This window comes from Siphateles boraxobius, unplaced genomic scaffold (assembly GCF_051911475.1).
Source record: "Siphateles boraxobius isolate OS27281-9 unplaced genomic scaffold, OSU_SipBor_1 5, whole genome shotgun sequence".
Classification (NCBI taxonomy): domain Eukaryota; kingdom Metazoa; phylum Chordata; class Actinopteri; order Cypriniformes; family Leuciscidae; genus Siphateles; species Siphateles boraxobius.
In genome coordinates this window covers 26,253,366-26,314,313 of record NW_027509141.1, presented here as the reverse complement: position 1 = coordinate 26,314,313, position 60,948 = coordinate 26,253,366, and the positions used below count along the sequence as shown (strand labels likewise).

The following is a 60,948-nucleotide window of genomic DNA, read 5'->3' as shown; positions in this document are numbered from 1 at the left end:
GATCGTGTTCATCACTCCTTCTAGCAGGGCAACGAGTACCCGTTGATCAACCATGCATGCAGAGACCAGCGCTCTGGATTGGGATGCCAGATCGTGCCGCGAGCCTGAGAGAGGAGATCTGCCCTCACCGGATTCGGCCACGGAGCTGTATGTGACAGCACTGCTAGTTACGGGAACCAAATCTGATTCTCCCTACGCGGGGCTATGAGGAGCACCGAGTGGCGCGTTTCCCTGATTCTCTTGATCACCTGTGGCAACAGAGAGACCGGAGGGAAAGCATATAGCGGGAGGCTGGGCCAAACCTGGGCCAGCGCGTCCTCGTCCTTCGAACAGACGGTCGGGCATTGAGCGTTGTCTTTTGACGCAAATAGGTCGACTTCCGCTCTGCCGAATAGGCGCCACGGTTTCTGGACCGTTTGGGGTGCGGGGACCATTCCCCTGGGGGAACATTGTCCCTGGACAGTTTGTCTGGGCCGTCGTTCAAATGGCCAGGCACATGCGCCGCCCTCAGCGAGCGCAGGTGCATCTGAGACCAAATAAGGAGACGTTCCGTCAGATTGCAGAGATTTCTGGATCTGACACCGCCCTGACGGTTTACATAGGATACCACAGACATGTTGTCCGAGCGGACAAGAACATGCTGGTCCTGTATGAACGGGAGGAAGCACTTCAGCGCGTTCTCGACCGCTATCATTTCCAGACAGTTTATGTGAAAACCCTTCTCCTGGTCTGACCACTGGCCAAAGGCCGGTCTGCCCTCGAACAGTGCGCCCCAACCCGAGTTGGACTCGTCTGTCGAGATGACTTTACGATAAGAGATGGTTCCCATCATTACTCCCTGCTGGTACCAGTCGGCCACTAACCAGGGCTGCAGAGCTGCTATGCAGGCCTGAGTCACTCTGATTTTCTGGCCGCCAGACACCCGGCGAGACACGCGAGCATTCAACCAGCGTTGGAGCGGGCGCATGCGCAGTAGGCCCAGCTGGAGCACCGCTGCAGCTGATGCCATACAGCCCAACATGCTTTGAAATGTTTTCAAAGGGAGAAAGCTGCCCTTCTGGAAAGATGCGGCTAGGTGGCGAACACGGCGTGCGCGCTGTGTCGATAAACGAGCCGTCATGGTCACCGAGTCCAGTGCTATTCCTAAAAAGAAAATTGACTGGCTGGGCAGTAATGAGCTCTTGGTCCAGTTGACCGTGAGACCCAAGCTTTCCAGATGACTGAGAAGCACTGTTCTGTGAGATAGCAGTTCTGTCTCTGACTGTGCCAATATCAGCCAATCGTCCAGATAGTTCATTATTCGCAGCCCCTGACTTCTCAGGGGGGTGAGCGCCGCGTCCATGCACTTTGTAAATGTACGGGGTGCCAGGGACAGGCCGAACGGCAGGACGGTGTAATGATATACCTGACCGTCGAAGGCGAATCTCAAAAATTGCCTGTGACGGGGTACTATCTGAATCTGAAAATAGGCATTATTCAGATCTAGAGAAATAAACCAGTCCCTCGGGCGAACGTGCGCGAGGATTTTCCTGGTCGTAAGCATTTTGAACGGTCTTTTCGCAAGCACTTAGTTCAAAAGTCTCAGATCTAGGATAGGTCTGAAGGCTCCGTCCTTCTTGGGTACGAGAAAATATCGGCTGTAAAAGCCTGACTCGCTCAGAGAAGGCGGTACCTTTTCTATAGCCCCTTTGCACAGCAGCTTTGCTATTTCTGCGTGAAGTAGGTGTGCTACTTCCACATTCACTATCGTCGCGGTCCGGGCTTGAAAGCGCGGGGGACGGCGAATGAATTGAAGTGTATAGCCCTGCTTTATTGTGCTCAACACCCATTCTGAAAACCCTGGGATAGTTTCCCACGCAGCTATGTGAGCCGCTAGGGGGCGAATGGCCTCCGGGTTCAGACCGCCGCCATTTGCGGGCTTGTGAAACTGAATCGGAGCCGAAAGCGCGGTGCGTGCGCTCTCGGTTCTGGGCAATGGCTGCTCGCTGAAAAGCCGAAACCGGCTGATTTATGTGAGATGTCCCAATCATAAGGGATGGGGAACAGTCTTTTGTCATTTTTTTTGACGCGCGCGCTCTCGGTTCTGGGCAATGGCTGCTCCCTGAAAGCCGAGACCGGCTGATTTGCCTGACATTTTGTATTTCTCTCTTATCTGAAACACTCAGGTCAGTTCAAGGAGTCTCCCCTAACGAGCTGGTGATCTGAATCAGGTGTGTTAAATAAGGAGACATAAAAAAATGTGCAGAGCAGTGGGCCCCGAGGACTGTAGTTGAGAACCACTGGATTTATAGCATTCACACACCGCACGCAGAGGCGGCGCGGCAGCGCGTAGCAGGAGCACTGTATCAGCAATACTCGAATGGAATTAGTGGGCTAAAGTCAGTCAAACCACCTCGACTTTCTTCCAAAATAACGCACATTTCATTTTTAATATTATAAATGCAGGCCCATAGTTCGTGCAAATTTTTGTTTTTCTCTGAATTGTGTGAAATGGCTAATAAAAATAAGTAATACAAAACGATTATGTGGGTCACCTCACCAAGGTGAATTGGTTTAGTGGTTTAAATTGACTTCTGGTCATGACGGTGACTCGTGATGTGGGTGACAGTGTTGGGGGCGGGGGGTGGGGGATGGGAAATCTGTTGATTGCCGAGTGCCAAATAAACAGAGATGGACAGGAAAAGGTCAAAGCCATCAGGTGCACAATTTAGAAAAAAATAAGAAAAGAAGAAGAGGAGAAACGAGCAAAAGATAAAGGTATGCAACTGTTCTCTCTGTGGTATGATTACGGTAACCATGTTGTCATAAATGAAGGGCTAATGTTAATTGTGGGTAACTCGTCTCTTATGTTTCTTAGACTTTTTGCTATGATGCTTGTTATGCTTATACAACAATAATAAGTCAACAAACACGAGATCTAATTTCACCATAATATTGTGCTTTGTAACAAAACTGTTACAAGTTCAGTTATTATTTATTTCCATCAGTTGGGTTAACGTTAGGGCCTGTAATTAGCCAATGGAATTTTCAAATCTCTAGGTAGTTTCAAGTCATGTATACTTTTCTTGACCTCAACTACAGTGGTACAATGACATTTTAATGACAAATTCCATTTGTACCTCTGTAGTGGAGGTCAAGAAAAATATTCATGACACAGTAATGGCCTCATGATGACAGCCAATATGTCTTAGTGCAATAGTGTAATAATTACATTCTCTTTAGTGTGTTTTCACATTTGTGTGATAAAGTATTTGTGCTATAGAATATTTATTCTATATTTTATATATTGCATATTATTCAGATATATTTTTATATATCTGATTGTATATATATTTTTGGCACATTTATAGTGTAGCCTATATTTAAGTTCTGATAACTTACACTGTCATAGTTTGTGCAGAATTGTCTCCATTGTCTTTTGACAGTGTTGGATGTAATGAAGGATTTGTGCAATTGAGAAATATAATTTTCTCTTTATCTTATGTTTTTATAATAAAATTTGACTGTTTGCGGATCATTTTTTGTGTTTTATTTATTCGAAGGTATACGCTCGAAGGTGGTCTCGCCCAGGGTGTAATTCAATGTAAAACCGCCACTGGCTACAAGCATCATTCCCCATGAAATAGCATCCCACAGGAGCTAGTTATGTTAACAGTGTTTCACGCAGACAGGGTGAACGTGTTCAGCCTGAACTGGGTATAAGTACGGGTTATTCAACACCCATGGAACTGTTCTATCGATCAGTGAGCGATGCACAGCAAAACTAAGCATTCTGCGCCGGCGCAGCAGGGCAGATAGTACTGAATTGTAGACCGACAGTAGCTTGGCCTGTAAGGCGGGAACCTCTAGGTTATAAAACCTTATAAATGTAGACGGCGAGATACAGATATTCTGCAAGGAAATCCCGCTAGACCACGCCCACGACGAGGCCACGCCTCTCGTGGAGTGCGCTCTGACACCCAAAGGACACTGCAGGCCCTTAGAAGTGTAAGCCAGCGCTATGGCATTGACTATCCATCTGGATAGGCTCTGTTTTGATGCGGCCAGTCCCTTGGAGCGTCCGCCGAACAAAACAAAGAGCTGCTCGGTCTGTCTGAAGACAGACGAGCGGGATACATAAGCTCTCAGTGCCCTGACAGAGCAAAGGAGACTCGCATCCTCCTCCTCATCATGAACCGGGAGGGCGCACAGGGAAATAACCTGGGCCCTGAACGGTGTGTTGAGGGTTTTGGGCACGTACCCGTGCCTTGGTTTGAGTATGACTTTTGAGTCATTAGGCCAAAACTCCATAAATACTGAGAGCTTATCCAACAGCTCCTGAAGGAAGGAGAGCACTTCCGTGACCCCGCAGTCTACGGGTGAAAAGCCCTGAGCTTGACACCAGGCAGAGAACACTGACCATTTCGAGGAATAGAGCCGTCTAGTAGACGGGGCTCTAGCCTGCGTGATCGTGTTTAACACTCCCTCCGGGAGGTTAGCGGGTACCCGTTGATGGCCCATGCATGTAGGGACCATAATTCCGGGCGAGGATGCCAAATCAAGGCCTTTGCCTGAAAGAGGAGGTCTCTCCTCACCGGTATAGGCCACGGGGGAGTGCTGGTCAGCCGCATTAGGACTGGGAACCAAATCTGGTTCGTCCAGAGCGGAGCCACGAGCAGCACTGGGCATCCGTTTTCCCTGATTCGTTCCAGCACTTGAGGCAGTAGCGAGACGGGGGGAAAAGCATTGAGGGGGCAGCGGGGCCATACGTGGGTCAGCGCATCCCTGCTTTTGGAGAAAAAGTTCGGACAGTGAGCATTCTCTTGGGACGCGAACAGGTCCACTTGCGCTCTGCCGAATGTCTCCCACAGCAGTTGGATCGTCTGCGGGTGCAGCGACCATTCCCCTGCTGGGACATTGTTTCTGGACAGACTGTCTGGTCCCAGATTCAGGCGACCAGGCACATGCGCTGCTTTCAGTGAAAGCAGGTTGTGCTGAGCCCAGACCAGGAGGCGTTTCGTCAGCCTGTAAAGGTTTCGGGACCTGACGCCGCCCTGGCGATTTATGTATGCCACCACTGACATGTTGTCCGACCGGACCAAGACGTGGTGGCATTTTAACTGGGGACAAAAGCGCCGTAGCGCGTTGTCGACTGCCAACAGTTCTAGACAGTTTATGTGTAGAAGCTTCTCCCGTTTTGACCACTGCCCAAAGAACGGTCTGCCCTTGAGCAGCGCTCCCCATCCCGAGATGGAGGCGTCCGTGGACACCACCTTCACACTCGAGGGAGTCCCCAAACTCACGCCTGACTGATACCAGTCGGCTATTTTCCAAGGTTCCAGAGCCGAAACGCATTCCATGTCGACCTTGAGGCGAAACAGACCAGAGGTCCATGCCCGGGGTGGAACTCGCGCTTTCAGCCATAACTGCAGTGGGCGCATGCGAAGCAGGCCCAGCTGAAGTACCGAAGATGCTGAGGCCATGAGGCCCAGCATTTTCTGAAACCTTTTGACTATAGAGCCGCGGTGGAAGGATTTCACGGCGCGCTGAATGTCCAGTCCGCACTCCGGCGACGGACGTGCTGTCATAGACAGCGAGTCCAGCACTGTTCCCAGAAAAGAAATTTTCTGGCTGGGAAACAGCGAACTTTTCGCCCGAATTGACTGTGAGACCCAGATTCTCAAGATGCTCGAGTAATGTGGTTCTGTGTTCTATGAGCTCTGAGTGTGATCGAGCTAGAATCAACCGATCGTCCAAGTAGTTCAAGACTCGCATGCCCTGAAGGTTCAGGGGTGCGAGAGCCGCGTCCATGCACTTTGTAAATGTACGGGTTGCTAGGGACAGGCCGAACAGCAGGACTGTGTATTGATATGCCTGGCCCTCGAAGGCGAATCTCAAGAATTGCCTGTGACGTGACGCTATTTGTATTTGGAAATAGGCGTCATTCAGATCTATTGACAAACCAGTCTCCCTGGCGATCTTGCGCAAGGATTATCCTGGTTGTCAGCATTCTGAACTGGCGCTTCACAAGCGCTCTGTTCAGCTGCCGTAGATCTGGAATGGGTCTGAGACCCCCGTCTTTTTTCGGTACCTGAAAATATCTGCTGTATAGCCCCCCTTCGCTCTGAGATAAAGGTTCTATGGCCCCTTTGCTCAGTAGGTTCGCTATTTCGGCTCGAAGTAGATGAGATACTTCGTTGTTTACCGTGGTTTCGACTTGCGCCGTGTAATGAAGCATTAATGCCTGTAGTGAATAGCTTCTTTTTATAGTGTTCAACACCCATTCTGATACCCCGGGAAGCTTTGCCCATGCATCTGCGTGAATAGCTAGAGGTAGAATGAAATCCGGACTCTGGCTGCGGCATAGCGGCGGCCGCAGAGCTTCGTTGTGCTGAGACATAAACAGTGTTTACAGTGGGCGAGACGGGGGGTGCGCCGATCATGGCGGGCAGCCTGGTCACGCTCGATTTCTCTATGACAGATTGTGGAGAGAGAGCGAGAACCCCCCTGGGGTTGAGCGTGTCTGTGCGGGAATGTGAGCGCGGGACAGCAGGCACACTCACTGCACTGAGAACACCGTCGGCTTGTGCTGACTGAATGTGTGTTGGTTTCGTTTTCACAGAAACCGTGGGACACGCATTGTGTAGTGTTTGTGGGCACTGTGTCGCGGGCACCTTCACTACATTTTTTGCACAATCGACATAAGTAAATTTTATTTGTGTTAGCCCTGAACTGTGGCGGGCTGTGTCTGTGTGTGGGAATGGGCACTGAGACGTGGGCAATCTTACAACACTCACAACACCATCGGCCGTGGCCGGAATTCCGGAAAATACACTCTTTTTGGGATTTATCTGGGTCGCCGTAAAAATGGCGTTTGTGTGCAGGCAAGCGGGCTGTGGGACCGGCTTGTTTACTGCAAAATACACTGGAACAGTCACATTGTTTGGAACTGAACGAGCGAGAAGTTTCGGTGGAGTATGGCCGCGGTGAGACTTAAACACTGTGGGCCTTAGCTGACTGTATGTGTGTTGGTTTCTTTTACAGAAAACGTGGCACATGCAGTGTGTAGTGTTTATTGGCACTGGGTTGTGGGCACATTCACTACATTTAATGCACAATTGACATGAGTCGATCTCATTTGTGCGAGCCCTGCACTGTGGCGGGCTGTGTTTGTGTGTAGAAATGAACACTGGGCTGTGGGCATTTTTATTACACTCATAACACCATCGGCTGAGGCCGGAATACCAAAAAATACACTGCTTATATGATTTTTCTGGGTCGCCGTGGAAACGGCATTTGTGTGCAGGCAAGCGGGGCATGGTACCGGGTACCGCTTGATTACTGCAAAATACACTGGGATAGTCGCATTTTCTTGGAACTGAACGAGGGAAAAGTTTGGGTGTAATTCTGGCCGCGGCAAGATTAAATTTCATCTGCTGTGAGAGCTGGGATCGAACACAGGTCTCCCATGCGAAGGCTTTGGGTTTCGCCACTGAGCCACAGGGGGAAATGACAAAAGCTTAAATTAGCCCGAGCGGATAAAAGAGCGTCGTCACAGTTTTGTGTGAGTCGGCGTTTGTTTGCAGGCGTGCGTGTTATACAACAGGTTCATTGCTGCAATATTGAAATTTTCAGCCGCTCAAACTAAGAGGAGCTGAGAAATGTTTGAGAAATGGAGATTGGTCCGGCCTCGGCGGGACTAAAACACTCTTTCCTCATTTCGCCGGTGACGCACGCCCACGGGGGGCGTCGAGCAGATAAGAGACCGTCATTACAGTTCTGTGTGTGTCGTCGTTTGTTTGCAGGCGTGTGTGTTATACAACAGGCTCACTGCTGCAATATTGACATTTTCAGCCGCTCAAACTAAGAGGAGCTGAGAAATGTTTGAGAAATGGAGATTGGTCTAGCCTCGGCGGTACTAAAACACACTCTTTCCTTCGCCGGTGACGCACGCCCCACGGGGAGCGGGGTAGCTTTCTTATAACGTAAAGAAAGCTAGCCGCGGTTTTGATGCTGGCCCATTTCCGTGATGACTCGCGGGCAGATGGGGGGGGGAGATCCACAGAGCTCGCCCAATCCTCACTGTCCGATGCCAGGATAGAGGAGCTGGCCTTCTCTACAGATGCAGCTATCTCGTCGTCATAATGGTGGAGGCGGCGGCGCGCGGCGGCCGTTGTCCGTCAGTGAGCGACTCGATTGAAGCTGGTGAAGCTGGCGGGCGAACCGGCGAGCTCTCACGGGCTGGAGAAGGCTCGGAGACCCGCTGAGTACGGCGCTTTACTGCGCGGCACTACAGCGGGCGGGAGTGCAGACTCGGAGAAAAAATACCAGGCGAGTCCTCGGAGTCACCATGGCAATAGCACGCTCAGCGAGCGCGAAAGCTGCATGATCCTTACCCAGGCGGGAAACGCAGATGAAATGGCGGTCCCCGTCGCTGAGTGTGGCTCGGCACGAGCCACAGGAACGAAGCATCTTTAAAAAGAAGCTGCTCTTTTAGATAATGAGAGCGAGAGTGTGAGTCGCGACGGCGAACACACACTCTCAGCAGAGTAAAAGGATATTGACGCCGGAAAGCGTAGGAGGTACGCCGGCTGAAGGCGGCGAGGTGAAGGCCAGCGGCTTCAGGCTCGTCCCGCAGAAGGCTTACAGTCAGACGGCGCGGCTTCTCACTCCGGATCCAGCGATGCGTGAGCTTCGCTGAAGAGATGAAAAATCAGTTTGTATCAGCCTGTCGAGCGTATTTATAGGCCAAGGCCACGCCCATTCTGGCGGGAGGTGACGAAATGGGAGCGAAGCGCCCCCATTGAGTATCACGTCACGCAGGGCCTCTCTCGATAGGCTGCTGCTGTTGCCGCAGGGCAGCCAATAGGCGCGCGAGCCGTCTTGCCTATGTCTGCATGTTGCCGCACAGCGTTTTTTAATTCAAAATTAACGATAATTTTTGGCTTCAATATCTTGTGGAAAAGAGGTTTTCCCCATAGCGTAAGATATTACGCAGTACGAGAGATACTCTCGTAAGAGAACCTGAGCTCACATTAGGTGGACCACCGACAAGGAAAATGGATTAATAAACATACTAAATTATGTTTTTTTGAAAATGTGAAAATGTTTTATGAAGGGTTTAGGGGTAGGTTTAGTGTAGGGGGATAGAACATACAGTTTGTACAGTAAATCAATATGTCTATGGAGAGTCCCCACAAAGATTCCGAAACCTGTGTGTGTACCAGTGGGCGTTCTGAAATTAGGAGGCAAATCATAATATACATTGAACATCACCACATTTTTCAATGATTCTCAAACGACTCGTCCGAACATTCAGTCAGAGATTGTCTTATAGGGAGATGAGATAGTCTGTATCTCTTACCATTGGAAAACTTGGATCAAGTTAGGCACCTCATCCTCTCATATGATGGCAGTGACGTCAGTGGCCAGTGCTCAGAGTATTGTGAAAGTCAGAAACAGTTTACATTACACACAGTTTCTTTTGGATTAGGGCTTTCATCTTGTGAATAATGTTCTATATTTGGTGTTATATTGGTAGTAAACATACAGTAAGACTGCAATGTTTGTGCAATATGCTTTACTGAATGGTAAAAAGAGCATGAATCGCTCTTTTAGCTGCAGATTACTGGTCACTACAGTGCTCTTAAAACCACATTACGATTAGATTTGATTCTGTTAATTAAAAAACAGCTTTATAGAGAGCCTATGTCCCTCCCCTTCCGGTGGACCACCATGGGACCTTATTTTGGAAAAATATTGTATGGTATTCAATGGCGAGAGACAACAAATATTTGGATACCGTTTGAATTGTGCCCTGAATTACACATATGATGTTTATCAATTTAAAAGATACATTTTAAAGTCAAGAAAGTCACAGTTTGATGTAAAACTGTTGAGGTATAAGATTGTGAAAATACATAATTACAAAGACTACAAACCCAAAAGGCGCACATGTGACGTCATACCTTTTCTCTCAATGAATGGAGCTAACTTTACTGAAGCTAACGTCTCTCATTTTTTCTATAGTCTACCGTTATAATCGTAACGTCACGCCGTCATGCCTGTGTGTTTTGTACCAGACTCACGTACGAGCTTGGTGACGTACATAGTGCGAGACGAGAGATGTAGTTCATTGAGCGATTTTCACATAAAACTAAATGTTACTCTTCTGTTTTATATTCATAATTACCTTTAAATTGACAAACATCATATGTGTAATTCAGGGCACAGTTCAGACGGAATAAAAAGATAAGTTGTCTCTCGCCATTGACTACCATACATATTTTTTCCCGAAATAAGGTCCCATGTGATAGCGGTCACTAAAAATTTAATTGTAGTTTGATTGTTGAAATCTGGAAGCAGAAAGAATTAATTTATTTATCAAAACCTTCATACATAAATTAGGGTTATCATTAGTAGGCATACTCATAAATCGTTACAATTCAAATCTTATTCATTTGTTGAAACCTGGAAGCCAAACAGAGAACACATCATTATTATATTTATTTTTTCATTAAACAACATGTCAAGTCAAGTCACCTTTATTTATATAACGCTTTTTACAAAACAGATTGTTTCAAAGCAGGTTTACAGTGATAACAGGAAAATAATTGCAAATAAGTTTGTTTCTTCTGTACAGCAGACACAGAAAAAGTAAGTCAGTTCAAATCGGTCCAAATAATGTGGGTACTGTCCCATCTTAATGGATAAGCATTTTAATCCCATTTAGACCTCAGAGATTCGAGTAGCAATCTCAAAAGTTTGTACAGCTATTGTATATCTGGGGTAATTTTAACCACACATCTGTGTATCCTTTGGAAGTGCTTATAAAGAGAAGTGAAAATTCTTTCATTAATTACTCACCCTCAAGTCATTCCAAATTCATAAGACTTCCGTTCATCTTCGGAACACAAATAAAGATCTTTTTGATTAAATCTGAGACATTGCTGTCCCTCCATTGACAGCTACGCAACTGACACGTTTGATGCCTCAAAAGTTCATAAAGATATCACAAAACTTATCCATATGATTAGAACGGTTTAGTCCAAAATTTTCTGAAGAGACTCGATCGCTTTATTAGATGAACAGATTGAATTTAGGCTTTCATGAATTTTCATCAACTCACACATCAGTTGTGTTAAAAAGGAAGCCCAAGCATGCTTGCTTGACGTGTAAGAACCAATGAGGATCAGTTTGAGTTTCGCACCAAGAGAGGTTAGTTCTCTTACGAGAGGTTCTCTCGTATTGCGTAAGTTTAGCTTACGCTACGGGAAAGATTCATCGCCTCGAGATACTGAAGCCAAAAAATTATCCTTAATTTTGTATTCCTTGTCAACGCAGTGCAGCAGCTAGCAGACCTAGAGCAGGCCATCTCGCGTGCTCATTGGCTGCCCTGCGGGAAACTGCTGCAGCCTACCAGTGAGCCCGGCGTGACGTCACGCCCAATGAAGGGCGCCCGCGCCTTCATAGCGTCACAGCCTGCTCGCGCGTCAAAGAGTGAAAAAAGAACGTTCCCCATCCCTTATGATTGGGACATCTCACATAAATCAGCCGGTCTCGGCTTTCAGCGAGCAGCCATTGCCCAGAACCGAGAGCGCGCGCGCCGCGCTTTCGGCTCCGGGGTCATTTTCACAAAAGAAAGCAGGTTATGGATGTAAGTCTTGTGCCCGCCAGAGTGCGTTCACGCTTGCTAACACAAACCTCCCCCCGGGCTCCGCCCGCGCGTTTTAAGTGTTATCACAAAACGCAGGGCATTAATAAAACGCTCCCCATCCATTATGATCGGGGCGTCAAATACACTTGTAAGTCTCGTGCACGCGCTCACGCTTACAGGAAGCTTTTCAGCCCGGAGAGCTGCTCGCGCGTCAAAAAGTGAAAAAAAAAAGAAAAAAAAAAGAAGAATGTTCCCCATCCCTTAGGATTGGAACATCTCACATAAATCAGCCGGTCTCGGCTTTCAGCGAGCAGCCATTGCCCAGAACCGAGAGCGCGCGCGCCGCGCTTTCGGCTCCGGGTCAGTTTCACAAAAGAAAGCAGATATTTTCTCGTACCCAAGAAGGACGGAGCCTTCAGACCTATCCTAGATCTGAGACAGTTGAACTAAGTGCTTGCGAAAAGACTGTTCAAAATGCTTACGACCAGGAAAATCCTCGCGCACGTTCGCCCGAGGGACTGGTTTATTTCTCTAGATCTGAAGAATGCCTATTTTCAGATTCAGATAGTACCCCGTCACAGGCAATTTTTGAGATTCGCCTTCGACGGTCAGGTATATCATTACCCCGTCCTGCCGTTCGGCCTGTCCCTGGCACCCCGTACATTTACAAAGTGCATGGACGCGGCGCTCGCCCCCCTGAGAAGTCAGGGGCTGCGAATAATGACCTATCTGGACGATTGGCTGATATTGGCACAGTCAGAGACAGAACTGCTATCTCACAGAACAGTGCTTCTCAGTCATCTGGAAAGCTTGGGTCTCACGGTCAACTGGACCAAGAGCTCATTACTGCCCAGCCAGTCAATTTCCTTTTTAGGAATAGCACTGGACTCGGTGACCATGACGGCTCGTTTATCGACACAGCGCGCACGCCGTGTTCGCCACCTAGAAAGAAAAAAAAGGGCAGAAGGGCAGCTTTCCAGAAGGGCAGCTTTCTCCCTTTGAAAACATTTCAAAAGATGTTGGGCTGTATGGCATCAGCTGCAGCGGTGCTCCAGCTGGGCCTACTGCGCATGCGCCCGCTCCAACGCTGGTTGAATGCTCGCGTGTCCCGCCGGGTGTCTGGCGGCCAGAAAATCAGAGTGACTCAGGCCTGCATAGCAGCTCTGCAGCCCTGGTTAGTGGCCGACTGGTACCAGCAGGGAGTAATGATGGGAACCATCTCTTATCGTAAAGTCATCTCGACAGACGCGTCCAACTCGGGTTGGGGCGCACTGTTCGAGGGCAGACCGGCCTTTGGCCAGTGGTCAGACCAGGAGAAGGGTTTTCACATAAACTGTCTGGAAATGATAGCGGTCGAGAACGCGCTGAAGTGCTTCCTCCCGTTCATACAGGACCAGTATGTTCTTGTCCGCTCGGACAACATGTCTGTGGTATCCTATGTAAACCGTCAGGGCGGTGTCAGATCCAGAAATCTCTGCGATCTGACGGAACGCCTCCTTATTTGGTCTCAGATGCACCTGCGCTCGCTGAGGGCGGCGCATGTGCCTGGCCATTTGAACGACGGCCCAGACAAACTGTCCAGGGACAATGTTCCCCCAGGGGAATGGTCCCTGCACCCCAAACGGTCCAGAAACTGTGGCGCCTATTCGGCAGAGCGGAAGTCGACCTATTTGCGTCAAAAGACAACGCTCAATGCCCGACCGTCTGTTCGAAGGACGAGGACGCGCTGGCCCAGGTTTGGCCCAGCCTCCCGCTATATGCTTTCCCTCCGGTCTCTCTGTTGCCACAGGTGATCAAGAGAATCAGGGAAACGCGCCACTCGGTGCTCCTCATAGCCCCGCGTTGGGAGGATCAGATTTGGTTCCTAGAACTAGCAGTGCTGTCACATACAGCTCCGTGGCCGAATCCGGTTAGGGCAGATCTCCTCTCTCAGGCTCGCGGCACGATCTGGCATCCCAATCCAGAGCGCTGGTCTCTGCATGCATGGTTGATCAACGGGTACTCGTTGCCCTGCCAGAAGGAGTGATGAACACGATCACGCAGTCTAGAGCCCCTTCCACGAGAAGGCTCTACGCGTCTAAATGGTCGGTGTTCTCTGGATGGTGCACCGACAGAGGTCTGGACCCGCGGACATGCGGGGTGGCGCATCTGGTCACCTTCTTACAAGAGCTGTTGGATAAGGGAAGGTCCCTATCCACCCTCAATGTATACGTGGCGGCCGTGGCAGCGTTCGCAGAATCGACGCACGGCCAGTCATTGTGAAGACACGAGTTGGCCATCCGCTTCCTTAGAGGAGCTAGAAGGATGAATCCGCCGCGCCCCCCGTCGGTTCCCATGTGGGATCTTTCATTGGTCCTCGAGGCCCTGAAAGCTTTTCCATTTGAACCACTAGACACTGTGGGGTTGAAATATCTATCACTGAAAACCGTCTTTCTGACTGCACTGTCGTCAGTAAAACGTGTAGGGGACCTGCATGTGCTGTCTGTCAGCGCGTCGTGTCTTGAGTTCGGACCGAATGACTCTAAAGTCATCCTCAGACCTAGACATGGCTATGTCCCTAAAGTGATGGGCACTCCATTCAGAGCGCAAGTTATTTCGTTGTCAGCTCTCCCAGCATCTGACAGCGAAGGTGATGTGAATCTCCTCTGCCCTGTCAGAGCGCTGAGGTTTTACATTACGCGCTCCGCCTCCTTCAGGCGTTCGGAACAGCTTTTTGTTTCGTTTGGTGGGCGCACCAAGGGTCTCGCCTCCTCGAAACAGAGCCTGTCCAGATGGATAGTAGACGCTATAGCGGCCGCTTACGCGTCAAAAGGTCTGCAATGCCCTCTGGGCATCAGGGCTCATTCCACGAGAGGCGTGGCCTCTTCGTGGGCATGGTCCAGTGGAATTTCTATCCATGACATATGTGTAGCGGCGGGCTGGAGCTCCCCGTCTACCTTTGTCAGGTTTTATAACCTAGAAGTTCCTGCCTTGCAGGCTAAACTGTTGTCAGTCTGAAGGAGAGGTGTATTCTGCCCAGATCTCCTGCTCAGATCACTCTCACATGACTCAGCTCTCCTGGTTGAGCTGCACTAAGTAGGGTATGTGCCATGTGCCTATACAGACCGGCGCGCTGCTCTGTATTCCCTATGTGTGCTTATGTACAAGTGATGGCCCGCGTGGCTGGCCACCTAATTTTTTCCACTTATGGGGTTCTCCTGAAAGCTCGGGGTCTCATGTGAATGCTTGGCGCGCACGGCGTTGACAAAATGTTCCCGTAGCGTAAGCTAAACTTACGCAATACGAGAGAACCTCTCGTAAGAGAACGATACTCGGTTACTAACGTAACCTCGGTTCTCTCTAGAGATGGAACGAGTATTGCGTAACCGGCCGTGCTCGCGCCACGAGCGACTTCGCTTCAGTCGACGAAAACCAGGGAAGTCAGCCTACAGCCCCTAGTGTTATACGCTAAGCCACGCCCATTCTGGCGGGCTGTGACGCTATGAAGGCGCGGGCGCCCTTCATTGGGCATGACGTCACGCCGGGCTCACTGGTAGGCTGCAGCAGTTGCCCGCAGGGCAGCCAATGAGCACGCGAGATGGCCTGCTCTAGGTCTGCTAGCTGCTGCACTGCGTTGACAAGGAATACAAAATTAAGGATAATTTTTTGGCTTCAGTATCTCGAGAAGATGAATCTTTCCCGTAGCGTAAGCTAAACTTACGCAATACTCGTTCCCTCTCTAGAGAGAACCGAGGTTACGTTAGTAACCGAGTATCGTTCTCATTTACGACGGTCGTTTTGTTCAGTTTCTTTTCTTTTTCCCTCATTGCTGCTCTAAATCTGACAGCCACCCTGTTGTCTATTTAATTCCAGTCATTAAAGAACCAGGTAAAGCCTTTTCATCTCTTGAGCTTTTTAGAATCCAGAATCTAAAGAGATTGCATCCCCTAATTGGAAACAACAATATTTGGTTTGAAAAGTTCTTCTCTCACAAATAGAAAGAAGAAAAAAACTGCCTCAACCACACTCAACCACACTGCTTTGAACAAATCCAGACCATTTTTCCAGCTTCTCTTTTAGTTTACTTTTAATTACAAATGGCTAAAGCTGGCTGCAAATTATGCATTTGCATATTATAGCTTACATCTATATCAATACTTTGGAATAAAGAACTCAGCTGATCATCATCTTTGTGTAATTGTGTTCAAATATTGATTGCCATTTTCACACGAGCATGAAGTATTCATTATAATTAGTTTTCGTGTCTGTCCAGCTGTAAAATGAGCCGGGAGAGGAAAATAAAGCCCTGAAAATAAAGCAGACGGTCAAATCATTCACTGGGGCTCTTTATATTTTCAGCAATGCTTCTCTGGCAAGACGATTAAATCAATGAGGACAATGATAGGAATGCATAAACCTATCCATGTGACTTGGGGATGAAAACCATGATTGAATTGAACAGCCATGTCATGAAGTATACAGGAGAACTATGTGACACACCCCTCGGATAATGTGCAAGGTTATTGTCTTGATAGCTTTTGTAATACCAAAATGTAGAAATTCATTTCCCATCTTGTATCCCACATTGCATTTGAATCAATTTATGCATCAAAGCCTCTGTTTAAGTGATCTTTCTAACAGCCGGTTAAAGTGATTGTGTGATTCTTGGAAATCCTTAGGTGAATTTGATTATCTTGTTATGAATGAATTGTCATGGTTCAAGAGAGAGCATAAATGCTTTTTGAAGCTCTCTTGTGCTATGAAAAATAATCGCATCATAGTGAGCTGTGATGCACTTCTCAAGTTCTCAGAAGTCCTTATTTTTCTTGTTGTTACTATTTTCTGTTTGCAAATTTAAAAAAGCATTTCCTTTCATTCAGTCTGCAACTGAGAAGAAGAACATTGGACAGTCAACAGAAGATTACATTATTTCTCTAGATTGTGTGTACATGTTAGGCTACATTTCAGCTTTGCCTTAACCAGTCAAATTGCACCCATGGGTCTGAGTCTGAATAATATTAGATCATCATGTAGAACCCTTAATGAGCATGACTCACTACGACCACAAACAGGTACATTAATCAAAACTTCAACTATGGATGTCTATACACACCAGATCTTGTACTGTCTCAAAAATTGTCACCCATATGGGTTCTGAAACAATCACTGCTGAATAGTTGAACATGTTACCCTTTGTAAACAATTATATGACCAATAAGTTATGACAACATATGTTTTTAAATTGCTCTAACTCATCAAAATAAGTTAAGCAATTTTCAACTTTTTCTCTAAGTTATACAAGATTCAACTCATTTTTAAGTCAATTTAATGTAATTGAAGTCAAAATGACTTAAAAATACAAGTTGATTGTACTTAAAAAATCTAGGGCAGGAACTTTTTTTTACGGACACATTTTATGATTGTTATAAAATAAGTATTTAGCTTAATCATTTTATACCACAATGTAGTATTTTCATTTTGCTTTCCTTTATCAAAGTATACTGCACAGAAATATTTTCTTTTGTGTTTTGCAGAAAAAAGAAAGGTTTGAAACAACATGGTGGTGAGTAAATGATGTCAGAACTGTATGTTCCTTTCATGAACAGTATAACCAATTGTAATTCTTCATGTTTCAATCACAAATCACATCTTGATGAATTTTTGTGGTTGTGAGGCTCAATGTATCTACTTCTCCAACAACTATGGTGAATCACTTTAACAATAAAAAAATTCACTTATATTACGAAACAGATTCAAGTGAATTAATTTTTTAGAACCTTTAATGTTACAAATACAAATAGATTGTATCTTGGTTTGATATTTTGTCATGCAATGCATTTAATACACTTTTAATTTGGATTAAGTGTCCAAATTCTAATTAAGCAGCATTGCCTGCAGGCCATCTAGTGACATGGTTTGCTGTGTAACACAACAGCTCAATATTTGTGCTGCCTGTTCTCCAATGTTGGCAGATGTTGCAGATGGCAGATAATCCAGAATCTTGGGTCCGGTGCAAGCTGGATTTATTCATGACCATGATACCAACATCTGTCGTGACTGCACAGTAAGCTAGCTGAACACGAGAGACCATTGAGTCGGAATACTCCTTCATCGCCAAAGAATAAGAGAGTTCCTAAACCTCAATCAGGGGTAAGTTCATGTTTAAATAAATGTGTTTATTGCATTTTGGTTTGTGCAGCTACAACAAATCTAGTTGTGCTATACAGAATTATGCTAATGCAATGGACATAACTACCATTTTCAATAGCAGTTCCTTTCCAGAGTGGAAAAAAATTACAGATGTTGATTTTGAGTGTGACCTCAATATTTTCTTTATAATATAAGGGCGATGATGCTTATTTTAATGTGTATTCAGATATTTTAACATGTGGCAATAGTGAATATAGCTTTTAAGTATTTGTTTGCTTACGCTTTACTTATTTCTCAGTTTAAAATTGTAAATGACAGAACAAAACTTGACACAGATAGAAAAAGTGGACCAGATAGACATATCTGAAGCCAGTAGGAATAAAGAAAATCTTTTTTTATAAAATAAAGCAAATCTCAAAAATGTATGTAAAATGCTTGCTCCTTGGATGAAAATTGCAATGAAAATTTGCATACACTTTTAGCATATCTTCATCTTTTCTATAAAATACGTTACAAAGTACTTTTTCATATTTCACATGCGCATGCTTTCCCTAGTGCTCAAATGATCAATCACAGTGAGATTTGAATAATCAGTTTTATCTGTATAGAAAGAACGAAAACACAAAACACATCATTACTGAAACTCTGCTCTAGACTGAGAATTGCATAAAGGCATTTACAAATGCATAATTTGAAATGGCCATGCAAGAAGGGGAATAGCAATTTATTTTATGTTTAAATAAAGTGTTTTACAATGTTTGGAATGGAATACAAGCTTACAGCATATGGAATGTTATCATATTTTATAAAAACCCATTTCCTTATGTCATCCCCAAAACACACATTTACAAAAACCGTAAACATTATTCACCTGTTTCCACATACCTCATTCTGTAAAAACTTACACAAAAGTGACCAAATAAAACATTCATTGTTCAATTAAGCAAAAAGATGCTCTCAAGATACAGTAGTCAATATGTGAAGTGGATCAAAACCTTTCATCAAAGTTATACATGAATTTTGAACAGTACCCGTTCTTGTCTTAGGACAACTTTGAAGAACTTTTTTGATCAAACATATTGATCAAATGTTGACTGCTGTAATTAACTCAATTAATTTGAGTTTAGCTTGTTGTCACAAGCTAAACTCAGAGAGCATGCCTTTCTCCAGGTGCAAACACTATATTGCTATTGCATTTTTGTGTAAAATACCCAGATGATCTTTTACTTACCAAAATGATCAGTACAACAGAGCATACTGCATATTTTATGTCCCACAATGCAATGCACGTAACATTTCTAAACCATTGTGGCAATGAAGTAATAATATCAACAAATTTTGAACCTCTTCCTTGACTTATTTAATCACTCCAAGAAAGATATTTTATGCAAAATTGGGATTAAAAATGTAAAATAACCAATGCTTATTCTGATATTATTATTATGATACGTGGAAGACACCTTTTAAATTAAACACACACACACATACACACACGCACACACATACACACACACACACACGCACACACACACACACACACACAAACACACACACACACACACACACACACACACACACACACACACACACACACACACACACACACACACACACATACTGTATGTATACTTATGCTACAGGAACCAGTTTTTGTGTTTAAGCAATCGAGAAAAACTGTTTAATGATCTTAAATTTAGACCTCTCTTGTTGTGACAACCATTTTATAGTAGCCTTGTTTCATATTGAATTCACAGTAATTGACAGAAATGTCCATGCGTCAGTGAGCCATACAGACAGATAATGAGCTCTTAGGGACTAAAATAGCACTGGTCCATTTACTATGCTGCAATTCATGATTTCTAGGACATCATGCACATAATTTCATTGTCATTTGCATTGGGTTTTAATTGGAAATGGACGTCCGATGAAGCAAATCCTTGTGTCTTTGTAAATATTACCTTTACCTCTAAATGTTAGTTATACTTCAGTGCATGTTGTGTTGCGTGATTCAGCTTGTGAACAATAGTGATTCACTGAAAATTTTACTTTTTATGTGCTAGACCAATCAACATCCTCTCAGGACAATGACTCATCTGCAGAACAACAGGTTTTGTTCAGATTTCACCCTGAATTTATATGAATGTGAGAAAAGAACAGGTCTTTGGTGGGCATGTTGAGCCCTCTGGACCCTGTTTGTGAGACGTATTCTGAATTTTAATAGCAGACATTCACATATGACTCTTAAGAGGTGAAGTCTCATCAAATATGTACTATTAATCCCTGACCTCAATAGGCTGAGTATACAGTCTAGTCTATCGGTCAGAGCCCATAAGAGCAATGTCCCCTATCCTTAAGGGCTAAAAAGAATGTCTGACTGCTTGGGTTCAAAAAGGGTGAGTCACATACAGATGAGGTGATATTCTGTGTCTTATTTGCTGAGTTAAATACAGCAGAAGATCTATTAGAGACGCTTTTATTCACTGGTGGCAGCTGCAGATCATTTGGCCAAAAATTGGCCAAATGACAAAGGTAGATGTTTTTTTAATGTCAGTTCTATATTCACATTTCAGTTGCGCTACGTGATATTTTGGTTGAGTGTTATTTACTGTATTTACAAGTACTTTGTACTTTACATGTTAGTTAAACATATGACTTTTTTGCTTTGCCTGACAAAAGTTTTTAAAATATTAATGTTTATTTTTCACTTTATGCCCCCCAAAAATATCAAAATGATTTTTACAGTAATTTGAAATCAACAATATGCTCATCGTAGAAGAGAATCGATGTATTCATGTCATTGTATGTGTAAAGTAGATGTAGGCTGAGTGGAATCCATAAGCGGGTCTTTATTAAAGGATCTGAGCATCAAATCCAAACAATAGTCACAATTCGTAGTCAGGTCACACAGGCATTGGTCAAAACACAGGTAAAGCAATCCAAAGGCAGACAAATCTAAAGGCAGACAAATACAAAAACAGCAATCCAAAAGCGTGAGTCAAAAAGCAAAACAATGGTCATAACAGTAAATCAAAAGAGAATGTTAGAACGCTTAGTAAGGCAGAGAACTGGCAATACTTCGCAATAAGGCAGTGCTAGCACATGGCTTAAATACAGAGTGACAGGAAATGACAAGACAGGAAATGATGTGGCAGGAACAGGAAGTAACAGAGTTCAATATTCAGGTGATGGCTCCCTCTGGTGGACTGGTGCCTGATCAAACGTTACAGATTCCCCTCCCCTAGGAACACCTCCAGGTGTTCCTCTCCTAGGACGACCCCTTGGTCTGGGTGCCGGACGATTCGGGTGGGCTTGGTGAAAGTCTCTGATGAGTGATGAATCCAAGATGTCCTTAGTTGATACCCACGATCTCTCCTCCAAACCGTATCCCTCCCAATCTACAAGGTATTGCATCTGACCCCTTCTCCTGCGAGAATCTAGGATCTCCCGAACTAGGTAGGCAGGAGCTCCATCGATCTCGAGCGGTGGAGGAGGTTCTTCGTCAGTGGTCTCGGGGCTCGATGAGCCGTGGGCCGGTTTCAGGAGGGACACATGAAAGGAAGGAGAGATGCGGTAGTTATTGGGCAACTGTAAACGGTATGTGACAGGATTAACTTGACGTACAATCTTAAAAGGGCCAACATACCTTGGACTTAATTTCTTGGAAGGAAGTTTCAGGCGTAGGTTGCGAGTGGAAAGCCACACCATTTGACCTGGCTGATACTCAGGATGAGGACGTCGGTGTTGATCAGCTTGGATCTTTTGAGATCGAACAGCTCGCTGGAGACGGACATGAGCATTGTCCCAGACCTGTTCACTTCTCCTAATCCAATCATCCACAGCAGGTACTTCAGATGGTTCCCCAGACCAGGGGAATAGGGGAGGCTGATATCCCAGGACACATTGGAAGGGGGTCAGACCAGTTGAAGAGTGCTTGAGGGAATTTTGGGCATACTCTGCCCATGGAAGGTATATGCTCCATTTTTCCTGTTCCTGGCTACAGTATGATCTCAAGAATCTACCAATTTCCTGATTGAGACGTTCTACTTGTCCATTAGCTTGAGGATGATAGCCCGATGTGAGACTGACATTGATGTTTAAATGTTTGCAAAAGGCTCTCCAAACCCGTGATGTAAACTGTGGCCCTCGATCCGTTACGATATCATCAGGTAGTCCATAAATTCTAAAAACTTGATTAAACAGAACTTGGGCAGTTTCCATGGCAGTGGGCAAACCTTTCAATGGAATGAGACGACAAGACTTAGAGAAGCGGTCAATGGAGACCATGATGGTGGTGAATCCTTGAGAGTAAGGAAGATCAGTGACAAAGTCAATGGAAAGGTGGGACCAGGGTCGTTGAGGAATGGGTAGTGGTTCTAGTAGTCCTGCAGGCAGTTGTCGAGCTGTACGTGACTGAGCGCAGATCTGACAAGCAGTTACATAGCTATTAACATCTGCAGATAATGTGGACCACCAAAATGAATTTCTGACCAAAGCGGTGGTGCGATTAATTCCAGGATGTCCAGAAGCAAGGGATGTGTGGACCCATTGAATGATTCTGTTGCGAAGACTGGATGGAACATAGATTTTCCCAGCTGGACACTCTGGAGGGGATGGCTCTTCATGTAGGACATGCTGAATCTCTTCCATAATATCCCATTGGATGGGTGCGATGATGATGGAGCGTGGTAAGATAGTTTCTGGTCTCATGTGTGAATCAACAGAGTCGTGGATACGTGACAATGCATCTGCCTTGCTATTTTTGCTCCCTGGACGGTATGTGACTGAGAAATTGAAACGTGTAAAAAAGAGTGCCCATCTTGCCTGGCGAGGATTCAAACTTTTGGCGTCTTTGATATACTCTAGGTTTTTGTGGTCTGTAATGACTTGAAAGGGATGAAGGGGACCTTCTAGCCAGTGTCTCCATTCATCAACTGCTGCCTTGATAGATAGTAATTCCTTGTTACCAATATCGTAATTGGTTTCTGCTGGAGTTAACTTTCGTGAGAAGAATGCACAGGGGTGTAACTTGCCTGGTGTTCCATGACGCTGGGAGAGGACAGCACCAATTCCACAGTCCGAGGCATCAACCTCTACGATAAAAGGAAGTCTTGGGTCAGGATGCTTAAGAATTGGAGCTGTGGTGAAACTGGACTTGAGCTTGTTGAATGCTGAAGTAGCCACTTCCGGCCACACTAACTTCCTGGGTTTTCCTTTAAGAAGTGAGGTGATGGGTGCAGCTATGGTACTGAAGTCACGGATGAATCTACGGTAAAAGTTTGCAAAGCCTAGAAATCGTTGTAACCCCTTGACAGTGCTGGGTATGGCGCAGTCCATGACAGCTTTTACTTTGGTATCATCCATTTCAACTCCAGAATAACTAATATTGTATCCCAGGAATTTGGTTGACGTAACATGGAACTCACACTTTTCAGCCTTGACAAAAAGGTCATTCTGGAGCAAACGTGACAAAATAGTTCTTACATGACAGATATGTTCTTCCATGGAGTGTGAATAGATCGTCTATGTAGACAATCACATACTGATTCAAGAGATCTTTGAATACGTCATTAACGAAGGACTGGAAAACTGACGGAGCATTAGCCAGCCCATAAGGCATAACCAAATACTCGTAATGACCCCTAGTGCTGAGAAAAGCCGTCTTCCATTCATCACCCTCACGGATTCTGATGAGATTGTAGGCAGACCTGAGGTCCAATTTGGTGAAATACTGGGCCTCCCGTAATTGCTCCAGAGAAGAAGGAATAAGAGGCAAGGGATGGCGATTCTTAACAGTTATTGCGTTGAGAGCTCGATAGTCAATACAAGGTCTTAAGCTACCGTCTTTTTTGTCAACAAAGAAGAACCCAGATGCTGCAGGAGAGGTGGATGGTCTAATAAATCCATAAGATAAGGCTTTCTTCAACATATTCTTCCATGGCCTTGGTTTCAGGTATGGACAATGGGTAAACACGGCTTTTAGGTGGAGAGGTGTTAGGAAGGAGGTCGATTGCACAGTCCGAGGGGCGATGAGGTGGCAACTTGGTGGCCCTGTCTTTACTAAACACCTCAGCCAAGTCAGCATACTCATTGGGGACATTATCTGGTAATGGAAAAGGATTCTTGGCTAGATGGGTAGTGCAGACTATAATTTTTGTGGGAAGTTCCAGACAGTGAGCGTGACAACGAGGTGACCAACGGACCAATTCCTTTTCCTTCCATGAAAATTGTGGGTCATGAGAAGATAACCAAGGATATCCAAGGATGACTGGGTTTCGTGGTGATGATATGACATAGAAAGTGATTTCTTCAGTGTGAAGCAGGCCAACTCTGAGTTTAATGGGGAGTGTTTGATGAGTGATATGACCTTTACCGATGGGACCATCATCAACGGCAGTAACAGCAATAGGTGATTCACATTTGGTCGTAGGAATGTTCAACTGCTTCACTAAATCTTGATGAATCACATTAGCAGCTGCTCCAGAATCTATTAACGCTGAGAAATGGTGGTCTAGATTAGCAACTGACAAAATGATGGGAAGTGACAAGCATAAACTGATTTGTAAAGTATTAACCATGTGACTCACTCGATAATTTGGAGAGGGGTTGGTCGTGGGTTTAACAGGACAGTTGGAACAACGATGACCTGATTCACCACAGTAGAAGCAGAGTTGATTGAGTAATCTTCTTCTCCGTTCATCAGGTGGTAAGTGAGTTCGTCCTGTTTGCATGGGTTCAGTAGGAATAGACTGAGATGGTATTTGAGCAGTAGTTGCAGGCAGATAATAACCTGACTTGGGACTTGGTTGTGTTCGTAAGAGATTGTCAATTTTGATAGCAAGGGTAACGAACTGGGAGAAGTCAAGGGAGTCATCTTTACAAAGCAATTCTGCTTGTAATTTAGCAGACAGACTTGAACGAAAAATATCCTTCAAAGCAACATCATTAAACCCACTTTGGGCTGCAAGGGTGCGAAACTGGATAGCATAGTCAGAAGCAGATCTGGTACCTTGACGTAGCTGAGTTAGTTGAGCAGCTGCGTCCATGCCCCCAGCAGGATATTGGAAGACATCACAAATCAATTGAGTGAAGTATTTGTATGACTGTTTGATATGGGTGTCGTGATCCCAAACAGCTGTGGCCCACTCTAAGGCCTTCCCGGTAAGCAAAGTCATGATAAAGGAACACTTTGTATGATCTTGGCTAAACTGTTCAGTTTGATTGGAAAAATAAATAGAACACTGTCGTAGGAAACCAGTGCAGTTGTCAGGAGAGCCATCAAACTTATCGGGTAAAGCGAATCTTACCGGGTCAGGACGTGGGGCAAGAAGAGAATGAATATACTGTGTCAGATTCTCGTTTGAGGCTTGCAGTGTCCGTAACTGGTGTTGAAAACCATTGAGCAGATCCTTTTGATACTCAATGGTAGAGAGGAGTTGAGCGACTTCCGCTGGATTTGCGCCGGGTGAAGTATTCTGTAAAGTAGATGTAGGCTGAGTGGAATCCATAAGCGGGTCTTTATTAAAGGATCTGAGCATCAAATCCAAACAATAGTCACAATTCGTAGTCAGGTCACAGGCATTGGTCAAAACACAGGTAAAGCAATCCAAAGGCAGACAAATACAAAGACAGACAAATACAAAAACAGCAATCCAAAAGCGTGAGTCAAAAAGCAAAACAATGGTCATAACAGTAAATCAAAAGAGAATGTTAGAACGCTTAGTAAGGCAGAGAACTGGCAAAACTTCGCAATAAGGCAGTGCTAGCACATGGCTTAAATACAGAGTGACAGGAAATGACAAGACAGGAAATGATGTGGCAGGAACAGGAAGTAACAGAGTTCAATATTCAGGTGATGGCTCCCTCTGGTGGACTGGTGCCTGATCAAACGTTACAGTATGCAACTGTGTTTTTATGTATTTTCGAATAAATTAAAAGATAGGACAAAAAAAATAGCATCAAATCATTGGCCTATACAGAAAACCTCCTGCTTTTTCTCCCATCCTAAACTGAAATGAGATTTATGCCTCTTTTTCCATGTAATTTGACCGAACCAGTGAATTGTCTTGTATTTTCCGCTTTGGTAGAGTAAAAATGGGAGAGACGGGGAGCAAGGTGGTCCTGAGGGAGACATCTGTGGATGGAGTCCAGCCACAGGTAATGTCTATAAAGACTTCAGTTTCACAGCCCAAGCATATTTTACTCTGCAGAGAAATAGTACATGGCCGAATATAAACACAAATCCTTCTCTAAAAAGTAAACAGCAAAGACTAAACAATTAGATTATGGCTTCTCTTGTTGAGTCACAAGCTATGTACTAATCCTGTGATGCATCATTGTTTAGTTCATGACCATCTGTGCTTATATTTTCATGTGAATGTGCGTATGAGGCTCACAGTGTGTTTCACTGTCATCCCATTAGCAATCCCTTTTGATTTACTCGAACTCATTAGATGTGATGCTGCAGTGGTTGGATCAAGTTGCATAGTTTCCCTAATTATTCCTCAGAATATGAATGTTCATGCTTTACATTATTGCATGATGTGCTAGAACTATTTTTTTTTAGCCTTAACTGGAACACTGAGAGATTTACATGGTAAACCTCATGGGACTGCCCTCTTCATTTCTTCAGCACATGAAGCACATGAAGCACAACGTTCTAGTTAAGCACATTGTTCAGGTGCTGTTTTCTCTGTAATTTCACTAATTAAAGAATGAGGTCCTAATTGAGCTTTATTTTATTTTTTATTTATTTTATTATATTAAACAAATCTAATTTTATTTTATTGAGAAATTGGCCAATGGACAAAGTTTTAATTTAATTTTTTTATTGTAACTTTGGATAAAATAATTGTATTTATTTATTATTTTAATTTAAATTTTTCACTTTCAATTTGTTTTGTTTTATTTTATTTTATTTTATTATTTTATTTAATTGTATTTATTTTTATTTATAAGAGACATTTCTTATAGGATTTAATAACATTTTTGTAATTTTGTATGAAAGCGTTTAATCTATTTTATTATATTTTTTTAAATCTAATTTTATTGTTTATAGAAATTGCCCATATGGCAAAGGTAGTAATTTTTTGTAAATGTCAGTGCTATACTCAACTCCAGTAATCTCACATATGAGGATTTATAAGTGATAATGGTTTATTTCATTCTGCTGGCAAACCCTGCTGCTCCTGTTAATCCCAATGTTTAGCCCCAGGTCAGATGGTCCAATCACAGACTGCTATAAGAGTCACATGTCAGGGTCTTTAGATGAGTGGAGTACAGTAGTGTAGATTTAGCACCTGCTAATGGCCTGATAAGATTGGTGTTAGAGAATATATGCCAAAAGATGGGTCTAGTGAGAGTCTAGATGAGTCTGCCAAGAGATGAGTCTAGTGCTATGTACATTATGTGTGGCCAAAATGTTATGCATTTAAAAAACAGTGAATATATCCTTGTGTCCCTTATATAACATATCCTGCGGTCCCCTTGGCCATGTCTTCTTGTGGAGATTCACTTTATGGGATTAAATACTCTTGCAAGATGAAGTCTGACATCTCTTGTCATCTGTAGTATTGAGATATGGAAAAATTCTCATTAGATTTGAAGTTTGATTCTCCCTACGTGGGAAGTCTGGTAGTTTGGAGGAGGGAACGCCACACAAGCACTGAAAGCGGGAAACAGCAGCCAAGTGAACTGAACTGCTGGGATTAAGATAAAGAACCGCCCTGGTCTGATCGGGCTTTAGAGGGGTAAATCTTGGGATTATGATGTCAGGTCAGGCGCTGTGGTGGAAGAGGAAATTTAATTGTCAAAGGGAATCAGACGGCCAGGATTATGCACAGTCAGTGTGGAGATAGCAGGAGTCCGGTCTGTGTTTACCCAGTGCTACCTCGGTTGTAATTGCCATGGAATGGGGTTTTCCACTTTAGAAGATGCGGAATTCCAAACAAAATCTTCACACTTTCAGATTGGGACAACCTGTTGAAACAGAACTGTATATATAGGCACACTAGAACAAATGGAGCTTTACGTGTGGTGAGTGTTCTTATATTGTTTATTCTTGTTGTAAAGAGTGTTGGTCAGCAACTACTTGCAGGTTTTACATCATAATTTGTTCTCCTTGGCTAAGTCTCTCAATTGTTTTATGATTGTTTGGGGATTTTTTTATCTTGCAGTCATAAATTATAATATTTTGAATGACTCACAGCATGAAGAATGGAGGCACACTGTGCTTCATTTTCTCATTTATTTTGGAATTTTGATTGATGAATGTTTCACAGCTTTGTGAGGCATTTTAAAATTACTGTTTTCGATCTGAATATATTTTAAAATGTAATTCATTCCTATGATGGCTAAGCTGAATTTTTTCAGCAGCCATTACTTCAGTCTTCAGAGTCACATGATCCTTTAGAGATCATTGCTGATTTAGTGCTCAGTTATTATTGGTGCTCAATTATTAATAATTGTTCTTATTATTATCATTAATGTTGAATATTTTTTTTGCTGCTAAATAATTTTGTGGAAACTGTGATACAGTTTTTTCTGGGTTCTTTGAACGTTCAAAAGAACAGCATTTATTTGTTATTGTTTTCTTAAATTTTTAAAGCCAGACCCAGCAATTACCATTGACGGTTTAACCAAAACCAGGAAAATGAAGGTGAAATGGACTCAACTGGGCCTGATCTTTTTCTTGCTGCTGTCCATCATCATGACTGCTTGCTTCATTTGGCAGTACCAGCTGCCCAAGTTAGTGACAGGTGAGTGAGTTGTCCACAGGTCATGTGCAATACTTCTTCTGTATGAAAGCCTTGAGTCACTTTTAAACTTTTAAAATGCAAAGAAATCTCTTTCACATTTTTATAAATACTTACTACTAAATATTTATAATTACAAAGCAATATGGGTAACACTTTAGTTTAGGATCCAATTCTCACTATTAACTAATTGCTTATTAGCATGCATATTACTAGGATATTGGCTGTTTATTAGTACCTAAAACACATAGTAATGCCTTATTCTGCGTGACCATATTCTATATCCCTTAATGCTACCCATAACCTAAACTAAACAACTACCTTAATAAACAATAATTATGAGTTTTTAGAGGCAAAAGTTGTAGTTAATAGTTAGTTAATAGTTGGAACTGGGCCCTAATCTAAAGTGTGACCAAAATATGTCTGGTTTGGTGTCAGACATGTTGTCTTAGAGTTTACTCGAGCTGTGATTAGATCCTATTATAAGCTGTCTCTGTGAGTGGGGATTGATTTAGAACTCTAAAGATGGAAGACTGTCTTCTTTTCAGATGAAGGTTCAGTTGAGCTGCATATTTAAAGCAGTTTTTGGCTCAGTTTTGTGCTTCTTAATCTACAGACCACTGTCCATTAAGTAATGAGGTGAATCCACTAAACCACTCCCCAGTTTAACCAGGCTGTGACTCGAATATGTAATAATGATTGGCGAAACATTCACGCATTTAAGGGTTAAGTTCACTCCCTTTATAAAGATACATTTCTTCAACCCACATGATGGCTTGAATTTTATCTTCAAAAAATGTAATTTGCAATTTATTTCACGTGTGTTTTAAATGGTCAACCCAGTTTATTTACATCATGCATAATCAAGTCCTGTATATAAATCATTTCAAACCACAATAATAAAATGTGTTGATGCAAACATTTGTCTCTGTTAACATTCATTCCGTTTTGGAAATTAAAGTGGGGCTTATTATTTGTAAGTGTGTTCAAAAATAATCTGCAAAGGTTTTAATTCACTGTTCTGGCACATGATTATAATCTGTTTCGGTTCTGTTTAATCAGAAAATGAATGTGCTATGTTTAAAAAAATGTGCCTTTGCCCCGTTCATGTTACATGTTCCCTGTTTCCTGTGTTTAGTTTTGTCGTCCCTTTGTAGTCCAATTGTTTCATTGGTTCTGAAAATACAACATATTCTACGCAGTTTTCGCGTGCATATGATACGCACTTTATGGCGTGTAAAAGCACGCACTGCCCACCCTAATCCTACCCAAGGGGTTTTCAGTGTGTAGCATATGCACGCTTAAACCATTTTTAGAATTGGCACGAGAAATAACATTTGTGGTATAGATATGCACTTTCATGAGATTGTGTTGGTATAACTGTGTGCTTATTCTTAAGATGAAAATGCTGCGGAAAGATCCAAATCTTTGCGAATGTGCCCTCGGTTCCCGGAGCCCACACTTCTAGAACACCCCATCCCCAATTTGAAGGAGGCGCTTGAGAAAGTAAGCATGTGAAGTTCAAACACTAAACACTTCACTACTCAAAAATCATATCTTAATCTTTATTTTGGTCCTTTTAAAAGATGATTTTATCTCATTTCATTTACAGTTTGTTTCACATGTGTTTGAAGTGGTCAACCCAGTTTATTTACATCAAGCATAATCCAATTGTGTATATAAATCTTTTCAAACTATATTTAGCACAAAACAACAACAAAATGTATTTTTATTTTTATTAATGATTTTGTCCTTTGGATTAAAACACATGCCGGATCTACTAATTTACTTTCTTTTTATTCCAAAATCAAGTCCACTTTTATTTATTATGCCATGATTTCAAAATGTCCCTTCGCACTTTAGATGCCATTACAGCAAAACCCTTGGCTGGAAGTAGCCCAGCTTAGAAATGCTGTTCCTCAATTTGTATCTGTGGCAATTACCAGCATGGAATGCTGAGAGCTTCTTGAATTCTTGACAGCTGTGGTAAAAATAGTGTACTGGCACCTTAAAATCTGTTGCATGAAACGAAATTAAAATGTCAGCTTTGGGAAACAAAATATATATTTTATTCATGATTACAAAATATTCAGCAATTCAGCTGGCATCATTAAGAGTGATGACTCATAGAATAAGTGCTTTGAATTAATAAAAAGTAATGTCATTATTTAATAACTTTATTTAAAGTTGACATGTAATTTCTGTGCCACTAGCACCACCAAATTGAATCAAAAATAGTGACTGTTTACGCACAGGTTTCCAGAAGACATCCCCCATCTGCCATTGGTCAGTCAAACAGATAGTCCCACCCCAGTCTCATGCTATTGGTTGAGCTGAATCCGTTGTGTCCAGCTGGTCAGCATACTAACAGAGCAATGTTTTAATATCCACAGTGGTATTTCAGGGAAATCATCACCATGAGAATATATACCGTTCAAATGTTTGAGGTCATGAAGATTGTTTTTGAAAGAAATTAATACTTTTATGCAGCAACGATCCATGTAATTGATTAAATGTGACAGTAAAGCTATTAATAATGTTACAAAAGATTACTATTTCAAACAAATTGTGTTCTCCTGAACTTTCAATTCATTACAGAATCTTTAAAAAATGCATCACAGTTTTCACAATAATATTAAGAAGCACAACTGTTTTTAACATCGATAATGATAAGAAATATTTCTTGAGCACCAACTCGGCATATTAGAATGATTTCTGAAGGATCATGTGACACTGACGACTGGAGTAATGATGCTGAAAATACAGCTTTAACATCACAGGGATGAATTACATTTTAAAAAATATTTAAAAAGAAAACAGCTATTTTAAATTGGAATAATATTTTACAATATTACTATGCATTTTTATCAAATAAATACAGCCTAGGTGAGCATAAGATATTTTTTGAACAGTTGTGTATTCCAACAAATCATTGCTACCATATAAATTAATTTAATAATGTATTGTCATTCGTCTAGGTTGACGCACTGCTGCGCAGTAACATCAACCCCGTCAGTCTGCCCTCATTGTCAGCTATTGTTACTTACAATGACACAGTGCTGTGGACGGGGAACTTCGGCAAGAGAAATGGTAGTGATCCTAACTCTGCACCACCAAATGAATACACCATTTACAGGTACTTCATATGTCATTATATAGTATATTTTATAAAATATATGTATTAAATATTTTAAAAATGCATTATTTTTACATTGTTTGGACTTGCATTCAAAATCCTTGCTTATACTGGTTGACAGGAGATATGATCAACTGTCCTCTGCATTAGATCGCCCTCATATGAAGGAGTCTGGCATAGAGAGGGGTGACATTTTCAACAAATGCCAATTAAGTGTCTGTGTGCTCAAATCGCACTCTCCAGGGTCCTTCATTCGGACCCATATAGCTGCAATTATTCAAGCATCATCACATAAGAGCTATGCTCATTCTTTTCATTGATGAAGCACACATTTCCACATTGAGACAAACTGTGTGCTTAGATTGATTTAATCAGTCCGAATCCACTTCTAATTTGCTAATTTCTAATTCTAATTTGCTCACTTCTAATTTGTGAGTGGAGCTGTCATTTCAAGCAATACAGCTTAATTGTGTTGTAATTTCAAAGTGGTGAAATCAAGTTTGTTTCTGTTGAAAGCCATGAACAAAAAAAATAATAATACATATATTATATAAAGGAGCTTCCAGTCCAGGAAAAAACGTACATACTTGCATAGGTATACAGCAGTAAAAAAATAACTATTAGACAAAAAAATTAAATAATAATTTTCTAATTTTCGATCATTAGTAAAAGTACAACACAACAAAACAAAACATCAATTCATTTGTGTATGTGTGTATATATATATATATATATATATATATATATATATATATATATATATATATATATTATCTATGATCTGCATGCCTATTTCCAGAATTATGTTTTTGTTTCAAACTGACTGAGGACTGGGTGTGTTTTGCTAATTAATATCATTCCATTGTGCATTATATATTCAAAAGGGTCTTACATACTCTATGGATCATAATAATAGACATTTTTAGACCTTAACTATAGACCACCAAGTCCACATTTAGACAGTTTATGTTTAAAGGGAAATATCTATATTTGCTGTCACATCATTTCTTTTTTTGTTTATAAAACCTATCCATGTACTGTATATCGCTGTGCTGTGTTTTGGCCAGATTATTTCTAAAGGTTCTGAGGGTTGGCAGTTGCATGATATGGTCTTGCATACAGATGACAAGACTGCTGTTTTAATCGGATCTTGGAAATATATAGGCATTTCCTCTATTTTTTAAGAAGTAGTCATTTCTATGTCCTGTTAATGCTACTAAGTTGTTTCTCTCCAGTTCTAGCTGTGTAAAGATCATCTTGTGCATAATTCAGCATCTGTTCTCAAGGCTCAAACTCTTGTAATGGATTGTAGACTGGTTTTATGACATTTTTCAGTGTCAAGGGTGTTCATGCTATATAATCTATCTTTGAGTTGCGAGGTGTTTTGGTCTGTTTTATTCACATGGATGAGAATGTAGGATTTATGAGGGCATAGTTTAAAAGGCTGAAATTGAGCTCATAAAATACTCAAGGCCAGTCTCAGTGTCGAGTTCTGACGCACTCTGGGTTGGCCAAAAATCAACGGCATACAATGCAAACAACTAAACAAGTCAGGAGTGTACAAAGCCAAGACATAATTTGACCGCAAAATCATTTGGAATTATGACATTTTTATTGAAATATACACAAAAATATACAGAACAGGTTTACCCTTCCTTTACTTGACTGATGGCTAGAAATACAGTCAAGTTTTTTTTTTTGATTACATGCTTCGATGTTCAAAGTAGCATTATACTTCACTTGATGTCTAACCATCTGATTGCATTTTCATGATTAATAATTAAATTTCATTGCTGAACTTCCAGCACCAATGCAAAAGCTGGTGTTATTTTCTCATAGCTTGACTATTTCTATAAATAATAAAAATCTTATTTTGAGCACATTTGAATAAAGAATCTGCTGTGTTGTCGCCCCTTCTGTAGGATTGCCAGTGTATCCAAGATCTTTCCCACCCTGATGCTGTATCGATTGTGGGAAGATGGCAAGGTGGGCTCTCTGGATGACCCCCTGGAGAAGTATGTGGACAACTTCACCATTAAAAACCCCCTGGGCAAAAGCAGAGACTCTGAGCTGAAATACGTCACGGACGGGCTGATCTTCCTTGACAGTGGTGAGGTTCAAATCAGATCGTCCTCGGTAACATTAAGAAGAATGGCCAGCCAGATTTCTGGTGAGTTTCCAGCTTCCAGTTTTGTGCCAAGAAGCAATTCCATGGTTGCACAATCACTGAGATGTGAAAAAAACACAAGTGTCTGTTTACAGCATTTTTATAGGCCTACCTGTAGCAGCAGGTCAAAATGAATGTTTCTTTGAACTCAGCGTTGGGCCCGCTATTTTGGCCTCAATCGCTGGTGGTGAACATGGACAATTTAGTGGAACAAACTCAAGAGCTCAGAATTGAAAACAACACTCATCTATTCCATTTTCACAGTAATCTACCTGTGGAGACCGGCCAAATATGTATTTACCTACTTGATGAGTGTGATTACTGTCCTCACTATAAATACACGGACTGGTAAAGATGAAAAGATTATATAAATTCAAATCCTTTCAGTATATTTAAATATGACACACAAATACACTACAGAAACAAATGCAGGCAATTAGAAAGGTAATATCAGACATTTTTAGTGATCAACTAAAAAGGTCAACAAAAAATTTTTTTTGGGCCAAAGATTTTGTTTTTACTAAGATTTTGCTATACTTTTACTAAAAACCTTTTCCCCCCAGGTGTTTGGTATACTTTATGTAAGATTTTGCCAAGAGGTTCCTGGATCAACATCTTTTTTTAATCCTGGGACAACATTCACATCCAATATCACAGTCTGACACCTATGCCAAAATTTAACCGTACCCATAACTAATCCCTAAAATCAAAGGGAAACGATAGGTGTTGCTGTAAGACTAAACTCTAAACATAAAAAAAAACATTTACTCTAAACCAATCCCTCAAATCTGATTGGCTGATTGGAATATTGTTCCAGGATTAACAAGAATGTTGAATCATGAAGAACATGTTCTGCTTGGTGAAATCACGTTCACCAGCTGAACATATAACCTTTCAATGTATACAACCTTTCTATGTCATGAACTCAAGCGGTCGACACGCATGCGCACAAGAAACTTTCATTTTTGTACAGTGGCACCACTGTTTCTCTCCAAAAGTTGACTGATAAATATGTCATGAAAAAACAGGAAGATGAAAATGGAAGAAGCCAGCTGATCCTGTTCCTTAAAGACTCGAATGTAAAAGCTTTCTTCGCCCATTTCCTCACAAACTGCAGCTTTTTGAGTCTAATATAGGTTGTAACTGTTCTTAATCCTTCAGTAACAGCCTCTGTTCAGAGCCTGCACTACATTTATCCTACTTCATCCATTTTACCTCAACGTGACAGGGCAGGCCAAGTTTAAAATGTAGGCATTGAAATTACTCTGAATTATTATTAATTAAAATTTTTAGTTTGTGAATGTATACAGGAAGAACCATTTCTGCCGCTTAGTTTCAATACACAATCTTTTTCAACTATCTGTGGAGAAAGTTTTGTGTTCTGGAATTGTTTTGACCCCTTTAAGAAAAGAGGAATTTCCCTTACCTGAAAATGTTCAGATGATTGAAGCACATTGCTTTTATTAAAAGTAAATACATCACATACAAGACATTTAAACATCACAATTACGCATTATTCTCCATACTATAATTTTTTTTATTTTTTTTGCAGGTTTACCCCGAAGACTCCGTGGAACTAACTTGCTGTGGAAAGGGAAAACAAAGACTGCAATCAATCTCCTGCAAGATGATGTGCTCGTCGCAGATCCAGGGACCAAGTAAGTTCCACCACATTAATCTAGCTGCTTTATGTAACCGTATTTGTTCCTGTCAGCTACTTTAAACTAACCTTATTTTGTGTACATCTCAATTGCTTTTTTTTGTGTGTGTGTGTATGGAAAGGTTATGGACCATGATAATAACTTTTCTGTTGTCTCCTAATAACTTCCCTCTGAGGTAAAAAAATAAAAAATTCATAACATAGGCTAATCTTCTCTTCACTTTTCTCTGTTAGATGTCACTACAGCAATTTGGCCTTCTCTTTGCTCGCCCATGTCCTGTCTGAGAGAGTTGTCGGTATTAATTACCAGCGATGGGTCACAGATAACATTCTGGGCAGGTTGGGAATGGAGGACACAGGGTTTGACATCAACCCTGCTATCCAGAGTCAAATGGCTGTTGGTGTGTATGGCAGTGGCCAAATGGCGCCTCTTTATGACTTGGGGTGGTACCGCCCCTCGGGCCAGATGTATTCGACGGCTGCTGACATGGCTAAGTTATCCATGATGTTGCTGGGAGCCTATCACCGCAAGCTATTGGAGCCTGACACCTTAAAAATTATGCTAACCCCTCTGTTCCGCTGTGACAAAGACTACTTTGCCAATCGCACTGGAACGCCGTGGGAAGTGAATGAACAGATGGGATATGAGGTGCTACGCAAGGATGGTGATCTTGACGGCTATTCCGCTACATTCTCTCTGGTTCCTCGGCTTAAGCTAGGCTTGGTGGTACTAATGGCGGGCACACGACCGCAGAACCAGGATGTAGTGTCAAAGGCATACTCTTATATCATTCCCGCCATGCAAAGGGCCTTTAGGGAGGCCAAGCGGTTTCTTATTCCTCCCCCGAATCCTGCTCCCTATGTGGGCTTTTACACTTACGGCAACATCACGTTTTACGAGATTAAAGCGGGGCCAGATGGTGTCTTGATCATGCAGCAGTTTGGACCTCAAATTGAGGATCTCATCCCTGAGAGATACCGGACCATAAAATTGAATTACTTAGTGGACCGAGTCTTTAGAGTTGTGTTCGAGAAAGAATATCCCTGTGTACTGCGTGTCAACACCGCATCTGTGTCCCTCGAAGCCCAAGATGGACAGCTTTTTAACTTTTATGTCTTTGACAAGAAGGGTGTGTCTCCCGGATTCGACGCTCCAGGGCTCAACACATATAATGTGATTCGAATATCTCGCAGACCCACGTTCTCCAACTAAGGATGAAATGCTTTCCGAAAAACTGTGATCTGAGACATTGGGGCTTTATATATGAGCGATTGGGTCAAATTAAAACAGAGGAGGGTTACCACTGTCATTGTTTTTCCTGTATAGCTTAACCTATGAGGAAATTTCAGCATAACCTATTTTTGCACATGCGTTCATGTCCTTGTACATAAAGATGTCCTTATATTTTCATGTTCTTCCTTATTATATAACTTGTAATTGTACAGTTCCTGTCAAAAGTTTGGAATCATTACAATTTATGTTTTTGAAATAAGTTTAATTGAGGTTGCATTTATTTAATCAAAATACAGTCAAAACAGTAATACTGCAAAATATGAATACAAATTGAAAGGACTGTTTACTATGTGAATCTATTTTAAAATGTAATTTATTCCTGTGATGGCAAAAGCTGAGTTTTTGAAACTCCTTTCAAGACCTTGGCAAGTACTGTATATGAAAAAAACTTTGTACAGTTAACTTTGTACATAAATTATTAATGCTATTTTCTGGATTTAACATTATGAATCATTTTCAAGCAAAATAACATTATACAAACAATGAGATCTTATTGAGACTTCACTAAATTGGTCTCACTAAATCACTGTCACATTTTAATTTTCTATTCCATTGCAACTAAAATTGCAGAAATAAATTCAGTTTCCAATGCTTAAATAGTCTTTTATGCAAAATAAGCCTTGTCCCACTATATGAAATCATCAAAATGTCAGCATAATTTTGATTGAGAATTATAGACTGTGGTAAAACCAAAATTCATAAGATCATTAAAAAAAAAATTTTAATTATAAAATGAGTTTGTACCTCAAATAAATGGATTACTAAGAAGATTTATGTGTTGCACCGGCGATTTTCCTTTTCTGCCTTGTCTTGTCCTGCCCTGGTTGCACCGGATTGTTTGGGAATCACAGTAGCGCAGCAAGCCTTCCTTCTCATTTTGAAACACATTATATTAACTTTATTAGAGACGAGAATGGAATTATGAGAATGCAAATGAGTTTGTGTCCATAATTAGCTTAGGCTTAGTTTGTACAGTGGCAATTGAATATAATTTATTTACCAAAAAAATACATAACGCGTAACATACCAAAATAACCCTGGTATCTGCAATTGGAACTTAATTTTGTGGCATAGGGGAAAACAGACAATTTGGAAAGACATACCCTCTGAAACTGAAATTATAACAGAACACATTCATCATTTTTAATAGAGTGTGCAAAATTAATATACTCGCAAATTATTTTTTGTCATATGAAGGTGGTGTTAATATTTTTTCCTCTCTCTCTCTCTCTCTCTCTCTCTCTCTCTCTCTCTCTCTCTCTCTCTCTCTCTCTCTCTCTCTCTCTCTCTCTCTCTCTCTGTCTCTCTCTCTATTCTATAAATTCTATAAATGTTCTATAAATTACAGATATAGAAGTCTCCCCCCGAGACAGCTATACCCATTCATCTCTCATTTATGTCACAGCAAGGTGAAGCTGCTAGATTAAACTGTCAACAGACAAGGTCACTGAAATGGAAAAATAAACAAATAATGAGCAATATTTGTTTCTTTTAAAAGTAAAGCCACAGTTCTCCAATGTAATCAAGTAAATTGAATTCTAGTGAAGCACTTTTGGCACCACCAATAAAACTCCATAATTGCAACATTTAAGCCAGAACCCTTGAACACAGCATTCTGACAAGCCCCTGCAGTTAATTGAAAAATAATAGACATACTTTTCCCTAATTGTCAGTAAAGATTAATGTTCCATGCAGCTCTTATTGTTCTATTTTCTCAATTTTTTCGATGACTCCCTTCTGGTTCAAGTATTATACTTCCTCTTCTCTCTAGTGCGGGAAATGGATCAATTGCATGTTTCCTTCTGTTCAAGTACCCATGACACAAATGACAAAAAGAACAACTTGTTCCCAACTAGAATAAGGACACTCGTTTGGAATGGATATTGCCCAAATACAAATTGACATTTTATAGAACCATTACTGTACAGTAATACAGTTTTTACGATGTGCAGGACATACGTCAGACAGACAGATAGGCAGATAGAGATAGATACAGTATAGATGGATGGATGGATGGATGGATGGATGGATGGATGGATGGATGGATGGATGGATGGATGGATGGATGGATGGATAGATAGATAGATTTTTAAAATAAGCTATACATCTGCCCACAGTTTGGTTACCACATCTTAGTATCTGTATGATCTACATCAATAGATCATCTAAATGGATAAAGCCTAATTTGAATGAAAAAAAGCCTTGAATAAACAAAGAGGAATAGTTATGCTTTCATACAATATGACCCAATCTGAATTATACAAAACATTTGAAACTGATACATTGCAGCAATTTTGTCATTAATGAAACAATGACCTTGTTGTCTCTCACTATACTTTATCATTGACCATGAATGGCTTGATAACAAGTGGTTTTTCTGCAAATTGAACCGCATTATTTTCGTTCAGATTTTCTTTTTTTATTTATACAGTTTAGAGTTACAGGGACAGTGCACATTAATGTAAAACATTTATGTCAATGTGCCAGTTTAGCCAACTTGGCTAATTTTCAACTGTAGTCCCTGGGCAGGTGTAATGTCAGATAAAATCACACAGACCAAAACAAAAACAGACATTCCGACACAGAACGCACAATAGATGGCTGTTGCGTTTTTTCTTCTTCTGAGAAACAAGTATGTGAACTTAGCATGTTTCCTAAAGCTCTACAAACATATTATATATTTTTGTGCTTTAGTAAGCTACAGTAATTATATAGGCCTACAAAAGAGTAAACACAGTACAAGAACACAGAGTACAAGTAGGATGAATTCAGGATCATTGGGGTATAGTGTCCCTAAATCAAGCTGAATTCCTATAGGTCAAATATACTTTTCTGTCAGTACAAGTCAAATATACTTTTAAGTATATTTCCGAGAAGTACATAAAGTATATTTCTGAGAAGTATAAAGGGTAGACTGAAATGATACTTATTTTTAGTTTAAAAGAAATATAGGCTACCATTAGCACACTTCAACAAACTTCTTTTTTCGTAAGGGAAGTCCATACCAATCCAAATATGGACTTATCAATACAATATCAATCCATATCAATATCAATCCATATCAATCCAAACCTATATAATGTGTCTATTTACATGTGGTTTTAAGGAATTGCCTTTTATTTACAGTATTGTATTGACATGTTTTGTATCATATTATTTACCTATTCTTATTGAGAGGTAAGAAGAAATCACATGAAAGCACTCATTCTCCTGTTCCCACCTGATGATGAGAATGAGAAAAGGAAGTGGGCTGCCCACGCTTCTGCTCTTGGAGATCAGTAGGTGGGTCTTTGGGGATGACATAAAATGGGATGGAAGAGCTCGTCGACAGGCGACTGCACACCAGCGCTTGAAACCGTTCTCGGAAACGACTGGAGAGCAGGTTGTAGATGATGGGGTTAACCGCAGAGCTGAGGTAGAAGAGCACTCCCGAGATTATGTGCACATATTCGAATATGTTATACATGTGGTCCGTCCAACTTGTGATGAAGCTCCACAACAGTCTGTCGATGTGAAACGGAGCCCAGCAGATGGCAAACACTAGAACCACCATGACTATAGGAAGAGAGAGAGAAGAAAGCATGTAAATCAATAGCCGCGTTTCCACTGCCGGGCAAGGGCCGAGCCGTGCTAGTGTGTGCCAGGGCCAGTCGCATTTCCATTGTCATTTGCGGGGCTTGATCGGGGCTTACTCAGGGCCAACGGCCAGGATTTCTTGCCCGTCGAATACCTTGGGCCAAAGCGGGCCAGCTCGGGCTAGAGGCGTGGGCAAGGTAAAAGACGGAGTTTAACGGTGTTAGGGAAAGTTATGGTCTGCGGCAAAGCCGGCAAGATGCACATTTCACTTTTTTATATCGCGCAAAATAAATGCGAAAATGCTCGAAATGGAGAATCGCCTGTACTGGTCTGTCGAAGATACCAAAGCTCTTCTGAGCATTTGGGCAGAAGAAAGGGTACAACGTCAATTTGACTGCATGTGAAGAAATGAGGACGTTATAAAATACATTGTTGCTGAATTTTCTAAGCTAAACATTCAGCGAGCAACGCTTCAAGTTCGGGAAAAAATTAAAACGTTGCGGACGCAGTATTGTACAAGGCGATTAAAACGCACAATGGACAAAGCAGAGCTCAGAGAATAAACTTTCCATGGTTCGACTTGATGGACGGTGTGCTGGGTCACCGTCCCTCTGTTAGTGGCGACTCCCGAGACAAGTCGGGACACTATTGCAGTCACGGCCGGTGAGTTAATATCCATGCTATCTTCCTAACTTAAAAAATAAATAAATTCATAATACCCGCTGAAATGGGTTGGGTTATATGAAGTTTGATCCAGAAAGGCGTGTTAGGGGCGGGGTTTAGGGCAGCGTTGGAAGCGTTGGAAGGGTTGGCAGTGGAAACGCGAGCCCTGTGCTTGAGGCCCGAGGCCACTGCCTGTTAGCCCTGGCCCGACCCTGGCCCGACAATGGAAACGCGGCTAATGTTACAATCAACTATGAAAGTGAGCCCTCAGATCCAAAGACTACTCTATGGGCATCATGCTGGCATCTCACTCTCTCTACTTAATTCTCATTGGTCATTCGCAGTCAGATATTTATTTTTGCCAGAAACATACTTTATGCAAATATGCAAGCCCAACTTTTTAGTTTCTAGCAACCTAAGATTGACTTTGCACTCTTTTGTGTTTCAGAATAGGTATGTTTACACGCACTCATTTTCTTCAATCAGAATTAATCCAATCCGATTTCAGAAAACTCAGATTTCTGAAAATTCACTAAACGTTGCAATCCGATTCACATATTAGTTTACATGTGCATTCCAAATAAAAAAAGTCACCACATTCAGAGCTGTGGAAAGCCACCGCAATGATACCGGATGGTTTAAATTGTTTGTCTAAAGATTTTACCACTCCAAAAATGAAAACCATCCAGATGGATGTTTTCAGACATTTAAGTGATGCTCAGCAGGCTTTTACAGTGGGATTTGATTTGATGAGGGATGCAACTAATTTGGATTTGCAATAATGATGTGCAAAAGTAAACAAAAGAAAACAAGACTGTACTGTAGTTTGAAATGACAAAGTACTCGCATATCTTAGATATAAATGTTTTACATTGTGTTTTATTCCATTACATTGTGTGGCCTTTGTTGTTAAAAGAAACTTTTATGCATAATTACATGAACATACTTTTGAAATAAAAATCATGCCATGTGCACTAAAGACTTTAATCTCTCTTTTAATCTTTATCTATTTATTTAGTCTGAAGCACCATTCTTACTGTGAAATAATGGTGGAGTTATATAATTGTACGTACATTGTTCCAGGGTTGCTAAAAATGAAACTATTACATTTTGTTTTACTTGAGATAAAGCTAAAACAAAATAATAAGCTGAAGTAAGCCTACAACTAAAACTAAAATTAATATAAATTAAACCTAAATCATATAACAAAACTACTAAATTAAATTAAAATGAAAACTGAAAATATAATAATAAAAGATCTTTAAAATATTAATAAAAACAATATATAAACAATGCTAAAAGAACACTGCTTTGTGCAGTTTTGTAATTTATTTTTATTGTAAATATCAGGCCATCACTCACAGTGCATCTTGATGACCTGCCTCCTCCGTCTACTGTCCAGATGGATTTTCCAGCTGTCGTTGCTGTGGTTGCCCAGCTTGTCCTTCTTCTGCTTCTGTCCCCTGCCCAGAGTCAGACCAATCATCAGATACAGCACACTTATCATCATCATGGGGACAACGTAAAAGAGCACGGTGGTGACCTGGATCACCAAATTATACACCCATTTGGGCTTGAGCAGGTTGCAGGTAGCTGACTCCAGCACCCTCTCTGGCACGTACTGGTACTGCAGGCCGTGAAGCGAGGTGTTTGGGATGGCACAGAGCAGGGACAGAGCCCAAACGCTGGCGATGACCCTTTGAGCGTGCTTGTTGGTTATGAAGCAGCGGGTTTTGAGCGGGTGAATCACAGCTATGTAGCGCTCCACGCTCAGTACTGTAACGTTGAGCACTGACGCAAAACAAACCATCTCAAATAAGAAGACCTTAAAGCAGCACATGCTTTCGCTGAAGGGGAAAGGGTAGTTCTGCCACAGCTCGTAGATTTCCAGCGGCATCCCGAAGAGCAGCACCAGCAGGTCCGAGACGGCCAGGCTAAAGAGATATAGGTTGCTAGGTGTCCGCATCTTCCTGTCTTTAGTGATCACAGTGCAAGTAAGAAGGTTTCCCAATACCCCTGTGACGAAGATGATGATGTACGTAAAGGTTACGGGGAAGAAGAAAGGAGACCGTCTAGGGCCCAGGAAACTAAACAGAACTTCATCCACGGTATGAAGGTGACAGCCCCTATTCTCATCCCCGGTAAAGTTGAATGTAGTGCTGTTGCAGAACACATGAGCCTGGTCTGATCCATTCATAGAGTCGCAAAGGCAGATCAGAGCCATCACGGGAATGCAAGGATGAAATGATGAAATGAGGTTAAAGAGCCCTTCTTGAAGTCAGCGTAAACTCAGATTGCACCTTCAGCATGATGGAGACCTGTTTCAAACAGATTTGCACAATATAAATGCAGACTAGACAATATAAAGGTTGAGGTACAGTACATTAGCCAGCAGTATGTTTTACAAAAATACCATCTGCATTTTTTCTTTTATTATTGTTATTCGCTCAATTCCGAACGGATTCGAATAACCCTTAACAATTAAACAGCATGAATTTTCCTGCCACCAAATCACCTGGCATTGCCATTTATTTTGGATACTGTTAGATCCAAACTTATTGATTGGGTTTCATGAGACCAGGGTATGGATTACCAGAAGTCTATATTTTGTTAATATGGGCCTTGGAGAAGATTAAATGAGTTTCTTGTTCTTTGGCTGCAGTAGGTAGTTCCTGTGTGGACAATAACTATGCATTTCTCTTCTCCAAATTATGTCTGTGAGAGATGAAATCGTCACTCTTCTCACAGCTTTTGCCAGCTCTCAGACACTTGTTTGGCATTTCTCCTGCTCTTTTCTTAGCAAACAACACATAAGAAAATCTTATCAAATATTAATATATATTAAAAGTCTATACACCCCTGTTAAAACATAAATGTAAAAAATGAAACGAAAGATAAATCATCTTGCACCTTTTATACAATTTACAACCTATGCAATGCAACTGAAAACTAAAGTGACATGTCAGAGAATATATATATATATATATATATATATATATATATATATATATATATATATATATAAAACTTGGAATAACTAACTGCATCAGTGTACACACTAACTAATACTTTAAGCACCTTTTTAATTTAATTTTATTACAGCATTGCATCTGTTTGGATAGGAGACTATTGTCTAAGCACATCTTGACTTGGAAATTATTGCCACTCTTCTTTGCAAAAACATTCCAGATCTGTTAAAATGCTGGGGTATATAATGTGCACATCCCTCTTCAGGTCCCCTCACAGATTTTCTATGGGATTCAGATCTGGTTTCTGGCTGGGCCATTCCAAAATATTTATCTTTCTTTGCTGAAGACATTCTTTCTTGATTTAGATGTCTGTTTTGGATCATTGTAATGCTGAAAGATGAAAGTTCTCTTAATTTTCAGCAGACACAAGAAGGTTCTATTCCAAATTCGACTGGTACTTGGAGATATCCATGATTCCCTCCACCTTCAATAAAGCCACCACCTAATTACCAACACCACCATTATTGACATGGGTTCACATAACTTTTTTTGGTCTGGTTCTCAAGAGAGCACCTGGAGATGCTGCTTGGTACTCACACTTTACTTTACTTATCCTACAAGCAGTTGTCATGACTTTCCTCCTGACTGCTCTCCTCACTTTCTTCTTTTCTCTCGAACATGGAAGATGATGATGATGATGATTTTTTATTTTTTATTAACATTGTTACACACAACAACAGGAATAGTAGGCTGCTGTAAGACTGAAAAATCTGGAAAGGACTTTAAGAGAGGGCCATTCTCTGAGAAAACAAAGGAAATTACCATTTGAACTCACTCTTGTGCTAATTTACATCTCTTTCCCTCGATCCCCACTCGTGGTGAGATCGCCCAAACTCACACAAGAATCTAAATGGTTTAATGTGAATGATTATCATCGAGTTTTATACATGTTTGGTATTATTTGAAATGTCTCAGTGCGACTGGTACAAATGTCTCATTCCCAGAGAAGTAAACTAAAAGGTAATAAGTTCTGAAGAGTTTGTAAATATCTTCCACACAGAAGGGTGTTTCTTTGAAATAACACCTTCCGACCATTTGTCTGAATGCAAATGTCTCACTGTTAGCAAATGGATTACTTGCAGGTAAATTTCCACTGTGAATGATGTTTAGATTTGAAATGAGGCCTGGGTATATAATGAAACGCAACTAGAGCTCGGGCCCTTTTCTGTATCTGAGATCGGCCCGTGAGGCTGAGAGTTGCGAGACTCTCAGCCTCACGCATTTCTTGTCGGGTAAACTTTTTCCTCTTTGTTCTAGAGCATTTGATGTTTTGCAATGATTATCTTTGACTTGATTATGAAATTGTAATGATACATTTACCTGACATATTAAATTGTTACATTTGATTATTCTAATTGACTCACATTTAATGATACATGGATATCATTAAAACCCTTTTCATTTATGGAGTCAGATGAAATAACAAGTTAATACATGAGAAAATATATTGCATTCAACCAAAAATACTTTGCCGCGAGAAAAGACAGTAACAAGCAGAGCCCTTCCGTGCTGGTCGGATGCCGGACTTTGGGCCGATCGAGCACGACTTACACTGTCACTTTGAGACCGAATGCATGGACCGAATATACACATCCGGTTTCTTTCTCAACTGTTCACTTATGACATAACGGAGAGAATACTTGCCGAGACGGGTATTTTGACATCATTTTGTGTGTATGTGTCCGTTCAAGTGCAAGTTAATGAAAAAGAGGAATTAAATTGGTGTTCAAGCGCTGTCCGAAGTGCACAATCTGAAGTACGAGTCCCGATTTTCGCTTCTGCTTCCGCGTTTAAAAATGTTTGAATGTGTAAATTGACAAGACAAAACATGACCAAATGATAAACTTTCACTGGTTAAACTTTGCATTTAATCCGCAAATCACATGCATGCCGAACCGTGGTGCCTGGTCCGCACTAGAGAATAATGAAAAATGTTGTCTGAACCTCTTACAGAGAGTAAGGACATCTTATCAGTATGTTTTAGGAAAGTTTCCTGATCAGAGCCAGAGCTTAACCAACTACAACCTCAAAGAAGCTGTGTATCTGTGTGTGTGTGTGTCAATATCCTTTGTTACAGTTTGACTTTCGTGAGGTGACCATCTTTCAGACAAACTGTAGCTTAGAAATGCTGATACGTGACATTGATGGGTCACTTCGTGCCTAACCAAGGATCCCTGTTGTCATCTGGATAATCAATAGATTATGCTTCAAACTATATGTCCATATGTGGAGATTTTCAAAGTTATCTATGTCTTAACCAATCAGAATCATTCAACCTGATGTAATGACGTTAGTGACCTTGAGTGTATACACAGAGAGGCCTAAGAACTCTTAGCTGATTGTTGAAGCTGACTTCTGCTGATAAAAAAAATTGCTAACTATTCTTCAGTAAAGTGATTGCATAACTGATGCCTGGTCTTCATTCATCATATCTGGTCCACAGGTCTTCACTGTCAATTCCCCAACAGTATTGTGAAACTGATTTCGGACATAACGTAGCAGTTAATGATCTACAGCAAAATCGAGCGAGCTTTGGGGATAACTAATTAGGTTAATAGAATAGTAATTTCTCGCTAGAAATTACATCAGAAGTGGAAAACGTTCGTCAAAAACATACATGTTCACACAAACTGACCATCAACCTTATCTTTCAGATGCCATCTTTATATTTTTTACCTCAATTGTCAAAGAATGGAAAGCATAGGATTGTGGGATATCAAAGGCAGCAAAGGATACATCTATGCTGCCTTCAAAAATTAATCGGATGAAGGATAACAGGATACATGAAGTGAAGCTAACATTGGATTTGGACGGACCTCAATCATGCCTTCCTGTTTTGTAATGCATCCTCCGAAGGCAGTGTTTTTAAGATTTCGGACGCAGCCCTGAACACAGCCCAGTTGCTACACAGCCACTTACCCATTTTTTCTCTTAAAATGTGTCACTTTGGTTTTCTGTGGCATTGCAAATGTTATCATTTTTTACATTAAAGGTGCAACAATTAGATATATTCTTGTTTAATGTTTTACATCACAAAGCTTTTTTAACAAGCGTGTGTAGACTTTTTATATCCATTGTGTGTGTGTATTTTCCCTCCCGCACTAAAAACAATCAATACCATCTCATCTCAGCAACTGATTTGTAGAACAGCTATTTGATTACCAGTAAAAACAGCTCATCAGAAGGGTAACACTAGCCTAACATAGGCTACAGTATAACTCTAAACTTGTCTGGCATTGTTGATAATAGCCCATAATAATATATTGATTCATGATCATCATAATCCATCTGAACAGTTTTAAAGGTGTCCCTCTTTATCTGACCGGCTTCCTGGTATTTAAGCGGTAATCAGTCATAACAATTATTTTACCCGCTTTACCTGATGTCCCACAAATGTAAATCCATGGAAACGCATATCCTATCATGTGTAGCTATACACAGGGACAGCGAATACGTTCTTATAGCCATTTCATTCATTCATTTGAGATAGCCTATGTCTCAGAATGTCAGTTAGGTGATTAAGCTTTTTTTTTATATCAATCCACACTCGATTTAAATTAATCACGACGCGTAAAAATGAAGCAACATGAAATTAAAAACTACTTATGGACCTAATAGGCTAATAATTCCAGCAATGTGAGGTTCAGTGTGGCTGTATGCATGCTAAAATCTTTAAAACATTAATTACATTACTTAAAAGCAACAGCTTTAAGAAAATTAAAACATTTATATAAAATATTTTATGAATTAATTGTAGCCTATGCATGCGTATTTCGTCTGTACTACAGCTGACTGAATTTGATATTAAAAAGGTACTTTATATAAATTTTACTTCAAGAAATACTTAATTTAAATCCTCAGTATTTTCAAGTGAAGAATGAAGAAAGACACGCACCTTTCCAGCGTCCTCAATGCACGCGCATCGCATCCAGACTGTTCTTAAACTTCATGATGGAAATCCCTGGTAACGCAAAAATGTTAAAACAATCACTGTAAACAATCACTTTTTTTGTAAAATCGTGCAGCCATAACAGGTGCCCTTTACAGCCGTTATGTGCCTGTGCCTTGACTGAGTAGCTCTGATGATGGATATGTGCGGTGAGGACGCAACCAAACATCCAATCAGATGATCGGGCTGCCGGGTTTTCATCCTTTCTGAGTGTTTTTTCTGTCAGGGGTTTTATCGGAAAATCAAGCAGATTTTACCTTTGATTTTGTTATGCACGGCTCGTATGCACGACTCGTAAAGTGGATTCATTGGACCAGGAGGTATATGCAACTGATGATGATGAATACTGCATGGATAGGCACGCGCGCGCTTCCGGTTGCGTCTACAATATAAACTCAATATTTCAAATGAAGGCTTACGGCAGTAGGCGAGTACTGTAACATTTTGTTGAAATGTCTTCAACTACGTTTTTGTTATTTTTAAACTGTGTAAATGAATGTTAAGGACAAAGAGTGTCGATACCCTGGGTTGTAACGGTGAATGTGTGTGTGTGTGTGTGTGTCCACAACATGGCAATATGCCATACACACTCAAAAAAATAAATTTTGCCTCTTGTTAAATTTAATTAATTAAAATAAGCAAAAGTAACACAATTGTTTAATATTTTGTCACAACTTAATTTAATTGTGTTCAATCAATCTAATATATTTAAAACTGAAGTTTACTTAATTAATTTGTGTGAAAACTACATGAATTATTTTTGTTGACGACTAACTTGGCAGTGGATCTGTAGCTCCCAGCATGCTTTGCAAGGGACTGCATTAGGAGGGTAAATTTAGGGATTAAAATGTTATTTTATGTGTTTTTCAGTAAATGGAAAGATGTTGTTAGTTGATGTTAGTATTTAATGTTCAGTTATGTTAGAAACTTAGAGGACTTTATGTAATGTTTTTGAATTTTGTGGTTACCATTATGCAGAAGAGTGACGACTGTGTTTAGGGTGTGGGAACTCAGTAAACATTCCATATGCATTAAACCTCACTTGCATCCCTGCATAAGTCATATTTAATATTATTATGCGAAAAGTTGTTCTAATTAAATCGAATGCTAGTCCCTAATATCATTGGAAGTAACTATAGAGCCAAACTAACTAAAATTATAGTGTTGATGATTTTAGACAGGACAAAAATTAAATCTGGGTAACTTGACAAAATTCTATCTAGTAGGAATGACACAATTATTTTAGTAGTCTTGACCAAATTAATTTAAGTTCATACAGCAAGATTACAACAAATAATTTCGAACAAATTCGATTGTGTTGGATAAATATATTTCAATTTCGTGGAAAACCTTTCCTTAATTTAATTAAGTTGGTTCAACAGATTATTTTTTTGAGTGCATCCTTGACCTTTGTGGAGACAAATTTTCTCCCCATAAGGAACACAGTTAATGAATCATACGGAATGGATGGGCTCCAAACAGGATGGGCTATGCTGTATTCAGTCAACTCACACCTTTTGGTCAAATTAATTCAGAGCCTTCCTTGCTCGAATTTATTTAAGCAGCATTCAAGCAGACATGCTCTTTTTGAGTTCTTTAAATTACAGATATTTTTATACATGGTGTATACCCTTACTAAAAATAAGTTAATTCAAGTGTGCTAGGCCTATTTCTTTTAAACTAAAAAAACTTTAATTTTACTTTTTATGAAGGCTGGGCCTATTTATCTGAAAAGTAGCCTAGCCCTAGCCTTCATAAAAAGTAGAATGAAAGCATTTTTAGTTTAGCACAATAAACTTCTTTTTCTTAACTTAAATGCACTTAAATAGCCTACTTATACTGATAGAAAAGTCTAAGTATATTTGGCCTAGATTTGTACTCAATCTTTTGATCGAGATATACTTAAAAGTATAATTAAGTATACTTAGCTTGTTGTGTTGATTGAATAGCCTATTAAATACTTTAGGCTACTGTTTTATAAAAAAATATTGATTTATAAAGAAAACAGATATGTTTCTAATTATTAGTAGGCTATCTGAATTTTTTTGTAGTCCACTGGTAGTGCACATAGGAATTTACGTCAAATCTACTGTAGCCTACTTTTTTATTCTTTTTATTATGTTGTAGCCTACGGAATTGTATTCATGTTTCCACTGTTATAGGGTAGGGGGCGCTATAACGCATCTTCTGAAATAGTACAGAATCTCTAGAACAACACACAGGTGAAGAAGAAGCAGAAACAAGTGGTAGAAGACTGCTTACAAAAATGTGAACTAAATCATCAAACATTAAACCAGAATATAAATCAAAACTGCCGAACGTTGCTAAAAGAAATGTTGGGTTAACGACTGAATCGTTGGGGAACTCTATCTACTACATCTGTGTTTTGATCATCGTTCTGAATCTGATCCGGACGTAGCCTATCTACAAAAATGTGATTCAACATTCAAGTGTTGATAAAAAAGAATGCATGAAGCTAGAATAAAGTGCAGTTAAAGGTATATTTTCAGAATACGAAATGAATACCTAAATAGGAACATATATACTTAAAGTGCAAAAATAAATAGGAAATAAATACGTATGATGTTAAGTTCAACTTCAAAACTTACTGGCCGTATAAAACTATAAATGAGTAGTTTACCGAGAGTATAGCCTACTTCAAAGTGTACTTTCATAAACTAAAATTTGTGCATACTTTGACAGTAAGAATGTGCATGTGCACAATGGCAATACAAGATATAATAGGGGAACAAGATTAAAGGATATCTTCAGAAAGCCCTTTATGAAGTTGTAGAAAATATCTATATGTGATGTAAATCTCTTTGAACTGCAGGAATATTGTGCTCCAGATTTGGTTAACACTGTTTTGTTTTCAATGTATACAGCAAAACATTAGACACACACTTGTGTTGATGCTCAATGAAAACCACACAGTTCAGATATGTTGAGTTCTTTGGACTATTATGAGGTTGTTAGTTCATGTAACAAAAATAATATTAATTACTTTAATATATACATAATGCAGCAACAGAACCAACACTAAAATCCAGAGGGCTTTCAAAAAAATGGTTTTGTGGCACTGTTCTTTTTACCCCAATATGTTTTGTTAAAGTAACACACATATATTTCTTTTACCACCAAAACACTATTGTATTGCGTTTAATTAACTTAACCTGTATAGTTTTCCACTTTACTTAATTATCAATCGTTAAACTAATGTAAAGGGTTTCATTTCGCGATAAACAAAAACTTAATTTGATTGTGTTCAATCTGCTTAAATATGTAAAATTAAAGTTTACTTAATCCGTTTGTGTTGGATTACATGAATGATTTGTGTTGCATTAACTGAAACTGGGTGGTGCTTGTTAGTTCCCAGCATGCTTTGCATTTAGCTGAATTAAGACAGAATAAATGTTGAAATTAAGTGTTATTTTATGTGTTTTTTAGAAAATGAGGAAAGGGGAAGACTTTATAGTTTGTAATTGTGTTTAATGTTCAATTACATGGCAATTATTAGAACCATTTAAATTACAGTGGGTTACCATTGTGGAGAAGAGTACAGCATTTGTTTAGGATGTGGACTGATTCAAATTGGTTTGCTTTTACTGCTGAAAGAGCATATAAATCTTAGTATTTAATATGTTAATAAGTGCTATTATTAGCTAATAGCTAGCTGTAGTATAGTAATTCATTTGACAAATCATGTAAATCCTATATACATTTATTTTTCAGTGCTGTTTTAAATAAACTAAAGCATGTTCACTAAACTTAACCGGTTTAAGTTACAGGGAAGCAATTCCATTGATTTGTTTGGACTCATTCAGTTGAGTTGTCACAACACAAGGAGCTTAAATAGATTCAAAAAATGTCATTAACATTAATACAAAATAATTTGCTTGTGTGGAACCACTGTCCATAATTGAATTAAGTTAGTTTAAAGAGTAATTTTTTTGAGTGATGTCAGAAGCCATTTAGACGCAGTAATTCAAAGATCAATTATTGAGAATCTACCAAAAGAAGTCAGAGTAGCTGCAAAGAGTAAAATAAAATGAGCACTGAAAAAAAGAGATTGAATTGCATGTCCATATGCATGTTAATTTGTTTATCATTGTTTGCTTTTCTATGCATGGAAAGGCATAGCCTACACTAACATGTATTTGTCAACTCGAATTTATTTGATACATTAACTTATCCACCAAATGAACTGGAGCAATCTCAGCATCAATATTGGATCATCACAACTAAATTCTGTATTTACAGTCGTTAAAATGTTATAATGGAGATAGCATATGCAGAAAACATGTCAGATTTTTTCCCCCTTTTCAAGGCAGGATTTAACCCTTCAGAACATAAGGTTACATAAAATCAGATTAGATAAGATAGCACTTTATTGATTCAGGGGGAACCCAAGAACAGCATGGTACAATGATACAGATTTACAACCATTTCAGTGCCCACACGATACATTTAATAACACACACTTAAATGACACGCTATCTTAAGACAAAGTTGTTGTTTAGCAGATAGTCTTGTCAAAAATGTTATTGAATTTTATGTCACAAGGGCAAAACCTGTTTATAACCTTTTGGAGGAGCACAATTCTCTATTGTGAACGTTTCCAGGACAACCAAAGTAACACACAATACACATCAAAATTATAAATGAGAACCATTCAAGGCTTAGCAGAATCTATACTGCAATATACTGTGATAAAGTGATTTATTTTGTCAAACTTGCTGGCATCTTTAAAGATTTTTATTTATATATTTATTTTTTTGTATTTAAAAAAAAACTTGACTTGTTATAAAAAGTGAAAAAAGTGGGGGAGTAAATAAAGGGGACTTACGTCTGTTTACAATTATAATTTTACCTGCATTATCTTAAAACTTTTGTTAAGACAAAAAGGTCGATGACAATGCACAACACAATCAGTCAATTATTTTTATTATTATTTTATTCAGGAAACAGATGCAAATACACAAACACCTTCAGGAGAACATAAGAGTTAAAAATCACTGGTTGTAAAAACAATGACAAAAAAAAAGAGTAGCGCCTACAACCTTGGCTTGGATTTTCAGAGGTGGCAATAACTCTGAGATTTGTAAGGATTTAAAAGCGACCCATAGATGACATTTTTCTTCAGCCCAGGCTCATTCGAAAAAATAGTACCTGTGGCAACATTTTTGCAAGACGCAAAATACATTGCACCGTGCACGTTTCGCGCAGTTTCAAAGTGAAATGCTTATTTAGCGCCCAAGTCCCACCCCCGAAAGTTTCTAAACTTTGAAAAACTACCTCGTACCCATAGACAGTAAAATAAATGGACACAGCAACCCCCTTGATTTCAACGGTGAAAAGTGAAGCCCATTAGAAGCACTCACTTCCTGATGGCTGAGCGTACTGCGCAGGCTCAAACTGAGCTTGACGACGTAGATGTGATGTGAGCGTCTGACCGTTGTAAATCTTCTAGTAGCTGTGCCACATATCAAATTATTTCCAATTCCTCAAAAACGTTGTTGAAATATTTTGTCCCGTTGCTTTTATAGACTCTCTATCGATGAGCTTCTCCCTTGACTTTATGCCTCGATGTCCCCCCGATTGCCTCATAGACAGTAAAAGATTGCCTGCGAGCTTCTCCTACTGTCTATACGGTAATTTCTATACCGTGCGACAGAGAGTCGCGTGGTTATGATGCAATCGTTAGGCTATTTATACAAAAACGGCTTCTACTGGGCCATAACGTAAAATACAAAGTAATGGAGCGATTTATACATTGTTGTGTTTCTTTAGAAATAAATAATGGACAAATTAAGTCTTTGGACACCTCAGATGTAAAGTTATTCGCTGTCAAAGTGACGCCAAAATGAATGGGAGTCAATGGAATGCTAACAGCAGGAGATGGTCTGCTACAATGGTCAGTTTATGGCTGATGGATTACCCCCTTGCTCGTACCTCGTGAGCAGGGACTTTCTGAGGGGGAATTATTTACCTGGAACTTCTTTAAGACCCTGGTCCCTACGGTCGAAACACACCGATAACCACCCTAGTTCCTGGGGAAAGTTCCTGCCGTGGAAACACAGCTTAAGAAACACAATTAGTTTTTTAGGGAGTAACGCAATATTGTAATGCATTCCTTTTAACAGGAATTTTTCAGTAGCAATCATTATATCTAGGTTATGTCATTATATCTAGTCTACATGTGCTGTTACAACAACAGTACATCGGTGCCGTAAACCATGTGCATCCACGCAGAAGAATGGAGTTGACGCAAATACACAATCAAAAAGTCCTCTTTCGAAAGACGCATAGTTTTATTTTTTAAATCACTAGAGGGCCAAAAGTTACATGGCACAACAATACCCCTTCACCCTGGAATAATCACTGTAACGTAAATACTCTAATGACTTATTGCTTTGCATACAAGCTTTCAGAGTAAAATATATTGCCTAAACAAGCAGGGTTCCTCAAATCCGGTCCTAGAGGGCCACAGCCCTGCAGAGCTTAGTTCCAGCTCTACTCAAACCCACCCGAAAAAGCTAATCAAGGTCTTCAGAGTTACTAGAAAATTGCAGATAGGTGAGTTAGATCAGGGTCTGAACTAAACTCTGCAGGACAGTGGCCCTCCAGGGACGGATTTGAGGAACCCTCAAAACAAGATCATATGAGTCACAAGTTTCTTCACTCTTTCCCTAGACACATTTACAGCACGTACGTGACCTGACAACTACTAACCAACTGTAACACTGCAGTGCGGCTGTTATTCATATCCCGTTAAAAGCTTGCCTACACTTGGCTTTTGTGAGTGCATTTTCACCATGGTAGCCGTTAAACGCTTCAGTCGTTGGAAGGAATTCATCCATGGGTAAGCTCTGTGTTCATTTGTATCGACTCTTTCACTGTTGTCATAGCAGAGATCAGTCCCAAATCCAAAACCTTGAGTCAGTCTTCAGTTAACTAAGCCATTTACATAAATGTTAAATAATTTATCATGACTCAGGCTGGCCTTCTGTTTCGAGCACAACGTGTCCAATGAGGCAGTCGCAATGAATCCCCTGTTCATTGAGTTTCTAATGAATCAATCAGCAGCAGTGGCGTGCACAGACCTCCTCAGGGGCAGGGGTGGAGGGACCAAAAAGGGCACTAAATAAAAAAAAAATATATTACTTCTTTTTTTTGTTTTTATTCTTTCTTTCCTTGGCATTCTAAGAAAATATGTTGATACAATTATTAGAATGCATAACACATAAAATGAAAATAGGGAAATTATGATAATATGACTAAATATTATTTACTTTACCAAACAAAACAGTGAGAATCAAGAAGGTAATTATGGACAATTAATTTTTAGTTTTGTTGATGTTGTAAATTTAATGTATGAATTATATGTATGAAAGACAGTGTTAGCTATCATGAATCAGTAACACTTTACAATAAGGTTTCATTAGTTAAAATTAAAACTAATAATGAACTGCACTTTACAGCATTTATTAATCTTAGTTAATATTAATTTCAGCATTTTCTAAAACATTAAAATCATTATCATTAGTTGATGCACTGACTGTGACATAACATGAATAAACAATTAACAGTAACTGTTGTAGTATTACAACGCATTCTCACCCCAAGGCGTCACTAAAATGACAATTTTGACCATGCTTCAATATTCGACGCTTTAGGCACCCTTTAGCGTCAGTTACATGACGCGATCCTAGGGCGTCATCTTACTGACGCTTTACCTAAGCGTCAGTTAGATGACGCGGGTAGGTTTAGGTCTGGGGTAGGGTTAGGATTAGATAGCGTCATCTAACTGACGTTAAAGGTAAAGCGTCAGTAAGATGACGCCCTAGGATAGCGTCATGTAACTGACGCTAAAGGGTGCCTAAAGCGTCGAATATTGAAGCATGGTCAAAATGATTCCCAAGGCGTCAGTTTCATGACGCCTAGGGATGAGAATGGGCTGAGTATTAACTAAGATATAGCCTAGAGTAACAAATGTGTTGCTCATGGTTAGTTCATGTTAGTTCATACATGAGTAATGAACAAATGAACCTTATTGTAAAGCGTTACTATGAAATCAAAGATATAAGTTCCTTACAATTTAGAGTTGGACATGGACTTAAGATTTAAATTAACTAACTGTTAGATGTATTTCCCCTTGCACTTTTATTCCTTGGATAAAAACGAATGACATTGTCACTCATAATGCGTCTGAAATCGAGTTAAACTTTTATTGTAGTTAAGAATAACTCGCATGCTGGAGCAACTTTTAGAGTAGCATGGTGATGGTAGGATAAATGTAATTTTCCGTATTAGCTAAAACGTTACCTGCTGCTCGTTTGAAGAGACTCGCGCGAACTGCTGCGTAGGCTACTGCGTACCAGAACCGTTAAATGCGTATGAGGCGCTGCAAAGGAAACTCCGCCTACCACTTCTCCGCCACTTTTGTATTATTATTGTTAGTGGCAAGGGTGTGTAAGTGTGTTATTTATTATAATATTTATAATAATAATTATTATTATTATTTACAATGATCAGAAAAGGGCAAAATACATTTTGAGCCAAATAAAATCAGAGTTATATAATAAAAAATGTCCTGGCTCTTCCAAGCTTTAAAATGGAAAATAAAAATTTCCATCACAAAAGTGCTGCACATCAGGCATTTACATTGCAAAAACTGCTTAGTAACGGCCTTCTGAAGCGAAGCAATGCATTTGTGTAAGAAAAATATCCATATTTAAACTTAATATTTTTACGGATTCCACTTTTATGTGAGTAATGCGACATACTGCTGATTTTTACGCTACGCCATGACGCACTCCGCTACTTCCGATGTCAGGAGGCTTTGCGTTAGAGACAGGAGAAGTTGCGTATAGGCTAAGTTGCGCTTCAGAGGTTTACAGGTACAAATCTGTTTTGGGGCTTCCGCTGTTAATCATAATTTGGGATATGTATGTGACCACCAGCTTTGTGATACTGTAACCCCATCACAGGTGATTGTCTCTTTTATGGCTTCAGTTTGACAACACAGTCAAGTCAAGTCAAGTTCATCAACTAGACAGACTAGAGGTCTTGGCAGGGTGGCAGGGGCAGACGGTGGGAATCCCTATATGTGAATTGCTTTAACAAAACAAACACAAAAACAAAGTATTCTTGTTTAATCATGCCCTTACACACTACAAAGGTGTTTAATTCACAACAGGAATAAGCCCAGTGCAGTGTTCAAACAAAACAAAACCGTGCATCTTTTAAAAAGTAAAATTATAACAAGCAAAATGAAAATATTAAAAAACAAAGTACAATAATTGTGTCCAAGGACTTTTAGCCTAAATGGTTAGTCTCCAGCTACTTTCTTCAACTACTCTTGCCTGCAAAAGTCAATATGTGAAAACCTCTGGTTATCCTTGTATTAGGGGTGGAACGGTACACAGAAGTCACGGTTCGGTTCATACCTCAGTTCAGACATCACGGTTCGGTACGATTTCGGTACAATGGAGTGAAAAGCAAAACAAAAATGCAGAAGGCATTTTTATAAATGTCTTAAGCCTTGTATTTTTTTTATAAGTTTTATTAATAAAGGCATAGAACCAGTTTATTTGTAGTGCACTGACAATAGTTTTATATAATTTAATTAGTTTATTAATTAAATTAATAAAAAGACAAAGACCTTGCGAAATGTGTGGTATGTTTGAATGAATTTAAAATTACTTTGCCATATTTCAGATCAATATATTTGTTTTTCTTAATTTTAATTAACCCTAACTTTATTCTCATCTGAATTATAAATAATTGATTTCCGTATAAAATAATACTAGGCTACCATTAAAAACCACATTTGAGTTTCTTTTTTTAATCAATGCAGAATGTGTAATTTAAAAGTACAACTGTGTGTGTGTGTGTGTGTGTGTGTGTGTGTGTGTGTGTGTGTGTGTGTGTGTGTGTGTGTGTGTGTGTGTGTGTGTGTGTGTGCGTGCGTGCGTGCGTGCGTGCGAGATTTTGGTTGGGTGATAGTTGTAGGTTACAGTTTGACAAGAGACGGTGACAAAAGCACAATGTTGTGTTTTATTGCGAGTGTACACAAATGTAACCCCCCCCCCCCCCCCTCTCTCTCTCTCTCTCTCTCTCTCTCTCTCACACACACACACACACACAGTTCGATCGCGTCCGCGCCTCTCTCCCTCTCTCTCTCTCTCTCACTCTCTCTCTCTCTCACACACACACACACACACACGCACACACAGTTCGATCGCGCCCGCGCCTCTCCCTCTCTCGCGCGCGTACACACAGTTCAGCATTGCAATATTGACATCGCAGTCTGTTCAATATGCTGCGTTCAGACCAAACACGAATTGAGCGAATTTTATCGCTATTAAGAGTTTTATTTATTTTTATACCGTGTATTCTACGTGTAAATTCGTGCACCGAACAATTGGATTTGCTTAGCTAATCAAATGATCGATCTCCTAACTGGCACTGTAACGTTATTGTGTGTAACGTAACGGCGGCCATCAGTAAACGTTATTGATACAAACAATTTATATTTTTTATTAAGCTGTTCTTGTCTTTACAAAAATCAAAATTAGGCTAATCAAAGGGAAGAGTGCTCTTACAAATCACGAGGGAGCGATTTGACCGCTGATTTTGGCTAACGTAATAGACTCGCTGTTTTTTGGACCATCAAAGTTAGGGGGGCAGCTGGGGGGGCAAGGCTCTAGAGTGGGGGGGCACCTGCCCCCCCTTGCCCCCCTGTAGATCCGCCCCTCACTGATGTGTTTGAAAAAGTTCAGCTAAAGTGCAGTCATGACTGACATAAAATATGGGTATATTTGTTATATTGTAGTATCAGTCATTTTTATAGATGCATTTAAAATACTTTAAATCTTGACGTTTATCTGATAAACCAAAATCACCTCTATTTTTAGACCTTTTCAAAATTAATTAGCACTGCAATCATGGGCATGATTACAGCATTGATTTTTTTAGAGATGTGGCTGTATGTTTGTTATGAAAACATGCCAGTTTGTGGCTTGATTTTTTTTTAAAGGTTTATTAGCATTTTTCATTGGTGTTTTCTTCTTGAGCTAAAAGAAATGAATGCAATTACACAGTCGCTGACATTGATGTGACTGATATATTATCTCTCACGTTTCGAATTACAATGTTATTACATTTTTTCCCCACCCCAGTCATAAAGTAATACAGAATTGCTTAGTGTTTGATGTTGTTTGTGGCTGATTGTGATTACAGACCGGCTATTTGAACAAGGGGGGAAGAAGCTGTCTACAAGTTTAGCTGCCAAATCAGTGTTACACATTAATATAATGTTGATGATAAACCACATCCTCTTACATTCAAATTGCTGTGTTTGCATGAAAGCTTGGTATGTTTCTATTTATTTATGTTAAATGAACCCCATTGCAGGTTTTGTGTTACAAATAGTAAGCTTAAGTAAAATGCAAATAGTAAACTAATATAAATATATATTGGTATAAATATATCTTCTTTGATTTCCTTACGAGTTCCGCTTCAATTTCTAGGCAGCATTGACTCCCTTATGAATCAGATTCATGCATTAATTGAAGTTCCATGTTTCCTTTTCAGGTGCAAAGATCAAGAGGACAAGAGCTCAATTGGTCCATGATGAGTCACCATCCCGGACACGTTGTCACCGCTTCATGTTATTCTGATAGGTGAAAGATTTCACAAGCTCTGTGACTGTGTAGTGTATGTCTGATTATCTGTGTGTAGAATTTTTATTTTTTTATTTTTTTACAAAAGGTAAAAAGACAACATAGCCTATTTGAATTTTTGACTTCTCTCAACAATCTTAATTGATCTCATTAATATGACTTAGTTTAGCTCATTTGCATTTAATCATTCACTAAATGTGAAATATCTTGTTAATTAAATTCTTGTCAGGTCAACTAAAGATTTCTTTTAAAGGGTTTGTTCTCCCAAAAATTTAAATGATGTCATTAATTACTCACCCTCATGTCATTCCATAAGACTTTTGTTCATCTTCGGGACACAACTGGAGATATTTTTCCAAATTAAAAAGCTTCCGTCCTCCATTGGGAATAACGCAACTTACACATTCAAGGTCCAGAACGGTAGGAAATACATCATTAAAGTAGTCCATGTAACTCGAGTGGTTTACCTAAATTTTTTTGAAGCGTCGCGAGTACTTTGCACATGAAAGCGTCGCGAGTACTTTGCACATAAAAAAGGCCATAATTTACCTCTATGTTTACGAAAATATTGACCTTTAACTCAGTAGGGGGAGCACCACGACGCCTGTGTGTTGTGTTGACTTAAGACCGGAAACCGTGAATGCACTTTAGATAATATTATTTTGAGGTAAATTCGTTTTTTTTTTTTTTCAAAAACAAAGCACTGCATCACTTCAAAAAACTGAAGTTAAACCACTGGAGTCACATGGATTATTTGTGACTGTAGTGGATTATGATCACATGGAGAAACCACTAGAGTCACATGAATTACTCTGATGATGTCTTTCATACCGTTCTGTACCTTGAATGTGTAAGTTGCGTTGCTGGCAATGGAGGGACAGAAAGCTCTCAGATTTCATCAAAAATATCGTCATTTGTGTTCCGAAGATGAATGAAAGTCTTGAGGGTTTGAAGGTTCAGAACTTTATACATGAAGACAAACGGGATACATAGAAAACTGTTAGGACCTCCCATAGGAGATTGATCTACACTGCAATCTACTCTGAGCAATGCGGTTTCTTTGTCATTCACACCCATCAGCAGTGTTGGGAAAGTTCACTTTCTACATGAACTAGTTCAGTTCACAAAATTTAAAATGAACTAGTTCAGTTCATAGCTCATACTTTCATACTTAGCTCATAGTTCTTTTTTTCCATATGTTGCTGCGAGCAATTGTTTTTAAAAATGATTGCTACAGCCAGTGCTCTACAGTACCGCCACTTCTACATTTTA

At 40.2% G+C, this 60,948-nt stretch overlaps 2 protein-coding genes across 4 annotated transcripts; one reads left to right on the top strand and one right to left on the bottom strand.

Annotated features, from left to right (window-relative positions):
• Positions 1 to 17,586: 17,586 nt before the first annotated feature.
• On the top strand, positions 17,587 to 37,505 carry lactbl1b (lactamase, beta-like 1b). Of its 3 annotated transcripts, XM_077203628.1 has the most exons (8): positions 17,587 to 17,764; positions 25,849 to 25,918; positions 28,368 to 28,518; positions 29,915 to 30,021; positions 31,494 to 31,651; positions 33,574 to 33,821; positions 35,371 to 35,476; positions 35,713 to 37,505. In XM_077203628.1, the coding sequence occupies exons 2-8, from the start codon at positions 25,856 to 25,858 to the stop codon at positions 36,689 to 36,691; spliced, it is 1,812 nt and encodes a 603-aa protein (XP_077059743.1). In that variant the 5' UTR covers positions 17,587 to 17,764; positions 25,849 to 25,855; the 3' UTR covers positions 36,692 to 37,505. The 3 variants fall into 3 exon arrangements, with proteins under 3 accessions (XP_077059743.1, XP_077059745.1, XP_077059744.1); XM_077203630.1 differs by lacking the exons at positions 17,587 to 17,764; positions 25,849 to 25,918 and adding an exon at positions 27,615 to 27,796 and having other exon boundaries at positions 28,372 to 28,518; XM_077203629.1 differs by lacking the exons at positions 17,587 to 17,764; positions 25,849 to 25,918 and adding an exon at positions 27,615 to 27,796.
• Positions 37,506 to 39,169: 1,664 nt separating this feature from the next.
• Positions 39,170 to 48,115, bottom strand: nmur3 (neuromedin U receptor 3). Its single transcript, XM_077204315.1, has 3 exons — positions 47,936 to 48,115; positions 42,374 to 43,329; positions 39,170 to 40,327 (listed from the first exon to the last, which is right to left on the bottom strand). Exons 2-3 carry the CDS (start codon positions 43,233 to 43,235, stop codon positions 39,975 to 39,977), a joined length of 1,215 nt encoding a protein of 404 aa, XP_077060430.1. The 5' UTR covers positions 43,236 to 43,329; positions 47,936 to 48,115; the 3' UTR covers positions 39,170 to 39,974.
• Between the last annotated feature and the right edge of the window lie 12,833 nt (positions 48,116 to 60,948).

Excerpts from the sequence above, each read along its gene's own strand:
- lactbl1b (XM_077203628.1), top strand. The coding sequence starts at position 25,856 with ATGGGAGAGACGGGGAGCAAGGTGGTCCTGAGGGAGACATCTGTGGAT. Across the intron at positions 31,652-33,573 it reads AATGAATACACCATTTACAG|GATTGCCAGTGTATCCAAGA; the intron begins GTACTTCATATG and ends CCCCTTCTGTAG. Across the intron at positions 35,477-35,712 it reads GTCGCAGATCCAGGGACCAA|ATGTCACTACAGCAATTTGG; the intron begins GTAAGTTCCACC and ends TTTCTCTGTTAG.
- nmur3 (XM_077204315.1), bottom strand. The coding sequence starts at position 43,235 with ATGGCTCTGATCTGCCTTTGCGACTCTATGAATGGATCAGACCAGGCT. Across the intron at positions 40,328-42,373 it reads GCAGGTCATCAAGATGCACT|TCATGGTGGTTCTAGTGTTT; the intron begins GTGAGTGATGGC and ends CTCTTCCTATAG.